Source organism: Thermobia domestica, chromosome 16, assembly GCF_964235325.1.
Source record: "Thermobia domestica chromosome 16, izTheDome1.hap1.1, whole genome shotgun sequence".
Classification (NCBI taxonomy): Eukaryota; Metazoa; Arthropoda; class Insecta; order Zygentoma; family Lepismatidae; genus Thermobia; species Thermobia domestica.
In genome coordinates, this window is record NC_137469.1 from 149,326,427 (window position 1) to 149,398,515 (window position 72,089).

The 72,089-nt window shown below is 37.5% G+C and overlaps 1 protein-coding gene across 1 annotated transcript; it reads right to left on the reverse strand.

Moving 5' to 3' along the window:
- Positions 1–30,495: 30,495 nt before the first annotated feature.
- On the reverse strand, positions 30,496–32,054 carry LOC145672653 (zinc finger MYM-type protein 1-like). Its single transcript, XM_081741815.1, has 2 exons — positions 31,357–32,054; positions 30,496–31,156 (listed from the first exon to the last, which is right to left on the reverse strand). The coding sequence occupies exons 1-2, from the start codon at positions 32,052–32,054 to the stop codon at positions 30,496–30,498; spliced, it is 1,359 nt and encodes a 452-aa protein (XP_081597941.1).
- Positions 32,055–72,089: the final 40,035 nt, after the last annotated feature.

The following is a 72,089-nucleotide window of genomic DNA, read 5'->3' on the forward strand; positions in this document are numbered from 1 at the left end:
AATTTTATACCCACTGCTTTCTATTTATAATTGCTGAAGCTGGTGTTTAATATATGGAGCGTTCCGAGCATAAGGCAATCAAGCCATAAAGTTAGAGAAAATGGCCATAAAATTTGTATTCTAAACGTAATTACATGGGCATTTTCAATTTTTTTTTTTTTTTTTTTTTTTTTTTTTTTTTTTTTTTTTTTACGTTGGTCTACTTTTCCTTGATTCGAAACTTTTAAATTTCACCCTATTTTCTACTGAATGTGTCTGTAAGGCAACAAAGAAATAATTACATATGATAAATTTAAATTCATTTTAATTCAGAAAATGAGAAACACTTTGCCATTATATATCGTAAAGGTCAGACCCACCAGTATTGTAACAAAGAGGTGCTTGAGCCAATGACGGTAGAAATTCAAACTCCGATAAGTGATAATTTCACAGTCTTGTTTTATTACAAGTGTAATCTCTTTAGTCAATGGAGAGGAGGACGTGGGTCATCGGTCAGAGTTGATGTCGATGGGTTTTGGTGGGTCGGAGTTGGTCGCAATGGTTCAGAGTGGTTCATAGTTGGTGGTGGGTCAGAGTGGATCACGATGGTTGATGGGTCAGAGTGGGCCAATGGGTCATTTGGGTGGTGGGTGATAGTGGGTCATGGTGGGTCGTGGATCAAATTTTCATTGACCCACACCATCTCTGGTTAAAATTGTACTAAAGATAAGAGGCACCGAAGATGCATGTCGGCTATTATGCTCAAATTTTGCGCATGGATAGTACTCCACCAGAAAGCAATAAATCTGAAACGGTTCACGGTATCACCTCCTAGAACTCGAGATGTAGGGGTTTGTCTGATTGGCTAAATTAAGACGTCAATGATTTATCCTTCAACAACCAAGCTTTTTATGATCGTTTCCGTGGGGAAGTCAGAAGAACACGTGCCTAGTAATCGTAATATTGATAGTTCGCGTCCACCCCGGCGTATTTGTTTTGTGTTTTTTTGATTCACCTAAATATAAACAAATCACACATACAGGCATTTTAACATATTTTGGGAGAGTAATTTTTGTGGTTCGTTGGCGTTTCATCGCGTCTCTGCCGCTGGTAGTAAAGTTTTCAAAATTGAACTTGGGCCATCACGGATCGTCGCTGCGGGGCCACCAATTTCTGGCGAGAGGTTAATAGTTGACCATCTGTAGTCCACCGACGCTTACAGCTTAGGGTAATGAATGATGTCCTTGCCTTGTAGACTTCATGACTACCGACGTCGGCAGTCAACTAGCTTTTAGTATTCCTTTATTAACCATCTATCGTTCATGTTTGTACACGGTGTTGTCATAATAATAATAATAATAATAATAATAATAATAATAATAATAATAATAATAATAATAATAATAATAATAGTTATTATTATTATTATTATTATTATTATTATTATTATTATTATTATTATTATTATTATTATTTGTAGTAACAGTAGTATAATTGATGATAGAATAATTATTGTCTATGTATTGTCTAGGTAGGACTACACACAGGATTTGGGTCGTTTTGGTTCGACTTGACTCTAATCCGAGTCGAGTTGGAAGATATTTTTCGCGCCGAGTCCAAGAGTAGACCTCAAAGATGTCTGTTTCGAGTCGAGTCGAGTTTCAAAGAAAAGTCGTTCGTGCCCATCCCTACTAATGAGAGCTTAATCGGAGTTAAGCGAAATTGAAAGTCTCACTATTTATCTAAGCGACCCCGAAAACTATGAATCTAATATCGATCATTTTCTAGCAATCTTTTATATGTATCCCCCTCCCATTCACCATAGGTAACCCGACAGCACTCTTTTTGAAACTATAAGAAATGTGGTTAAAATTACTCTACGCCAGTGGTTCTCAATCTAATTCCTATCACGATCCCCTTTTATCACACGCTCTTGCCAGCGACCCTTTTATAATTTGTTTTATAATAAGCTTGTGTGGGATTTTTAACATACCTATTTCTATAATAGTAGAATCCATTTTTTTGTTTATAGTGAACAGTGCCATGGAAAATCATTGCCCGGGGCGAGAGTATAGTACGATGTCACCGTATATATGAGTGACGTCGACAGACTAGCTACGAAGCGCCACCATGGTTGGCACGAAGCTCAATAACATTTTCAAAATAAACCCTACCTTTCCTTAATTTTGAGCACATTTTATTACGTTTTCCTTCTATTTTACACATGTGCACATGCACTTTCCTAACATGAGTAACACACCTCCTCCGAAATATGTGGCCCCTTTTTTAGGCGTCCGGCACTGACAGTGGATACAGTAACTGTAATATCTATATTCCCAACGACGAAGGTGCTGGTTCAAGATGGATGTTAAACTCCTTCATTGAAGAGGCCATTAACGTATCCGATCTAAGCCCACAACTTCTTGACCAAATAATAGAATGATCATGCGACAAGTCTTTGCAACTGGTTTTCTGTAACGAAGACTTGGACAAGTTCTGCCTGATGAGGAGAGAAGAATATCCTGGTCTGGTGATTGCTGCTTTAAAAGTAATAATTCCATTTGCTATATCGTACTTGTGCGAAAGTGTGTTTTTTTTATGGTAAACATTAAAACAAAGATAAGAAATCGCTTATCAGTTGAAAATGGCTTGATAATGTTCGTCATGAAGATTGAACCGGGCATTGCTGCACTAGTGAAATTACACCATGCTTAGGTATCTCATTAGGTTTTAATTTTAATTGTATTTCAATGTGCAGGTTTTGTTTCATGTGTATTTTTCTAGTATTTCTATATACAGTTCTCATTAGTTTTATATCATACCTCTTTGATTTAAATTCATTTTTAAACAACTCTACTAACTAACTAACTCTATGGCCTATGGAACCCGGAGGTTCAATGCCGCGTTCACAAAAGCTCTACACTGACTTCTATCCTTAGCCAATTGGATCCAGTTTCTAATTTGTATTCTTATCTCAGCGAGATCCATCTTAATATTCTACTCCCATCTGCGCCTAGGTCTTCCTAATGGTCGTTTTCCGTTTGGTCTTCCTGTCAAGACTTTGAAAGCGTTTCTACTTTCTTCCATTCTAGCTACATGACCTGCCCACCTAAGCCTCCTAGACTTGACGACCCTAACAATGTTGGGTAACCGTATAAATTATGTAGTTCCTCGTTATGAAGTTTCCGCCATTCCCCATTCCCGTTCCTCTTGGGTCCGAATATTCGTCTAAGGATCTTGTTCTCAAATACTTTCAGTCTATGTTCTTCCCTCAGAGTAAGTGACCATGTTTCGCAACCATACAGAACAACAGGCATGATTATCGTTTTGTATATTTTAAGCTTCAAATTTCTCGACAGAATTCGCGACGACAAGAGACTTTGAACCGAATAGTAACACGAATTCTACACCCTTTGAAAATGTTCAGTAGACTTATTTTTTATTGTTCTTTACAGTGTGTATAAAAAATAAAAGTATGCCTATCAGAACAAAATTAAAAATAATATTTAAAAATAATTTCTGGTATTAGATTCTAACTATATTTATCTCTTCCGCCTATCTTCGCGATCCCCTAGGGGCCGCGACTCCCAGGTTGAGAAACCCTGCTCTAGGCACACATGAGTTATGATGGAACATACATACATACACTTTTATATGTATAAATGCAGATAAGAGAGAGTTGAGAGAGAGCGATTAAGGAATTACCGCTCTCAATCTCTTCACTTTACTTTTGCGATTCGTGAAAATCTTACGTGACAGTTTGGGGCTAGCTAGTTTTTTTGTCTTGAACCACGATCCGATTTTCGATATGCTCGACCTAAATGCTGTAATGCGAATATTGAGAAGTTATCTGCGATGAAAGTAGCTGCAAATAAATACATTACATAACTTATTTATTGCTATTACAGGATTTTTTAAATTTGTATTCAATATTCACACATAACACACCGACGTTCTGTGAATACCTCAGATGTTATATTTTAAAGATAAGAATTACTTATGTCGTGAAATGATATGAATATATATATTCAACTCATATATACAACGGATGGTATGAAAATATAAATACAACTGATGAATTGTAATGTAACTATTTTACATAATTTTCATGCATTGAGGAAAGTAGAATATCATAAAAGAATCTCACCTGAACGGGTATCGAACTCACGATTTAAACACTCGGTGGTGTACCACTGAGCTAACATGACCGCTTTTCGGAATCTGCTTCTGAAATATAACTGAGCTCATACGTAAATGCTCTTTTCCGTATGGAAATCACAATGACGAAACGAGAGTGTGAATACATAGTCTCGAAATATTGTATCATTAAGTATTTCAATCAATGTTACTTTTTTCTACTCTTAATACCATTTCAACATGTCTTATTATATTTAACAGAAGGAAAAACATATCTGTACATCTTTTCCCGATTACTAAGGTTGGCTTTGGAGGTTCGAACCAGCAGCTTTAGTTTACTGTTTTCCGAAGATACCCGAAGTTGGACTTCGAAAGTGTTCGTCTCAAAACAGCTATCATCATATCGCTCAATCTGTTTGGTATATGGTATATGTTTTTATACGTGTAAAGTCAGTATAACAATTCATTCTTTAAACAGCTTTTCGTATGTATTAATATTTCTTTATAAAAACTGTTTTTAATGTTATTATTACGGCGCACCATTTTCAGATTTCTTTCGCGAGTCGTTGATCAAGTCGTTCGCCACCAGCGTTGCCAAACTCACAGCTCGGAATTATTCCAAAACCTGATCGAACTTATGCTAGATTCGGTCAAATTATGCTAGATCCTCATAATTACTAATTCAGGAGTTTTAAAGAAAGGAAGTTGAGATACGATAACGTAACTTAAAATACACAGAGAGCAAGAATGCATGGATAGAACTCAATACTTCACGCACCAAAATTTTAACTCAACTAAATTACTGCAGTCGTTGTCAGACTCAATGGCGTATATATCGTATAAATGAATGCAAAGTTTTTGTTTACATATTTTGAAAGAAAATTACTTCGCAGCATAAGCGGAGTTGGGAATCGTCTGCTGGGGGGGGGGGCAGATTTTTGGTCGGTCTCGGAGCTGTCATTTCAGGAATAAATATGATCATGAAGTCAGAAATAAAGATGGTGAAGTTGCCAAAAAGTTGGGGGGAGAATGGCCCCCATAGCTCCGCCCATGCCTCGGAGTTAAAGGATTAGAAAACCCTGGGTGGAGCCACAAAAAAAAGCCCAAAGCCGTTCCGAACTTACTTCGGAAAATAAGACTGCCTGTATGGTTTACCGAGTGTATGAATCAATGGAAGAGGATACATTTCTGCCGTTCTTTTTCTTCCCACGACCAACTTCTTTCTCATCTCCAGGTTTTACGGCTTTTTGATAACTTGCTGAAATTGTGCTAGATTTGGGCAGGATGCTAAAAGCAAGATGCTAGATGCTAGAGACATGCAAATTATGCTAGATCTAGCATCATTATGCTAGATCTGGCAACGCTGTTCCCCACAATAGGCGTGTCGTGCAAGTAACCAATCACACGCCAGGTACTAGCTTTTACCTATTGCTTCCTTCTCACAGCTCAGAACATTGGTAACTATGGATAGACGTACAGCAGTAATTACTTTATGGGAGTTGGAAGGTTATTCTGCAACTGCAGCTAGCAGGCGAGTAGGTGTCCCGGCCTCTACAGGAAGGCGATGGATTCGGAAATATGGTGCTACAGGTCAGACTGGTAATTTACGATCTCCTGGTCGTCCGCATGTGTCAACCGAAGCCCAAGATGCGAGATTAGTAAACGAAGCCCGGTTAGACCCACTAAGGACGTCTGGACAGCTAAGGGAAGCTTCTCTCTTTCCTGGTAATAAGCATACAGCTCTGCGAAGGCTTCGTCATGCTGGGTTACGTGGCCGTGTTGCTGCCGTGAAGGAAAAACTCTCAGACGACCACAAAATTTACCGTCTCGCGTTTGCACAGGCGAATGTGGGTCTCAATTGGGAAAACGTAGTTTTCTCAGATGAATCCATATTCACAACATCAAAGGAGGGACGCCGTTTTGTGTATCGTCCGAGAGGTACCCGATATGACCATGGATATGTGGCTGCTTGCAATCGCAGTGGCCATGTATCTATTTTATGTTGGGGTTGGATTTCCAGTCGCGGAGCAGGACAGCTTCATAGAATTGAAGGACATCTGGACAATGCTCAGTACTTAGACATTATCAGTAATATCATGGTGCCATCTGTACGAGTATTTCAGCCTGATGGTGTAATTCAGTTCCAGCAATACCAGTCGCCAATACATACTTCCCGTGTGGTTCATGAATGGTTCGCAGGGCACCCTGAGATTGATTTAATCGACTGGCCGCCTCGTGGAGCAGACCTCAATCTCATGGAAAATATGTGGGCAGAAGTGAAGCGTACTCTAAGGGAACGTTGGCCTGAGGCAGATCCACCAAGAACTCAGGATGACCTGTGGCATCTTGTTTCCGAAGCATGGCTGGAGGTAGGGGAAGGAGATAGATTTGTCACCCATGTAATAGATTCCATGCCCAGAAGAATGGAGCGTGTAATAAATTCAGAAGGGTCTTGGACACAATATTAATGTCCTCGCCTTAACTCCCGAAAAAAGCCCTTTTCAGGGCTACCTAAACGCCTCTGAAAATATTTCTAGAAGTAAACCACTTCTTGTATCCGATTTCTGTGCAATCCTACTAACAAAAGAATGATAATTAGCTGTAGGCTTTGAACTCAAGACCTCTTCAGTGGCAAGTCCGTACTCTACCAGTGAACTAACATGAACACGCAAACCCAACCTGAAGAAACACGACTTTCAATTTCTGGTATTCGATGACAACGATGCTCATATACTTTGCAAATGTTGTATTCAACTTGGGATATTCCGCAACACACACACACACATAAACAAAGCGAAAGAGAGAGAGAGAGAGAGAGATGAATACACAAAAGCATATTCAACGTATTCGAATGAGACTCTAAGTAACGACATTCCGTTCTAAAGAGAATTTGTGTTTCTTCCCGTGACGTTAAGGGGATCGGGAAAAGTTATGTGTCTTGAAGCAGGATACGACTTTGGATACTCTGTTTATACACTTTCTATATCCGTAGGAATATACTGTATTTCACGAATATAAATAACATACTGTAATGAGAATATTGAGAAGTTAAATCTGTATGACAAATAGCTGCAAATAAATACACTACATAACTTATTTATTGCTATTAAACGATTTTCCTAACTTGTATTTAACATTCTCATATATAATACCGACCTACTGTGAAAATTATCTCAGATGTTATATTTTAAACATAATACTTACTATGTTCTGCAATTATTATGTTATATATAAACAACTTATGTATTTTAATGTAATTATTTTATATAATTTTTCATGCATTGCGGAAAATATAATTTAAAAAAAAAAGTATTGGCCCAGACGAGAATCGAACTCTCAACCATATGATTTGAAATCCGACAGCTTACCAATGAGCTAACACAATGACTTCTAGAACTAAGCTTCTAGCGATGTATAACGGATCTCATGATAATTATGACATTCATATCCATTACAAACGCAGTTTCTGTTCTACTTTGACTTTTATTTTAGTACTCAGGCGATAATTATGTTCTATTTCTTAATTTTGAGCATTCTTTTACATATGGAAAGATTCTTTAACGTATTTAAATGTTCCATTACGTATAGAGAGCTAAATGACAAACAAGCATGTGCTCACATTAATAAAAACGTTTCGAAATATTGTATCATTTAGTATTTCAATCAATGTTGCTTTTTTAAACACTTGGTAACAAGTCTTATTATATTTAAAAGAAGAAAAACACATCTGCAAACTTTTTCCCTTTTGCAAAGGCTGGCTTGGAGGTTCGAACCTGGCTTACTTTTTCCCGAAGATACCCGAAGCTGGACTTTGAAAATTTTTGCCTCAAAACACCAATAAAGAATGCGCTCAACCTTTTTGAGACAAGGTGTACATTCGCGAAGTGTCCCCTCAGGATTCGTGTAACATTGATTCAAATGCAAAGTTCTCCCTGGCCCAATGTGTATTGTACTAATTTAAGCGGCCCATACCGGTAATTTACATCAATGCAACTGTGTACTGTCAGCAGTTGAGCCGTGTTCAAGAAAAACTTAAAACTGTGGATCCAGCACTTCTGAATTTTAAAGGGGTTCTCCTGTTACAGAACAATGCTAAGCCCCACGTAGCTAGGATGACCCGGGACACCAATCTGCGCCTTGGATGGGAAACACTGTTGAATCTGCCATACTAACCGAACATTGCTCCATCCAATTATCACCTGTTCCATTCCTTGGACAATCATCTTAGAGGACGCCAGTTCAAATCCCTAGTAGAGGTACAAAATATATTTGATACCTTCTTTGCTTCACGGCCCACTAAGTTCTACCGCGATGGAATCCATGACCTTCCAGAAGGCTGGCAGAAAGTCATCGATGCTGATGGAGACTATTTTTCTCTTCCAGATACGTCTTAAGTGACATATCGATGTTCGAAGGTAGTGGACAAAAAAAGCGACAGAACTTTCTTGGTTACCTTTATAAAAAGGAAGAAATGTGCTTTTTTGTGTTACTTGGTATGTGTACTTACTTAACATAACCTTGGCCATGTTTCCGCGCAAACTCGCTAGGTGGCAGGGCTGTTCTTAGCAACACACTGTTTGGGTTGTTGTGGCTTTAGTTAGTGACACAATGGATGCTGATTGTGAACAAAGAGTGAACATTAAATTCTGCGTTAACCTAAGGAATACCCCTACTTTAAACGTGGGCATGCATATGCAGGCGAGACGCTTTCAAGAAGTAGTGTTTTCTAGTGGCACAAAACGTTTCGTGAAGGCAGAGATTCAGTGCAAGACGATCCCAGTGCTAGTCGCCGTCTACGGCACATACCGATGTAAACGTGGTGCGTGTACGGCAGTTATTGCAAAAAGACCGTTGTGTAACTGTGCGTACGATATCGGAAGAACTGAACTTGAATCGTAATGTGTGTCATAAGATTGTATGCGAAAGTTTAGGAAAACGGAAACTTAATGCAAAAATCGTCCCTCACGTATTAACAGACGAACAGAAAGAGGAAAAGTGAAGAATTTCTGCTGAACTATTGGATAGAGCCAGACGTGATCCCATATTTCTGTCAAAGATTATTGCAGGGAATGAAAGTTCTTTCTACTAGTATGACCCTCACACGAAGCGTCAAAGTCCTGAATGGCGTAGTCATGTAAAAGGTCAAAGGACAACCTTCGAGAACAAGGAAAATGTTGATCACTTTCCTTGATAGCAAAGGATGAGTATGTAGCTCCAGGCGAAACAGTGAACCAAACTATTTACACGGAAGTCTTGAAACCTTTGCGACAAGCAATTCGACGTCGCCGCCCTGCTTTGTGGATTCTCAGGTGTGGTCCTTATTGTATAACAATGCAAGGCCCCGTACTGTTTTATCTGTTGACGAGTATCTGCCCAGATATTCTGTTATTGCCATCCCATATCCGCCATGTTCGCCCGACCTCTCACCTTGTGTTTTTTTCTTATTGCCGCGAGTGGAAAGACGAAAGGAGGGAAAGCTTCATCAAGACATCCGCTGACATCCAACAGCCAACAAACGAGCTTAAAGGCATCGCAGTTGAAGATTTTCCTGCTTGCTTCCGAGACCTCCAGAAACGTTGGCAATTGTGTATACATAGCCAAGGGAACCTGTGATAGGAGCTAGGATCATTACTTGGTAAGTGCAATTTTCTGTTTTTTAAAGCCTTTGTTCTGGCACTTTACTGACAAAGGTTGTAAATATAGAAGACATTTGTTTTTTGAAAAAATAATGGAATTCATTTGGATCTAGAATTTCTAACTGAAGTCCGATTTTAATTCCGTTTTGTTGCAAATGATCAAGGAAAGATGGGAGATTTATAGGAGTATGTTTATTGATTTAAATTCATCCCGGGTTATATCGGCCACGCCTCAGGAGAAACAGCAAACATTCGTCAGTGTACTTACAATCGGAATGAGGTTTTGGATTTTTGAAGCGGAATTGCAGAATACAAATTAGGCGGTAGTGAGAATACAGATTAACTGTTACAAACACCCATAAATCAATGTTGAATAGTTATGGTCAGTTTTTTGCGACAAACGACGAAATGATTTTTTGGGTGACCTAAAGAGTCAATAACTGACATCTACCACAACACCCGTCTGCGGAGTTCGGCGTTTCCCTGCCTCACTGAGAAATGATCCTGGATCTTCTAATTTATTCACTAGCGACAATATTGTCGTTGATGTCTGGGATAGAATTTGAGGCAAATTTGTTTCTAAATGCCTTTGCATAGCAACAACAGATTCCGTTCTCCAAAAACTTTAAACGATACACAAACGTTATTCCAAAGAGTACACCATTCTCACTGTATCCTGATCACACTCACACAAGAGCACACAACTGTATCGCACAAGAATTTCCAATCGAAAGTCCCATTTTTTTTGTTTGTCGTTGGCTTTTGGGAGGTTGCCATCTAACTGAGAAAACTCAAACCTCCGCATTGCTCTTCATTCCAATTGTAAAGTACACTGGCGAATATTTGCTGATTTTCTTGAGGCGTGGCCGATATTATTCTGGATGAATTTAAACCAACAAACACAGTTTCATAAATCTCCCGTCCTTCCTTGCTCATTTGCCACAAACCGCATGGATATCGGACTTTAGTTAGAAATTCCAGACCCAAACGAAATTCATGAGTTTAAAAGGAAATCACCCTGTATAAAGGAAATTTTGTAACCAGACTAGTTGAAAAGTAATAAATACACTAAATTAATCACACTTAATAGACGTATAAATAGTAAGACAAATAACGATATATTTAATAATAACAAACAACTTACCTAATATTTTAGCTTATTAATTTACATTGTATTGGTGTAGCAAATCCTTTACACTGAAAGCAATTAATTAGAGTTGAACTGAATTTTACGAGTAATAACATATTTAACTTAGGAGAGACGCCAAACGAAAGGAGTCCTTTGTGGCAACAGGGAAGAAAAATAATGAGAAGCATTATATTCAAGGACACATAAAGGGACTAATTACAGGAATATGATTGATTACATGTCTTTAAGCAGATAATGAGATTCAGGTGTAAATATGTCTTTTACTTCTCGATCATCAGTTCAGTGATCGTAGTAGTATCCCATGAGAAGACAAAATGAACCTTTATCAGCTTCAATAATCAATCAATGTGCTAAATGTCAGAGACTGGAACAATCGGCGAAGATATATAAATTCCTATATGCCTCAATGTGAAAATTACATTGATGGTTATCTGTTTACGAGTCTTACTTAGTGGTTAACCATTGGAAGCGAATTATAATGAGTCTCGCTTTGGACAAATGTACATCAATTGAAGAAATGATACAAACCCAGATTAAAAATACATAAGGATAGAAGGAGAGTTTTTCATATTTTTCATATACAGTATGTCGTCATATATCTTTTCTCGAAGCATATCTACGTTGATGGAACACTACAATGGCTTTCGAAAGTAATTGAAGAAAAGAAACGATTTTCTGAAGTGCATTAATTTATGCAGCGTTGTCAACAACTATATATTATAATAAAATATATATACAAATGTTTTCTCACAGAGAAAAATACTTTTAATTACTAATTTTCCTAAGTTTCTTCTTTGAGGAAAAAGTTGATAAAATGGGTTGATTTCTATTTACATCATTTATCGGTAGCGGGGCTATATACTATGCGACTTACAGCTTGAAGAGACAACTGAACCACTCTAGAATGTTTAATGGCCTGCTACAAGGAATTGACCCAGGGTCTCGGACGTTACAGATGTCTAAAGTAGTCACTAGATAAGATGGTAAAGATTGAGCAAAATAGTTTTGTGTTCTCAGAAAAGTTGCATACAAACAGGTAGGCTAAAAATTGGAACTGGCCTTGACACGTATCTAATTAAAATCGTCTTTGAACGAAGTTTTCGGTGTGTTCCTTTTACTTTTACGACAGTACCATGTAGTTCCATGTAAATGAAGAAAAATCTACCATTTTGTTGAATATAATTACCGTCCTTTACGTTGCTTGATTGCTAAATAATCATCTGTTACAACTCTGAGAGTTTATATGCAATACTTTCTGCCTCGATCATTACAAAATGTGCAAAGTGGAAATATAACTAGCTATGTGGAGCTAGACATCTGCTAGAAACAACAGATTCAATTAAAAGTAAGGAAATATGTGCTGCTTGATTTGAAATTTAGCGTCTCTTTCATCCCTTAAGGTGTAGATCATTGTCTCATATATTCTGACGTTTGATCCGAACCACATTAAGGTTTTGCACGATCAAGACGCGTATGATAACCATATAGTCACGAGGGAGCTCCAGGAAGAAATATATGAATACTACAATACTTTATGTTATATGCAACTTGTATGTTAATTTTTGATATCAACATATGAAACAAATAAACACAGAAATGTACAAAAAGTGTCTAAAGAAAACAATATCCTTATCTCAACGAACTCACTCTGCACAACTAGAAGATTATACAAAATACCGATCACACGATAACACTTTATGAACTATTACAAATATTAGCCAGAAAAGGGGACATTATTACTGTATCAAAACATATGTGAGGAAACATTCTAACTTACCCACACTTAACTAAAAGTTACGTATGTGGCGTACTTAAGGAACGTAGGTTTCATGTGTAAATCCTCTAGCTTTTGGATTTAACCTACAACCGTACGAAACATCCTACAGCAAACGTATAATCGAAAACGTATGTTTTATACGCATTTTTCGCATGTGTTCTGTATATACGTGATTTTCGTACGAAAGAAAGAACTGTATATAGGCGGTCAGGATTTCACATAAAATGGACGTATATAACATGTAGCTGACGTATGTAATATACGTATGCATATGTATTACGGAAAATTGTGAGATGTCAGACATCCCACACGACATAGTGTAACATCTAAACGGGAAAAAAGCAGTACGTATGTAGCATATAGTAACGTAGGTTTCGTACAGATTTCCGTAGAAAACATATGGATTCCGTATATTTGTATAATATGCCACCGTTCAGCTAACGGATTTTTCTCAGTGCAATTAGCAGATTCAGAGGCATTGTAAGCCTAGAATTTGGTCTTGCTCAAGTAATATCATTCTGTTAATCTTAAGTATATTGAATAAGAAAATTATTGAAAAAACAGATATATGTCGTCAATAACAATAGAACATCAAGCAATATTCAGATCAAATTTAGAGAAAGAACACCTTTATATCTCATCCAATAGCACATTTCAAGTGGATTCCAAAAACTATCCTCACTGACTTTTTAACACTTACAGCTAGTGTTCTCAACGGGTCGGGTCGGGTCGGGATGAAGACCAACCCGACCCGACCCGTGACCCGACTTGACTGACTTTACCCGTGATCCGATCCGATTGACCTGACCCTACAACCCGACCCGAGTAGCCTGACCCGACAACCCGACCCGAGCTGACCCGACCCGACCCGGCCGGGTCACAGGTCGGGTCAACCGACCCGTTTGAGAGCACTATCGTCACGACACTGGGTGAACGCCAAAATGTACTCCCATTGATAATTAAACCCGGACCACGTGTACCAAAATCTTACACGTTAACCAGTAGCTAGATCAAGCGGGGGATTTGTATATGCATCTTAATGAATATTTGGCACTTTTGAGGTTTGGTTATTTCTTTTTATAACTGATACCAATTTCCGACGTGGGAGAAATTTATTTTTTTCTTGCTTTAGTTCTATGTGACGAAATTTTTATTCAAGGTCAGTGTTCTCACCTGCTCGGACGGCAAGGGGTCTTCTCGGAAGGCACTAGCAAGAGTCCCTTGGCGGAGACAAAAGGAAATCGTTTAACCACACTGATAACGGTTGAGGAAACGGGAGAACACCTGTGATTTTTTCCAATCCTTCAACTTTCATTCTAAAATAGGTTCTTATGATTCCGGGACCCGCGCCACTTTGATTTTTCTTTCTCGGTAATTAAAATGTATTTTACAGTATATATAGTTGCAAGTAAGAAGATACATAATATGAATTTTGTAATTTAAAATTTAAAAATACAGTATGATAATTAATTATAAAGTACTAATTTTATTTCATCACTTTCAGCCCAACAAATGAAATTCAAACAATTCGCACCCTGGGTCTTGGTCATCAATACTGCGTCTTATTCTTTGTCTTGTACAGTCAAGTCTTGGTCCTGCATTTCGTAGTCTTGGTGGTCTTTCATGCTATACAAGAGCCAAGAATGTTCGCCTCATCGGTACAAATGAAGACCAAGTGTGATTTTGATTATGGTATTTCATACTATACGGAAAGCAAGAAAATATGCTCATCGCTACTTGGTGATCACCAAAACAAGGCCAAGAGCAAGATTACTATGCACTTTGTCTTGCATGTCCAATCTTTATCTTATTCTTGTATCGATGTTCTTGGGCTGGCTTGGTGAAATAAAATGAAATATTCAGTTTAAGGTCCCTCGATTCTGCACCGAGGCTAAGGGATATGGTGATCATGAGAAATGAATGCAATGGTGGAATGAAGAAAGTGGGAGGAAACAGGAGAACCTCGAGAAAACCCACTACACGGCGTTTCTCCACCACAAAGCCCACTTAGCACAAGCTGGGATCGAACCATGGACACCATGCACCAGAGATGAATTATCTACCACTGAGCCACCGCGGCCCTGCTTGCGCTTGGTCGTCCATATACAATCTTTCTTTTGGCCTTGCTTAAACAACTTCTAGTTTTGTTCTAAATCCAGATTCCATATTGGCGTAGATATTAATATTACAGTCGATTGGTAAAATCAATCTTTCACATTTAAAAATTAAAGTACAAACAAGTACAAAAACAAGCATTTACCATAACAACACTAGCTCCAAGTGTTCAAAAATAGATTTATGGCTTCTATAAAATCAATTGAAAATTGCTATTTTTAATTAGGCAGCTAGTGAAAAACAGCAGCTTTCGACTCCAGCCGAGTTTAAGCTCAACCTAAACTCACTTGACCAAAGTGAATTGACCCGATTGACCCGAACCGACTGTCCCAACCCGACCCGAGCTGACCCGAGCTGACCCGATTGACCCGACACGACAACCCGACCCGAGCTGACCCGACTGACCCGACCCGACAATCCGACCCGACAACCCGACCCGAGCTGACCCGACTGACCCGACCCGACAACCCGACCCGAGTTGACCCGACCCGACCCGACCCGTTTGAGAGCACTACTGACAACATTATTTTTTAAAAATAACATTTTTCACAGTGTTTTCTGCGTTGAAATTTCAATATCTGGTTTTGGGTAAATGCTCTTGAGATCAACTTGTTTTAGTTTTGTCACAATACAAATTAGTTCTTTAATCACAATTCACTATCTTTAATTATGTTTTGGGTATACTTTGTTAAACACTGAATTCTCACGTACGCAAACAGTTTCTTCAAACAAAAATTTTCGTATGTGTTCTTTTCATATTTATGGTTTGTCTGTGCTCTGAACTGAATAATGAATGTGAAATATTAATAAGGTTCAAAGTGTACCAGCCTTTCCCAACCTGGGGTCCGCAAGACGATCTCAGAGGGTCCAAAAGCTAATCTGAGAAACCATTTTAAGTGGTGAGAAGTACACCATTTTAAGTTAAATGATCGAATTAATAATGCAAGTAAATTTGCGTGTGAAATGATTTTCGACCTACAAGAAATTGTCTATACTCCAACGGCATTTTCATGTTAACTTGTTGAAGTTAATACATTTGATTTTCTTTATTCAGAAAAAATACTTTTTTCTATACCTGATGGATAGGCTATTGTGGTTTAGTTTTGTTTACGTACTGAATATTTTATATATATTTGCAACATTTTAATCAAGGTGTCCGGCCCCGGGTTTGAAACCCAGGACCACCCGATTACGGAGTAGGCATCATACCATTCTAACATGATTATACCACTGCAAAGAAAAATAAAAACACTTCCATATATATATATATATATATATATTCTCAAGGCATTGTCAAGGCTCTATATTTGTATTTTACATTTAAAGTTGCAACCGGGTGTTTCTAGCTGCCGTATTCGGTAGCCCGACCATCACCCCTGTTCTTCGCGCGCACAGTCATTAGAAGAACTGAAAACGTACTTTGTACACAAACAGTTTATGGTTGTGAACTCGGAAAGCCTGTTACTTCTGCTTGTCAAAGTCAAAAAGTGGGAGAAAAAAGGATGTGTAGAATGTAAAGAGGGTTCAACAGTGACTGATACTTGTAAGAAACATATTCATTTGTAGTTCCTGCACATTTCGCCAGTAGCGCTACTCTGGCACAACGTATATTGTAACTGTATAACTCTTGAACACCGCTTGTAGGTCTATTGGCGTAACTGACGACCGAAACTATGTTGTCAGCTCTGACTGCGATAAGGCACTGCTGTGCTGCTTTTGCTTTTCTTTTTTGTCCTTTGTCATGTGTGAGACGCCAAGCATGTTGTTTTTGCTTGTTGCACGCGCTGAACGAGCTTCTGCGGAGCTAAGTATTTAAGAAGTTAACTACATATGATTGTTTTGGGATAAAAATATGATAAGTACTTTGAATTATAATACGGTTTTAAATTGGTTAACTGTTGAAAAAAATACGAAAATAAAGCTGTACTTGTAAATGTATATTAGTCGAGGACGTAGCTACTGGCAGTGTTGCAGGCACGTAGCCAGGATTTCGTGAAGGGGGGGGTCCGTGACATGAAATACTGTGCTCATCATAAAAGGGGCTCGATCACTCTAAACTATTTTACTGGAACATATATTGGTTCGTTTAGCCAATATTTCGTAACGGTGAGGGGGAGTGACATGAAATTCTGAAGACCCAGTACCTCGATCAATCTAAACTATTTTACTATCAATACATATTGGTATGTTAGGACAATAAAATGAGGATATGTTGGCAAGTATTTTAATAACACACTATGAAGACATTTCGAGCAAAATAATAAAAAAAAGTATTGAAAAAGATTTTGCAATATTTACGTTGTTCTCCTCTTTATTCAAATATAACAATTTTCCTTTCGTTATGACCTCAACTATTATAAAAAGTACATACTGAATACTGTCTTGTAAACTATCTTCTAATACAGCCCTGCCCACGGCGAGCAGATAGTGGAAACTCTCCTCGTGAACGCTCACGAGCATTCTACGAGCAAATACCATTGTTCGTGCTTCGTGGATCTTCGGGTTTTGTCCTTAGAGGAGCGGAAGTGTTGTCAACCTTGGCGGTAATCACTAGCTTACCAAAAAAAAAAAAGTATGTATGGTAACTGATTGCCATTTAGTGTAAAGTGTTTTTTTACAATGTGGTAACCGTTAACTATAGACAATACAAACTTGTAACAGCAATCAAATGATAAACTATGTACGTTCCTTTTCTTCTTTTTTCTTTCCTTTTGTTAAAGAGGGATGTGGGTTTGTTATATCCGAGTGTGGGTTTGTTATATTATGTTGTTTCGCTTTTTAGGAAAAGAGATAATCTGTTGATAAGAAAAAACTGTAGCACTTGTTTGTAATTATCTAAGTATATCTCCAGAAAATTAGCTTATGCATGTATGTGTGTACGAATAGGCTTAGCAAGGGGTTGGTTGTGGAGATTAGAAGCCACTATTACACTATCAATAGGAAGAATAGTATTTCTTACTCCACTTTTAAAGTTACTTTGATCGCAAAGAATCAAACAAAATATTAAGAGAGCCAAAGAGATTTTCCATTTTTAAGTGTGACCGTTAGTGACTGCAATTAGTTTTTTTTTTTTTTTAACAAGGAGTGTCTTTTTAATAAGGAAAAATGTATTGTCCCTGGCTGGTTGCTTGCCGGTGGCTTGTTAAAAGTGAAAAAGAAAGTTAAATCATTTCAACGACTGAAGCTACACGCTTGTCTTTCTTCGATAGTTACTGACTGATTTTGAAAGTCACAATGTTGTAGGCCTACTGTAATAGCGTAGGCCTACTGTAATAGCGTAGGTCTACTGTAATAGCGTAAATTCGAAAGGAAACGTTCCAACTGAATGATACGAACAATTATTCCCAATGTCTTGAACATGAAACGTGGGTTGCACGGATAACGCTTAAAGTAGGCTGGACTGCACTGGAATTTCCTTCCGGCAAATTAGTGTTTGGTCGAAACTTGGTCCTTCTGTGTAATTGTCTCTTAACAACATTTGAACATTTCTTTTAGATAATAATAACTAACTAACTCTATGGTCTATGGAACCCGAAGGTTCAATGCCGCGTTTACAAAATATTTCCACTAACTTATGTCCTTAGCCAACTGGATCCAGTTTCTACTCTGTACTCTTATTTCTGCAAGATCCATCTTAATATTGTCTTCCCATCTACGCCTAGGTCTTCCTAGTGGTCTTCTTCCAATTGGGTTTTCAGTTAAAATTATGAAAGCGTTTCTAATTTCTTCCATTCTGGCTACATGGCCTGCCCACCTGAGCCTTCTACACTTCATAACCCTAATAATGTTAGGTGAGCGGTATAAACTATGCAATTCCTAGTTATGAATTTCCTCCAATCCCCATTTTCATCCCTCTTTGGTCCGAATAATAATAATAATAATAATAATAATAATAATAATAATAATAATAATAATAATAATAATAATAATAATAATAATAATGCGTATTATTATTATTATTATTATTATTATTATTATTATTATTATTATTATTATTATTATTATTATTATTATTATTTTCAACCTCCCGTCGTTCTCCTATCAATCTAGCAACGAAAGGCGTTTACAACTTAGCAAACGTGAAGCGAATGACAAATTACAGACCGAGTGCTAATGTAATACAACGTCACGAATTGTGTAAGCAAGCTAAAAAGGTCTGAAACAATTCGTTTCCGATTTTTGCAGTCGTTTTTACGTCTGTAAGATGACATGTTTAATATTAGTTTCTTTCTTTCTTTCTTTCTTGTTCATTTGTTAGTTACTTCAACGCTAACTGTAACCTCTATCATGCGTCTTCCTCAACCAAAAAACGTACCAATTTTATTTCCTGCAGTGTTTTCGCGTCACTGCTTTCGAAATGGGGAGGGGGAGAGCACACCTGCACATTTCACGCTTGCGTCTGCTCAATGCTTATCATCGTGCGAATTTCTGGCCAGGTTTGGTCATAGGTTTTTTGCCATCATGTGTGGTTGGCAACACTTATCGGATGCAGTGGAAGAAGCGAAGCTAGCAGCACCTGTGCTCACCTGTTCTTATCTTCGCTCGTGCCCGCTCACGCTTTGGCTCCGGGAGCCAATTCATGGACAGGCCTGTTCTAATATAAATAAAATAAAGAGTTTGTTTGTGTGTTTGTCTCTATCTGTCTGTGTGCGGCCTGGGGACCAGACGAGTAGACCGAGAGTTACCAAATTATGGTCAGGGGTACGTTGGCCCAGGCCCCAGATCAAGACGCAGCGATTTTTTCAAATTTCGAAGCAGTGGGGTCTCAGGGGTCTTTTACCGGAACCGGCTTGGGAACCAGACAAATTGACCGAGCGTTACCAAATTTCAGTCACGAATACCTTGGTCAAGGCTCCAGACCAGAGTAAACGTTTTTGTCGAAATTCGAACCAGAGGGTCTCAGGGGGGCGTTTACCGGGACATGTAAAGGTAGTAGAAAATGACCGATATTTTACTATTTATTTATTTAACAATCACCAGATACAGCTCAGAGGCCATTTTGCATTGAATATCCAACAACATTAACAATGGAAAGGATTTGGGAAGGTATCGCCCAGGACCAGTTTAGTAGGTGCCATCTCTGCATTTGCCTGGTAGGACTGAGGGAAACCCTGGAAAACTTCAGTCAGGATGGTAGGCAGCGGGATTCGAAGCCACGACCTCCCGAATGCGAAGCCAACGCTCTACCACTTGAGCTATTAATGTCGAATTTTTATTTTCGCGGCCGCTGAAATCAATGGTGAAACTCCAGTAGCATTAATTTGCAAATTCACGCTATTCGGCTCCGGGCCGGGGGTCACCGGAGGGGGATGAGATACCAAGACATATAAAAGTAATTCAAAATGACCGATATTAGTGTCAAATCCATAGTTTTCGCGGTCGCTGAAATCAATGGTGACACTTCCATTAGCGATGACTTGCAAGTATGCGGTCCGGGAGTCAGCGGGGGGTGAATACCGAGGCATGTAAAAATATCTCAAAATGACCGATATTAGTATCAAATCCATAGTTTTCGCGGTCGCTGAGATCAATGGTGATACTCCCACAGGCGTTGACTTCCAAATACAGCCCCTGTGCGAAGCATGTGTATATTTAACTAGTTTTACAATATATGCGTTCCTTTCTCTGTTGAATCAAATGCTAACAGAACTTTCAACATTTCTTTTGTTTATATTATTCCGTTAACTACTGTCGGTTCCAAATGACAGGTTAAAGGAGCAACAGAAAATTGTCCTTGAAATGACATATTTGATACTGCAAGGATGCGATGACGAAAAGTTATGATTAAAAATGTCCACGCTGTTACACAACGGCACTTACGTTTTCGAAAGCTTGAAATCTCCCTGACTAGTAGCAGGAATTCTGAGAATTCCATAACTTTTGATTTTTCAATTTCTCTGACTCTTCCAGAATACCTCGCTTACCTCGCCACCATATTGCAAGTAATACAAATCTCCTCGTAAGAAAGAGTAAGCAAAAGCTTCCTGTAGTTTCCTTTTTTAACGGTGATCCTTCTTTTTGTCATTTCATTTTGTTTATGCTTCCTTATTTTATTCATTTCTGGTCTCGAAGGGGGGTCCGGACCCCCAGACCCCCCTGGCTACTTGCCTGAGTGTTGATTACAGATTTTCTCTATAGGTGAAAAGCAGTACTGCAAAAATACATGTAATTCATATTGAGCACGATAGGAGTCAATGTTCATTTCAGATTTTCCAGTGCGAGGGGATTGAATAAACGATGGGTGAATATAGTACTGTGAAAATTCTGATAACTCAGATTGAGCACGCTCGGGAAATGCCCTAGAGGGAATTTCGAAGCTCTAGGCCCAAGAGCCACCTCTGTAATCATCACTGACTGCCATTTCAATAATGTGTTTTATGGTCTTATGTCCGTGTTCCTATCCTTTCCCTCCCCCTCCAACTGAATACTTGATACTTTTTCTATTCCAAAGTTTTGTGCTAGTTTTCTGCCGAAACCTTGAGTTTTGAACTCTCATCGGTTTCGAGTTAGTTAATTATTTAAGTTTAGGATTCCATTTCTGCATCGAGATTATATGAGACGTAGACTCAAAGATTATGATGAAACTCAAACACAGTAATCGTCCAAATTTTGTAAGAGACTCCCACTGGGAATCAAACGTGCAACTACGTGCACGAAAGGCGCGCGTGCTAGCTACTAGAACACCGTAAATGGCATCATCATTTTTAGTCTCTTCAAAATTAAGTTGTATTGACATCTTACAAGTTGTATGTACTTGCATTATAAGAAACAAACATAAATTAAAATTATAAGGAAATCTTAATAAAATCTTTATAAACGTTTAAGAATATGTTGAAAAGGCCAGAAATTTCTCAATCTCTTTCCCTCCCATGTCGTGGTGCTATTTAAAAGTATACTTTAAAAATAATAATAATAATAAACTCTACAGTCGCATCTACAACATTGGATGGCAAATAGTCTAGTTTTTCTTAATGCATAAGTTTACATTAATTAAATTCAAAAATTGCATTCTGACTTCTTTTTAAATTGTATCAAAAGTACCACTATTCGTCTTAGCACTAATGAGAACTATGGATTCGCCTTTAATATCCGTCATTTTCGATTACTTTTAAAATGTCACTCTTTCCGATTCTTCAGGGATGAACTTGAACGGCATGGAAACAGTCATTATCCATATCAGCGACTCACCCGAAAACTATGGATTCAACACGAATATCGATCATTACAATTATTTTAAAATGTCATCTCTCCCATCCCCACTCCTTGGGATGCTAGGGGTTACTTACCCTCCTGCGTATTTCTTTCCAGATTGTAAGGCATATCAAGTTTAGTTGGAATTAAACCAAGTGTTACATAATTATGTAGGAAAAATGTTTTAAAATTAATGGAGGTGATTCTTGAACTGGAAGTGGCAGAAATCAACGACTTCTGGTTTAAGATTGATCACTGTAGAGCAAAAGACGTTAGTAGAAAACTAGAAGCTGTTTCTGAAAATCGATTAAGAGTCCTAAGAATGCATATTATCTCTGTTCTTAACCTACAAGTAAAACAGGAAGTGGTAGCGATTAACTATTTCCTGTTTTTAACGTTGATTGCTATGGAAGAAAAACTGTAATAGATAACTAAACGTTGTTTTCCATAATCGATTAACCATCCGTTCTCATCTCCATCCTTAACTCTATACTAAAACCGGAGGTGGTAGACATCAACCTTTTCCGGTTTTAACATTGATCACTGCAGAGCAGAAACCGTAACCCGGTTTTCTACAATCGACTAAGAATACACTTCATCTTCATCCTTTACCCTTTGAGGGAACTCACACACACAAGCATAAATATAAAGCATTCTGTAGAATCACGGTCACCGATCTGGTAGACCAAGAAAGCCAGTACTCCTTGCCCCTCGTAAGGATTGCTTGGGACCTTCAGTCACTGGCACGTATCCCGGGGAGATGAGGAGGACATGTCCCCCTCCAATCTTGGAGCAGGGGGACTGTCCCCCCCCCCAACTATCCGATTTGAAATTGTGATGATTTGTATCCAACTGCTACAAAGGAAAGCAAGATGAAATTGATGTCCCTTGACTTGTTTTATTTTTAAAAAAGAATCGTATTCTTTAATATTTCATTGTCATTAATTATTGTTAGTCTATTTGCAGCTACTTGTTTAATTCCTATAATGCTATTGTGATCATCATAATTTTGGTCAAATAAGAGTATTGTTGCGCCATACATAGATGACTTTCTTTCATAGTTTTGGGGAAGTCATTATATATATATTACAAAACAAGTGTCCTAAAATTTTAATGTGGATCATTGTGGATGCGTAAATAGAAACATATCAATTATAAATATGCATGTATTCAGATTTCAGAATCTGTTCACGGTACTGATACGTATCACAACTTCATCTACATCCCCTGGTATATAAAATACAACAGATTCACCTCAGAAATCAGATTCATCTACCGTAATATGAATCTCATCTCCCCTCCCCCCGGAATAAGCCTCAAAACTGCCCTTCTCCCAATGTTGAAGACAACTCTGGTCCTCTGATCCTCCACAGCATTGTTTTTCAACTTCATAAATATTTTGAACATCGCTTTTAAAAAAATGGGAACGGTCTTACCCGTTCCCCGAATGTTGAAGACAGATTTGCGCCCCTGCCTTCAGTATCTGGATATCTGACAACGAAATACATACACAGAAACAGGCCCCCTGAGTTGGTTTAAGTGCTTTCTATTTGCATCTTCAAATGATATACGTGTACACTCAGGTCCATATTCACGAATGGGCGTCTGAGTTCCGGACTCAAGATGACAAATTTCTAGGGGCGACTTTTTAAAGAACGAGATTGAAGTATGGTATGCGGAGAAAGAAGCTGCCCACGAGAAAGAAATAAAGGGAACTATACTGGAAACAATGTTCATACAACAGCGGGGCCGAGTTTTCTTGTCACATGGTAGTGGTAAGAAGGAGCTGAGACAATTGCTTATTGGCTTCTAACGTAATCGACGCATTTGCTTCTGTATATCCCACTAGGCCACCAATTAGGGGGCCTGCCCCCTAAATTTTTTAATGACAGCTATGTATTGCTGATTTTAGTAGTATTGTATCGCACAAGTGACTAACTTTGGCATCCCCATTGCGGAATACCACGCTACGCTACTGGTACGGGTAGAATAGGTTTATGGGAAATATTTGAAAGTTATATTTGATCACTCTTTCCCCATTACGTAACTTATTTGAACAAAAGTGAAATAAAACCCCTAGCTCGACCATGTTCAAAAATGTGTTTCATACGATGCAGTATTTATTCTTTGCAAGAAATCTAAATTCCCTTCTGCTTTTACGATTCTTTTATTTCGAAGTGAGTTGATAAAATAGAAATGTCCCACATGCTAAATATGTTTAAAAATACATTTCAGACGTTTCAAACACTTTGCCACACTGTAACCTCTTTTGGAAGCAGAATTTTCAAAAACGCTGGGGCATGTCCACATGATGACCTCGTTAAGTAAAAAGTTATATACCTAGTTTCTGTTGGAATGGTGCAGATTGGCACAAAGTGTCTTATAACTGTGACATTAGCTGTTTTAAAGTTTTTCATTCAGTTTACAACAATATACCCGCCACATAAAACGTTGACACTCTGCTTTCTAATCGAACGGAATGTAATTTATTAAACAACTTTCAATTAGATGAAATAAAAGTCAAAGAAATAGAAAATGCTATACGAGCGTTGAAACCAAAAGCATCTTGTGGTCCTGATAACATTCCTCCTTATGTTGTGAAAGGTTGCAGTGATGTATTTAAATACCCACTCCGCATTATATTTAATATTTTTTTCCTTGCTTTAAAAATAAATTTAATATTCTTTTAGTTTTTTTGTCAGCAGAAAATATATTTCGATAGTCGAACCAAAGGAAGGGGTAGAAAACCACCTATCAACGGCATCATATCTAATGTTACTATCTGCTTTTCTACGCCATCCAATGATATTATACCTTATTTGTATAGTATGTCGTCCAGTTGTATAAACGTTCAGTGTTGTCCTTTGTGTTAGAGAAGAAATACCTCATCTAGTTCTTTTCCATGTGGTAAGGTGCCAAGAACTGACGACACGTTTCCACGTTGGATAGCAATAGATATGCGTTGAATTAGGAAAGATGTTGAACGAATATCTCCAGTAACGATAGAAATGCTTCTGCCTACTTCTATAATAAAATCAAGGCTTGCAGATCCCCAAGCACCACTAGTCTCGATGGCAATTGGAGCAGAAATAAATTTATCAAGGAGGTTGTTATATTTCCTTTGCTTTTCTACTTCTCTACGACTAGCAACAGCTCCAGCATTCATAAAAGCTAAAAGGAGGCTTGAATGGGCAAATGTATCTGAACACGTAAAGTCCCATACTAGTGATTTGCCTTTCAACCAAGGAACTAATGTCATGCCATCAGGTCGTTTACCATCTGAAAGACAACATCCTGAAGGTTCACGTATGGAAGGAATTCCAGCTGTAGTAAGGGCTCGTAAAATAATATCATTCACTGAGGAGTGTCTAGCGTGTCTACCCATGCTCTTCATGCATGAATGCCATGCAGGCCACGTTGGTTAACTTGATCCCCGCAAGCTGGACAGCGATGTGGCTCACAAATATCTGCACCTAATCTTAAGGCGACAGAGATTCGAAATGTCTCATTAGTCATATGAAGACCTAATGGTGGGGAGGGTATTGCATTCAACCATGCCCCAGCACATAGGAATGAGGCAGCACGAATCCTGGCTTTATCCTCTGGAGCAATAACTGACTGTAAGAGAAGTTCATGAAAATGCGCTGCAATTGGTGTGTATCATGATGCCTGAGAACCTCTTTTGTTAAGGTCTGGGAGATCTGTATCTGTTAATTTTTTCCATTTGGTAGAGCCTTCTTGAACTGTGCCACCTTGGTCTATGTGGTAACCTTGCGAAAGAAGAGCCTCGACTAAACGAAGAGATCCGTTGTAGGACGCTAAAAAGAAGGAATCGCCATATCCACGGATCGCCGAATACCAAGACCCCCTAATCTCACAGTTAAAGATGCTTGAATCCAAGATTCGTCGCTTACGGAGCAGTTTAAAATTGACTCCAGACCCATTTTGAGGATATGATCACATTTCTCCAGTAGTGGAGTCTCATTCCAAAATGGAAAGCATCGTAAGAAGTAGTTTAAACGAGGGATCGACAGAGGCACGTAGAAGAAAGAAAGTTGCATGGACAGAAATAGAGGCGAGACAAAAAATATTCTAACTTCGATATTTTGCTTAACAGTACATTGGTAAAAGCTTCCTTTGTGAGAGCGGTGCCTAGAAGACAAGCATCCTGGTTAGTTAGGAGACGTGTTCCTGGGGCAATGTCGTCAATTTTTTTAAATAATAGGTCGAACTGGCTTCGTCTGACCCAAGAAAACCAACTTCACACTTTGAAAAATTCAAATATAGGCCAAGTGCAGATGCCTTCTCGCTTATTTGTGCTAGAGTTGAAAGAACTACTTCAGGTTCATCAGCGATAGTTCCATCATCCAAATACCAAATGTTTAATTCAGTATTGATTGATTTCACTAAGGAAAAAGGAAAGCATGAATGAATAAATGGTTATAGCAAAAAGTGCTGGGCCCAGGGGATCGCCTTGTTGTACTCCTCTCTGGGATGTAATAGTTTCTTGACCTCACTGGGTTGAGCGTAACATTGGTAAACATATGGATAGATTGAAAGAAATTCATTCAACACTGTAGTGAACATAGAGTCCCGGCGAAGCTCGTTAAATGCGTTGCGAAAATCCAGCTTTAAGATAGCCTGAGGAGCATTGTGAATGGAGGAAAAATAAACCCGGGTTGCATGTACAGCTGCTTCGGCTCCGTTGGGAGTACAAACACCAAGTTGATGGGGAGACAAAAAGTTCTTAAAATGCTCCCGTGTTCTGAAGCATATAATTTTTACTGTTATTCTGCGCCAGACATTACCAACGGCAATAGGTCTAATTCCACTAGATTTCTTTTTTAGAGCAATAAGTTTGGCTCCGAAAAACAATGGCCGAACTTCCAAGGGAACTTTTCCTGAAATAATTAAATAATCATATTGCATAATGATTATTTAATTATAGAACAGATTGCATAATGATTTTACGAGCATATTGCATAATGATTTTACGAGCTTTACCTTCGATTCAAGTACTTGACAAGATAGGAGATCTTTGAGAATCGAAGGGCGAAGACCATCAAGACCTCCCGCAATACCAGATGGAAAGGCTACCTTAACTTCATTAATCGAAACTCCTTGACAGTTTTTTCGGTCATCTGGAAGATTCGGTAAAGTAAATTCACCAGGGTGGGCTGGATGCTTCTCCAATAGCGTCTCAAACACAGAAATGTCGGGGGGCTGCAATAGCATGTCTGACATTAGTAGACGGACTGCTCCACGGATGTCACCATCTGCAAGTTTGTTTTCTACAATCTTAAGATTGGAAACATTCTGTTTCGGAAGAGATTTCCTGATCTTTGTTGGATGACAGGTTAAGGCGTCAATACCTACATCATACCAAAGACGAACTCTTTGTTTTACCCACGAGGTAAGATTTTCGACATTTTCAGATTTTTTGGGAACAGTCAGTGCAACTAATGGAAATAGAAACATGTTGATCCAATCTCCGTCATTTGAAATAGTTACTTGAAGTAACACATCTGCAAGTGCATCAGCAACTGCAGCTCGAGCACCTCGAGGGACACGTCTTAAAATATGTGTTGAGGATCTTAACGATATTAATATTTTGCCCAAGTTAGACAACGTCAAACCTGTGTGCCTTTATTGCGGTTAGAGATGTCAGTTCTTTTAGTTTTATAATCAGGATAGCTATTATTTTAGATATGACAACATTCTTCGTCCCCATTTATAACCTGATGCTTTTTATCAATGTGAATAGCTAATCCTCTGGAATTCACATAATGTTTTCCACAGTGAGGACATGCTAACACATTCTTAGAGTTAGTAAATAAACGGGCCATTATTAGGGCTGCTAATGTTGGCAACTGAATCAATCTTAGGTATATTAGATTCACCTGATTCGGCTGATTCAACCGATGGAACACTTGAACCGTCACTTGATGATTCCATTAGTTCTTTTAGTTTTTATTTATAAATTTCGCATGAACCATGATGGTGCAGGTATTCAAGATTCTTAAGAGTTACAATGGCGCTTTACGGATCAGAGACGTGGACATTGAGAAAAGCTGAAATATACAAGCTGGAAGCATTTGAAATATGATGTTGACGCAGAGTGCTGCGCATATCATGTGCCGAAAGGAAAAGGAACGAAGACGTACTAATGGAAGCTAATGACGGACGACAGATCATGAAGATAATAGGAAAAAGAAGAAACATCATGGATCGCCGATTGGATAGATCACCTTATTCGGTATTCCGATTGGATCACTGTGTTGATAGAGAGGAAGGCATAGGGAAAACCAGGAAGAGGCAGACCAAGGATAGAATATCTAGATGAAGTTACAAAGAAGAGACCTTATCAAATTAATAAAATAGCTCTTCCAAGGAAGAGAAAAGTTCTAAAATTTTCATCTTGCCCACCAACCTGTGGTTGAGGTGAACAAGAAGACAATTAAATAATACATATTTCGCTCGACTTTTCCATGAATGCACAACTTCATTAGTTGCTAGTATATAAATTTCCTACTTTGCAAGGTCAAGCAGTTTTCTTACTCTATGATCTTTATAATAATAAGCTTGAGTCATGAAAGTTGTTACTAAAGCAACAGAAACAAATAACTGCCTCAAACAAATACCATCCCTTCGTAATAACCATGAGAAGTCGTTTTTTTTTTTTTTTTTTTTTTTTTTTTATCGAAGGTGTTTGAAGTCCTTTGAACAATAAAATGACAGCTCAGACCTCAAGAATGTGCTTTTTCTTTTGTAAAGTTGTTTCAATCCTCCTTTTCAATTCTGTACATGGAATGCGTTTCCTATCTTTTTGATTCTGAAGCAAATGAGTCCACGTTAGTGCGAAGTGAACGCGGGCCCGCACTCAATTGAGCTGGCGCTCGCTCGGGCTTACGCTCACTTCTCTCAACTGAGCTTGCACTCATTCGACCACGCACTCATTTATTTCAACTAGGCAAGCACTCACTTGGACTCGCGCTCACTTCCCTAAACTGGGCTCTCGCTCACTTGAGCTCGCGATCACTTTTCCCAACTGGCCTCGAGCTCACTTGGGCTCGTGGCCACTTCTCTCAACTGGACTCGCGCTCATTCGCACTCGTGGTCACTTCTCTCAACTGCGTTCGCGCTCATTCGCACTCGCGATCACTTTTCTCAACTGGGCACGCGCTCATCCGCACTCGCGATCACTTTTCGCAACTGGGCTCGCACTTACTTGGATTCGAGCTCACTTATTTTATTAGGGTACAGGCTCACTCGGGCTCGCGCTCAATTATTGAGTAAGAGCCCGTTTGAGCGCGAGTGCCGAGCTCATGAGCGTCGGGCTCGCGACTTTGGACATCTATGGTTATTACCTCCTTGCTCCGTATAGTTTAATACAGTTAAGTCAAGCCTACGTAGTTATAATGATTTTAAGAACATTTTATTAGCCAACTTCGAGAATGATGAACTGGCTAATGGGGATGTTCAAATTAGAAGCAAAAGGTATGACTCACGTATGATAAGAGGATTATGGATTTTGTCATTAGCACATATAATCAGGGCCGGCGGAAGGGGAAAATATCACCCGGGCAAAGAATCCATATGGCGCCCCCTACAACCCATTGGTATTACTGAGTTTAAATTTGCTATGCTACCTTACAGATAGCTGCTTTTAAAGGATAACTCCTTGAACTCTATAACTATAAGAATCAATTATCAAACTGAGTAAGATCTTAACTTTTGTCAGTTAAATACACAGAGTAAGTTTTGGTTAACGATATACGAAACAATTATTTACACATGAGCACGCAAAATATTCTACGTCACTGATTAGAAATTTACAGAACGATTCAAGAAACAACGATTTATATTAAATTAAGATTGATGATGCGATACAGCATTTATTTACACATATATACATAAACAACCTTGTTAACTGCGAAAGAGAACACATATATGAACAAAAGAACATACAAATATATTTTGTAACAGCATTGTACAAAGATTTCGTAATACAAATAATACAACCAGTAATATAATTTTATATCTTTATACAGTTTTAATGCAAATTGTCCTTTGAGTTGTTTACAATGCTAAGTAAAGTTAACTTTTCGTGCCTTTTTCTCTGCAAAGTCTTTAATTAAAGTATCAGTGTCAAGCTCACACAGAACATCACATTCAATAGACATCATAGAAAGGCCTACAAGACGCTCTTGCGTCATCGTTGATCGTAGGTAGTTCTTTATAAGTTTCAACTTGGAGAAACTTCTTTCTGCTGAAGCTACACTTACAGGAATAGTTAGTAAGATTCTTAGAGCAATAGTTGCATTTGGAAATAACCCAATAAGGGAGTTCTTGCAAATATATGTAAGTACTTGCAACGGGTTGCCCCCACTTTCAGAACCGAGAAATGAAGGTAAAAGTAAGAGCTCTTAATATAACTGAAATCCGTCAATATCACAGTGATCTTTGTCTGTTAAAGATAGTTGTAAGTCCTTGCAACACTTTAGTAAATACTATTTGTCCGTTATTGGATGGATGTCATACAAAAACCCAAATATTTCGCTGTGCTGCTTCAGTTGTTGAAATCTTTCATTCAGGAAACAGATAATTGTGTCTAATGTGCAAAAATAGAAGTTACATTTAAACGCACTGTATGGATCATTAATCGGTTCGTCTTCAGATTCATACAAAAATTGTCGTTTGACTTTTCTAGGTCGGAGTTTTGGTTCACTCTCAAATTGTAGTTGAATGCCGAGCTCTTCAGCAATTACTTTGGCATCAACCAAAATATTCTGGAAACCTTCATCACTTCGCATGTTCTCAAGGTGACACTTGGTTTTCTTAAGCAGATCAACTGCTTGCTGAATGTCCACTGATTCTTGTTGGAAAACATGGCTAACCACATTAACACAAGAAAGAACTTCATACCAAAACACCACAACACAAACGAACTTAAAATTCAGGAGCTTCCTAGCCAGGGAACAAGCCTTATTTTTGCCCATAACTTTTATCTTTGAGTCCTTTGATGCTTCGAAAAGAGCATCGTAAATTTCTCCTAACTGGTAGCGAAACGATTTGACAGCATCAATACAACTCTCCCATCTAGTATCACTAAGAGGTTTCAAAGTGAAATTGGATATATGTTTTTGCAGAACAGACCAACGATATGTGGAACTAGAAAAATAATTGTATACTTCTTGCAATAAAGCAAAAAAAAAAAAATTACAGCCTCACTACAGCACATTGCAGATTCATTCACAACCAAATTCAGTGAATGGGAGTTACAAGGGACAAAAAATGCTTGACTATTTAGATCTAATATTCTTTTTTGAACGCCTGAGTGCTTTCCTTTCATATTGGTATCGTTATCATACCCTTGGCCAAGCATGTTTGAGAGAGGAATTTTCAGTTTTTCTAATTCTTCCAAAATAGTGGTAGTTAGTCCTTCTCCTGAAGAATCATTTATGCACAAAAATCCCAAAAAATGTTCTTCAATGGATGGTTCCTTACCCAGTTCTACCTTCACGAAACGAACAATTAGTGTCATTTGCTCTGTATGACTTACATATGGTGTAAAATCTAATATTACGGAATAATATGTCGCTTTCATTAGATCAGTCAAAATTTTATCCATTATTTTTGACACAAGGAGTTCAATTATTTCATTTTGAATGTCCTTGCTCAAATAATGTACATGTGTCTCTTTACATGTTATTCGTCGCAAATGCTCAGCCATAGTAACATCAAACTGTGCAATACACTCAACTAGTTTGAGAAAATTGCCGTTGTTTCTTGAGTAAATAGTGTCATTTTGACCACGAAATGCCAAGTTCTGGGAAGCAAGAAACTGAATTATACACACCAGTCGTTTGAGAACCTCTTTCCAACGCTCAGTTTCATTGCGAATAATTGCTTGGTTTTCAGCGTCAACTGTTTTACCTGACTGTAATCGGTTTGCAAGTTCAAACCACGATTGGAAAGCCTTCATGTGAGTCAAAGATCTATCATGGTCTGATAACAGTCTGGACGTATGCTTCCAATCCGAAAAACCTTCACGAGAAGAGAGTGACATTGTAGTACCACCGAAAAGACGGCAACAGAAACAAAATATTGCATCCTTAGTCACTGAATAAATAAGCCAACTACAAGCAACTTCTTCTCCATTGTGCAGACGTCTTTTGTAGTTACTTGTAGTAAATCGCCTACCCTCGCTGTTTACTGGGAAGTCTCGTTTGGAGACGAACTGGACCTCGCCTAACAAGTATCTGACGCATTCTGTCCGTAATATGTTCTGGCCAATTTCCTGGATCAGCAAGATCGATTGATTGTAATTCCAACACCTGCAAAAAAAAAAAAAAAAAAAAAAAAAGAGAGAGAGAAAAGAAAGGCAGTAGAAAATAATGTTAAATGTATTTTAAACATTGTCTTCTAACAAAGAATAAGTGACTAAACTTGAATGGAATTTTTAAAATTGTGTTCATAATTTTTAAAGATGGTAGGCTTGCACCGAAGATGGGGGAGGGGATATTCAAGCAGCTAGATCGTCCGGGGATAAACACACAAAACTTAGAATGGCGCATGACCAATAAGCCTCCGATAGATGTGAAACATAAATAAATAAAGAGGGGGAGAGGAAAAGTTTAATAATAATTGAAGTAAATAAATAAATAAATAAATACAGGTTTCGTGCGAATATAAGACGTCCACGTCATGTTCTTTTGTATACATAGGAGAATGTGCCCAGGATTTCTGAAGCCCTACTCAGGATTCTCGGTTTCATCATTGAAGTGCTGTAATGTGGTTAAATGCCTTGACCCTGATTGGCTCCACAAATGCCTCTTACGAAGTTGAATCAGTAATGAACGACCAGATCAACCGGGATACAAACATCTTCGTGGCTGACTTAACCTAAGAAATTTGCAACTTTGAAAACACTTCTTTGAACATTATTCTTAGCAAGTTTGTATTTCTTACTATCTGTATTTTCTTTAAAATATGCACATTATTATACACTAATTAAAACTAAACTCTGTTTCTTAAGCTCCGAAATACCACTAACTGTGTCTTTTTTTTCTTTCTCTTTAAATGTGGTGGGTTGGTATGTGATAAGTTAGTTGACTTGCATCGTAATGTTTTGAGGCTTTCTGGATTAGAGTTTGGTACTTTATATTATTTGAAAAGCTTTCCGATTTCCTTGCGATGCTCAATATAAAAAGCCTTGGGGGATAGAATCCGCTAACTCTTGCATCAAATGTGAGTCTGCTAGTCATTCAACCACTAAGGCAATAAATATTGCATATTATTATTTTATAAAAATGTTATCCCATATGTCTCCCGTCAAAGCAACTTGAACGGAATACAGTGATATTATGCACCTAGACACAAGAAATGAATTCCAAAAATTGAGTAAGTGTGACCCTAAAGTTGTTTTTGATTGATTGTTTATATATTTGGCATGTTATAATTTAATTGGTGTCTCCGCAGAACGACTGGTTAAGCTCATCGCCTTATCACTAAGGGAGCTCGGGCTCGATTCTCGGTGAGGACACAAGTGGTTCGGATCCCGCCCTTTGAACGTCATAATCATCCAATGGAAAGCAATGCAAAGCCACCATGCTTTCACCTTGCTGAGAGACCTTCGGGGTCAAACACATGCCTCCGGGAAGAACACCAATCATCATCATAAATTAATTACTAATAGCAGGCAAATTATGAGCTTTCTTATATTACAGTACAAAAGCATATACAGTTTGAACCTCAGTATTTTCATTTTTCCAACAGATTAAAAAAAATAATTACAGTAAAATGTATGTGGCCAAACGATAGTCTGTTAAAAGATTTTTAAAAAAATGTCAGTTAATGAAAAGTCTCTAATCAGTTCTACTGCTTGCTTATTTGTTACAAAAATAATAATTCGATTTATATCCCGAGTTCAGGTCGAAATGACCCATTCATCTACAACACTCGTCAAATTAATCCAAAGAAAATCAATAATATTGTATATCCTTCATGGAAAGTAAGTGAAACATAGTTAATTTAATCCCACTAGCTAACTATATATATATATATATATATATATATATATATATATATATATATAGAGAGAGAGAGAGAGAGAGAGAGAGAGAGAGAGAGAGAAGCTAGGCCGTCATGAACATATTGGTACAAGATATTTAGAAACAATTGTCGGTCTGTCGAATTTATAATTTATGCCTGTCGAATTGCAATGTACTCTAATAATAAAAGTAATTATGTTTCACTGCATTTCCTCTTATATTTTACACAATGCTGTAATTTTGCTATTTGAATAAACATACAATTGCATGTTGGTTGAATATCACGCAATGTTTAACTTACGTCTATTACAATTTCCTGTGGAAATGCTGATCCATCTTCGTTTCGTATATCAATTGTTCCCGATTTCAATTGTTCTTCTTCCTCCTGCGAAATGCTCGTAATCGATCGATCCACCTGTGGAAAGGAAAAGAACTAATACGTTACAAATAAAGTTTCTTTTCTTAAAAGAAAAAAATATATTTAATTTGTTTTCTAAAGGTGAAGAAAATGCATAAATGATAAAATAACTGCGTATAAATATTGAATCTACATATTCCGTGTTCATTGTGAAAATGTACAGTTAGGAAAACTAAAAATGGGGCGATTCTTACAGAATCTAGGTAAGAATGGCCTCATTTTTTCTTTTGCTAACTGTACATAAAAATTAAATTCTCTCCGTATTCATTAACAACTTTGTGTTATGAAAATCATCAAGAATCAGCGCATTCATAAAATAGATGCGAATGCATTCAAATTAGCTGCCGAAGCCCGAACACTTTTTTTTAAGTCACGTTAATCGTATTGGATAGAAACATAATCTATATAGTCTTACACTGGTACATGTTACTTATTTACGATATGTTTATGAAATAATGGGTCTATTGCAAAATTTGTGATAGCGAAACTCCACGGGGATCTGTTAACGGTAACAATTATACATTTTAACTCTTCAGAATTTTAGTTAGTAGACGACACTACTACTACTACAATACTACTTCAATACTACTACTACTACTACTACTACTACTACTGCTACTACTACTACTACTACTAATAATAATAATAATAATAATAGTAATAATAATAATCACTGGCACGGCAGACCAATAGATCCTGGGCCTGCTCCAACGCCATCTGATAGCGAGTGGTAAAAATTCATCCACCTGGGTAACAGAACGCGGGTCAGCCGGTCGTGTCACTACCAGGCGTATTAGGAGCTTTGCAGGCCAAGTGACCGTCATATCTTTATTTATGTGACTCCCCAGTTTTCCTGCCGTTGAAAAGCGGAAAGTCCGGGGATTGAACCCAGGAGCACGTAGACATGAATCCAACGCTTTAACCTCTAGACTATGGAGGCCCTCTACTTAATTAATAGATGAATGCTTGAAATACAGCTAAAGTTGATTAATACACATCTAACGAGTAAAAGTCTTATCGCTTTGGTACATGTATCAAGCATCAGTGTTGGTATAGAATGTAATTATTGCTACTTATATCAATGGGGAAAGAACTTTCTTTGAGCCTGAAGTTCGCCGCCTATCTGAGAGGCCGCCACCCTACCCACCCCAGCCTGCTAAAACGCAACGTGTGTAAACACCTCTTCTCTATTAAACGTAATAAAACGAAAATACGTTACGTAATGTAGGCCTACTTACCTGTACTGTGTTGTTATCTTCTGGAATATTTGTTGATTTCTTGCTGGTTTCCTCATTCTCTGGTTCTACGTTTTCATTTCCATTATTGTCTGTTTCAGGAGTACGAAAGAATTTCTGTAATGCTGCTGCCTGTTTCTCATTTTCAGCCGCTAATTGTGCTCTTCTTTTTCTGTATACATTTCCAGAAGGCTTCTTTTTTCCGACATGTTGATAAAGAACACATTAACGCAACGATTCTTCTACTAAGAGTCGAAATTCAGGAGACAAAAGAAGAACACTCACACCATGAAGCCTGCACTACATGTACATGACTTCTGATTTATAATTTTCTTTCACGAGACATTTGACAGTACAAACAGGACTAATTTGTTTTTGGTTGCCGATAACTCAATATTGTTTGTGTGTATTGTTAGAGCGGCCGATATAGCTTTGTCGCAAGGAGTGCAATTGTCGGCACCGCAGCGGTTGTAAGTGTCAGAGCGTGTTATTGTTGCTCAAAACTCCCAACTCTCAACAATAGCCTTTAGCTTTGTCAGCGAAGATTTTTTTATAGACAAATAAGGTGAAGGGATGAAGGGATTTCCTTTATAGGAGATTCAAGAAGAAACCGGGGTTCTTATAGAGTGAGGCCTATGGCATGAGGTAGTAACCAATGTTGCTACATAATTTATGAAAAGTTAATTTTTAGTTCACCGTTTACAATAATATAAATTTAGCAAGGATTTTGGCGCCCCCCAAACTCCCCTAGAATTTGGCGCCCCGGGCGGTCGCCCGGCTCACCCGGCCCTTCCGCCGCTACTGCATATAATGAGTTGAAATTATTGAATCTATATCAACCTGACTTAAGGTTAATCGTATCTCTTAAAGTCTCGTATCTTTAGACTGCAACAAGTTTTGAAGACATCGCAATGCATAGATTTCAATAACTTATTGTTAGTAGTCCAAAACTCTGAAAATCAAAAAGTTACACAATGTCATACAAACAATAATGTATGTAATAACCCTTTGCCTATACATAACATAAGTGTTCAACAAAGTAATTGTGACGGAAATAGAAATTCTAGATTTACCAGTAACATAAATCAAACAAATAGAAATACCAGATTTACAATTAACGTCGAGGACCTAATAAAAGTTCCAGATTTACCAGTATTACGAATAAAGTAAATTACAGAAACAATAGGTGTATTTTACATAATACAACGAATGCAAACAAATTTGGTATTAATAATAGACATGCAAATGGCAGAAATTTTTATGCTTTTAGACAGATAAGAAAATGAACCGAATCTTTGTAACAGTTCCACAAAAGGATGTGAGATTCAGTGTGACTTAGTAGATGTAACGAACAATTACTCTGTATACTTTAAATTAACGCCAGTTGATGGAGGATGGGGTAAAACCATACCAACAACTGAAATACGAAATCGTGAAATTATGAATTCGTCGTTCTATAAAAATGCTTTCAAATCTTATATTAATTTTTCTGCTGATAAATATTATGATACTAGTGATAAAATAATTCCAAAGGGTATAAGGTGTGCAAATAATTACCAATATATTCCTGTACGTAATTGTTTTTGGTATCAGATGGTAATATTAGCGATAATTATGTAACTGATAACGATTGTATTTTCCTAAAAACATAATGTACAACAAAGATACAAATTAAAATTAATGATATTTCACTGCAAGCTTTGATTGATACTGGCGCAACTGCATCTCTTATTTCATATTCATTTTGGCGTTACCTCAGTCAAGATATTTCTAACCCAAGGCTGCAAAAGGTTGATAATTTAATTTTGGTTGATTATACTGGAAAGCATTAAAAAAAAGAGTTATGGGGAAGGTTCAACTAGTAATTTCTTTACAAAAATACGAAATGTACATGCCTGTGCTAGTCATTAATGTATTAAATGAAAATATTTTAAAAAGATTAGATATATATTCTAAAACAGAAAGTCGAAAGCTTTTGCCCCTAGTCAAAATTCATTCATCAATTTTATTTACACTAAACGCACACACACACACACACACACACACACACACATATATATATATATATATATATATATATATATATATATATATATATATATATATATATATATATCCCCGAAATGCTTTCCGAATAACCAGCACGCATTGCATAAAAGTTTCTGTGGCGACGGAGATTAGCAAATTCACATGTTTGTAAGTTCCAGCAACTGCATTATTCGACAACTTCTTTCGTATAACGTTCCTTCTGTTTTCGCATCAAATCAAACTCAGCCATACAGATATGCGTTACCATTCAAATAAAATTTCACCTTTTTTTAGTCACTACAGCATCATCCTTACAAACAAATGTTTCAACCACACCATACCTATTTGTAGCGTATCCTTAATTTGCGAATTAAAGTAGAGTTCTCATTTTGGCTCTTTCACAGTTACTTTCCACCCCACTCACATACAGAGCTCAGGGAGAGATTATTTTTCAGGACTTGGATTTCTCTTTATACATTATGGATATTTTACTCTAACATTTTTATCTCTGTTGTATCATTCTCGGAACGCATCTGTTGTTGGAACGCCTCCGTGGTTTTCCTATTTAATTTTCGTTATTTTCATTTATCTCTAACCGTATTCATACTATGAGCACTAGGCGTTTTCTTAGGCACATTGACCATGTCTTGGCGATCATTTTGAAAACGATGTCTCATGTCGAAAATATTCTTACAGAAGCTGTTTGATATTCATTTGTCTATGTAACGTGATGTTACTCGCTTCAAGTTGCTATTTGAAATTTTCAAGTTGGCCCCGAATACCTTTCAGTGGAATCACCCCGATAACACCTCTCGATGTGCCTTACATCAGTTACCTACTCCAGTTTTTCTTCTGTTGATTTATCTCCAATCGCTATCATACTACGGGTACTAAACCTTTTCTCTGACACATATACTATGTTTTGGCGGCCTTTTGAGAACACTGCCATTTAACCTCAATCGTTTTCTCCTGCAAGATGTTTGATTTTGCAAGATTTATCGAACGAGGCACCACTCGACTCATGATACTATTTGAAATCTTGAAGTTAGCCCCCAAGACCCCTTCAGGGGGGCCACTGAGATCACAGGGACCACACCATTCGATATGCCCTATGATATTTACGTATTTCAATTTTGTTCTATTCATTTACCTTCCATGGTTTTCCATACTACGGGTACTGGAGTTTCCGAACCATATCATGGCGGTCATTTTGAAACTGGTGCTCCATATGAAACATCTTTTGGTACAGCTTTACTTAGTTTTCCAAGACCTTTCGAACGAGGTATTACTCGACCCATGTTCCCATTTGACATTTCAAAGTTACCCCCGTTACCCCCATTTACGGGGGGTGGAGAGGGGTACTTTTGACGGAATTAGTTTTCCTCCTTAGCAATATATAACGTGTACTTCAAACATTTCTTCTATGCTTTATCATTTTTCAGATATTTCTGTGGATTGATTAAAATGGCCCACCCTGTATATATATATATACCGTCAAATGGGGTGAATAGAAACACATTTTTGGCTATATGAGTATATAAGTTTGATGACGTTAAAGATTTCGCGAATCAGATTATTCCAAAAAAAACGGTCTTAGCTGATGAAGTTAAGTAAACGTCATATTAATTTATCAACTCCACTTTTCTTCACCTTGATTTTTCTTAATGTTTCTATTCACCCCATGGGTAGGGGTGAATAGAAACAATGACTTTATTTTCATTGTTGTTTCTTTTATACTATTGGAAAGGTAAAAAGAAACAGCGTATTTGTTGAAACGAACTATTTATTTGATATCTGCAAGATATAAGTTCAATAAGACCAATATTATCTAAGTTACAAACTATAAAACAATACAATGTACAAAGTAGGTACAAACGACCATACAGTTTTGATGATATTTGAAAAAAAAAAAAAAAAAAAAAGACAACCACTGAAATCACTAGGGAAACTTATCATATACTTAAAGCGTGCTGACGAACTCCTAATAGGACCCGACAGTTTCGTCACAATATTCTCATGTAGTAAGAACGATTCTTCAGAAGTTACTGAAAATTTCATTGTTTTTGGTGCTTAGGGTGGTCCTTAATTTTTGATTTCCTAATTTCTTTGGACTCACCCCCTAAAATGGTTCCATATGGGACTAAATTAAGGAAGGATAAAAATTAACTTCATTGAATAATATTAAATGGTGCCCCAAGCGACCTAAAATTTTGAATCCGATTACAGTACATAATATATGGGAAAAATCTGGAATAAAATCTTGTAATTTAGAAACGGCTTAAGGGAATGCAAAAATACCCTGGATAATGGAACTAGAGGGAGAAACACATCTAATATTGTATAGTATTGTCACAGCGGCCATCTTGAAGTCCGCCATCTTGGATTCAGATCAAAATTTTCAAATAGGAAGAGGGTCATGTGACATATCGTTTTGAGGTGGCGTTTCACCAGAAACACAAATCTGGGACCATTTTAAAGATAGCCTTAGTCGTCTAAGAATTATTACCAGTGAAAATATTTCTCTTTTCCACAAGTAATAACTCTTACACAACTAAGTGTAAAGACATGAGTTTGGCTCGAAAAAGAACAAGAGGGATATGCGCGGCTTTATTGGAAAGAGGAACGCAAAAGAAAAATGCACTTCTGAAAATGATTTGTATGATTTTTACACCAAAATACATGGAGGTAAACATTTCAAGAAATGAAGAGGAAAATCCAGTTGAGTATGTAAGATAAAATGTAAATATGTGCCTGTGTGCACCCGGACCCTGCAAGAGATGTAAAAGGGGAAAAACAAATTTTAAAACTCCAAGACAGGTTGCTGCTCTTGATCGATACAAGTCCACTGATAGAACGAGAATATATATTATGACAGCGACGGCAGAAACATTAGGCCATAATGTAAAGGAACTAGTAATAAATATGCATCGATGCTGAGAGAAAATCCGTAGCGAAGTTGCATAAGACCACAAAAACAATTTCAGAGTGCATCAACTGCGTTAGTTGTGCAATGAGACGGAAAACTACTGCCGAATTTGACTGGTAGAGACACTGTCGACGGGTTATCAATATTTATTACAGGAGATGCTCATGAGAGGCTAATTGGTGTCCTCAGTTTGTCATCATGAAGAGGAGAACGAACATATTATTTCTACTACAGTTCATTAGCTTGAAGAATGGAACTTGGTAAAGTTCGTGCAGGCAGTTTGTTGTCACACTATTCCCTGCAATATGTGTCATGTGAACGGTGCTTCCATTCTGCTAGAGCAGATGCTCCAAATGATCTTCTATACCTTCCTTGTAGACACTACATTTATGAATTGGTTTTAAAATGTGTATTTGACAAGTGTTGTGTTTCGTTTGCATCTGGACCGGACGTTCCCCTATTTAAGCATTTTCAGAACGATTGGTCTAAAATAGATTGTACTAACTTTATTCCAGAATTGGTGATGATAATGACGTAAGGAACAACATTTCAGATATAAGAAATGAAGTATTGAATTTTGCTATCAAACTTGTAGAAGCAGGACACCGCAGACAAGATTGCAATAAATTTTTAGAACTGACATTCTTGGATGGCATACCTCCTCGAAGAGTTTTCTTTCGTTTGCCTGGAGCAATCCACCGTGCAAGGTAGATGGGAAAAGCAATATACTGTTTAAAAATATTTCTCTTTCGCCAACATTTTCGTTTAACGAAGCAAATAGAAACGGGTCTTCGGAGAGCATGAATTTTTCTGATACGACTATATGTCCAAGCTTGATTTAATCCTTAACGAGTTTTCGTAACCATTTGGTTACACATTTTTTGATTTTGCCTATTGGGTTAAAGAGTCTTATATTCCCGTATTGTTCGTTGTAGTTATTTGTGTACATACTTTCTGCGATGGGAGAGCAGCTATTGCTCCCTTGTGACAACTCTGGTGAATTTTATGCGGGAAGTAGTGTGTGGATATGTTGTTGTTTTGCAAGCAGTGCTGGAAGCAGACAGAAAATATTAAATACTGAAGGTAAGCAGTTTATGTTTTTATTTTTCTCGATATGTTCTTGTTTGTAAGTCATTGTCCAACAATGTGCAAGTATGAAAACGGCATAATGTCAAAAATTGATTACTATTTACGATAAAAATATACTACTTAACCATTTGGTTACATTGTCCGGTAACGGATCAAACTTATACTTTGTACAGGAAAAAGTACAATATATTAGACTAGCTTATATTGATGTATCATTTGATATTTTTATAGAAAATCTAACGTGAAAAGGAAACATAGTACTCTGTTTATTAGTCAAATTTTAAATTTCATACAGAGGCTCAGTATGGAATATATATATATATATATGTAAATCTATATGTGTGTATAAATAAGTTTTACTGTGAAATTTCATGTCAGATGCAAAGAAAAAATATTGTGATAGGCTATTTACATTTTTGCAGGTGACTGTGTTTCGTCAAAAATGGATGAAGAACATTTCCGTTGATATATCCTATGGAAGGAAACTAAACATAAGGCCAACAGTAGTGATCTCTTTCTCTTCTAATCTATCCGATTTTGGAACCTCGAATTCAGAATCTGATTTTACTTTCAGTGATTCAGATCCAGATTATATACCTGAGATATAGTACAGAGTGAGGCATCAGTCAGTTAAGACTCCTGTAGCACAGGAACATATTGGCATTCACATTTGGTTCATGGTATATGTTTTTCGGGTGGGTAATGGACCATATTGTTTGACATGGTTGCCCTGGCGGCCATCTTGGAAGCCGTAATCTTGGATCCAACTTTGGATTTTTAAAATGGAAGGGGATATTGTGGGGTATCATTTGATACGACCTCAATTTCAGGGATACAGACTATTTCACCTACCGTTATTGGTTCAGAAGTTATTTTGTCACAAAGTGTGAAATTTTGGCACTACAGCATTATTGTATCTATCCTATTTGCTATCCTTCTTGAGCAAGAAAAACTGCAAAGCGCCTCTGCCAATCCGCATGGATTAGCAACAACATGTCAAAGGTTTCACAACATTGCAAACATCTCTGCGTCAGATGGTTGATATCATGGATGGGTTCTTGATAAGTAAGGTTCCTCAGATGATAGCAGAGGAAGAGCTCTAGTGGCGTAAAATCTGGGCCACTCTCTGTCTCCGTCGCCCATTTCAATGTCCCGGAAATGGTCTAGCGAGCCATTGGCGTGAACATAAGGCATAGTGAGGTGGAGCTCCGTCTTGCTGAAAAATTATGGCAAATCACCGTCCTCATTCAAGATAGAGGAGTCTGGGTTTTTTAGCGTGTACATTGATAACTTTTTACAAGTGTGAAATTAATGCAATATTTGAAGGAGGTAATGAAAATCTCAACTCTTTCAACAACGAGACAAAATTGTTTAGGAGGCAGAAGATAAGTTTTTTTCTTATCTTGTGAGGCAAACACATGAGAAGTGTAAACAAGTCAAGCATGTTCATAGAACTCTGCCGTACACCAATGAAATCAAAACGACGGTGTCTTAGAATTTTTGGGTACATGCTAGATTTAGTTGTTGTAAACAGCTGGTTATCTTAGAAAAGAGAGTGTAACGTACTTGGGAAATCATCCAGACATCTTAAAGTGTTTCGGGCTGATACTGCATCTGCAGTAGTATCATGCAGAAAGCCTAAACAGGAGAGAAATCTTTAGAAAGCTTGGGCGAACCTCAAGTGAAAATATGTCGACCTGTTGCTACGTGACCATGTGATAATACAAGGAAAGAGTTTGTTGCTCACTGGCCAACCCACACATCTAAGGAAAGATGTCTTTTTTGTAAGTCGGGAGTAACAAGCTCACTAAAGAATTCCTTTATGCAGTTCCATCTGTAAGTATATGTATCACGATAAGGAATGATTTTGTCACTTGGTAATTGATATCTTTTCTAGACCCCTAAGTCACTGTTACACTACGATGATATATTAAAATTTAAAAATATAAAAAATGAAATAAAAAAGAAGAATATTCTATAAAACTACGCATATATTTGAATATTATATTTTATTGAATCTGTATTTTCTGCGAAATATAAATATTATTATTTTTTCTATGTGGACTCATAGATAGTATCTTACATTTTCTTATAAATTAATATTCCAGATTTAGATATCAAATCCTATAAAGTAAACAACTCTTACCATGTGTCATTTATTTCTCCTTTCTTATGAGACTACTTTTCTTTATTACTATATGGCTACAAGTACTCAAAAATCACTTTACGGAAAACTGTGCAAAGTAACCATTTGGACACAACTCAGTTCTTGAAAACTATTGGCGGGAAAATTTAGAAAACTACTTTCAAATGATATACAAACCAAATAGACGACATACTGCAAATATCATAATTTTTTGATAATTTTCAAAGGTAGTGAACTGTTAAGGGTTAAATGTGATCAAGTATCCCATTCATCATTACAAGACCTGCAATTTTTGAAAGCTTTGTACAGTTATAGGCAAATAGATAATGAATTATCTGAAGTAGCTCTTTCTAAATTTTCTCGGCATCTCTGGTACTTAAAGGAGGAATACGTAGCATTGGAGTTTTTTGATGATGAAGTTAACATAGTGAAAAAACAAAAATTGGTTGAAAGAATTAAAACTGTAAGGAGAAACCGTGAAGCAGCAAAGAGGCTTGACGCAAGGATAATACCATACAAATTCTTGCGAAAAGAGAAATCAGTGATTTTGATACAACAAACATTATATTCTCGTGAGATTTAAAATACCCAAGGGGTTTCTTGAGTGTGATCCGATTTCATGGTCAGATAACAATGACTATCTTCAAAAAGACAATAGTTAAATTCATCTCCGTAATAAACGATGCAGCAGAAAGGGGAATGAAACTAACAGAAGATTACAACATCGTTTTTACGAAAAATGAGTATCAGAAACAGTTTCTTTTGCACATAGTGAATTCTCATAGATAATCTTTTCCTAGATGTGACAAAAGTGAACTGTGTAGTATGTAAGATTGAAAACCTATTGAAAACTTACCCCAAAGCTACAGTACTACATAAATAAGGGATATTTCAATTTCTTCGATGCTATATTTTTTCTTTTTCCTTATAATGGTCTATGAATCATCTTGATGGAAAGCCTTATTGGTAGTTCATGGTAGTTCATGAAGATTTAACTTTCTCTAGCAGTTTGTTTCCAGTTTATGTAAAATACTTCCAAAATTCTTACAAATCTGTGGTCCATAACTACAATAAAATAACATTACATCGAAGCATTTCGTTTTTCACACGTAATAACTCTTACAAGATTATTGGTAGCTTGAAAATAATACGAGATTTGTGCTTCTGGGAAAACGACACCTCAAAATGATATGTAACATGACCCTCTTCCTATTTGAAAATTTTGACCTGAATTCAAGATGGCGGACTTCAAGATGGCCACCATAATAATGCTATACAAAATTAGGTTGTTCATTTCTCTAGTTCCATTATCCAAGATATCTTTCCATTCCCTTAAGCAGTTTGTAAATTACAAGAGTTTATTCCAGCTTTTCCCCATATACTATGTATTGTAAACGCATCCAAATTTTAGGTCGTTTGGAGCACCATTTAAAATTATTCAATGGATCTAATTTTTCTCCTGGCTTAATTTTGTCCCATATGGAACCATTTTAGAGGGTGAGTCCAAGGAAATTCCTAAATTTATTTTTCCCCATATAAATAAGGACCACCCTATTGGTGCTCTTATAAAACACTCCCATATATCCACCATGTTCACATTTTCGCACTTGGGTAGTGAATAGCCTCACCAAGTATTTTAGCTTCCCATAAACCTTTACCACAGCAAAACCACCAACTTTAGAAAACCATCATCTAGTTCGTGATCGTCTGGAATGTTGTCTTTCTCCTTTTCCGATAATACAGGGTTAAACTTAAATCTTTCTTACTGTCGTGAAGAGAATAATACTCGGAGCTCTCTGATGACGAGTGTTCTACATGCATCAACTTTCTTGTTCGTGAGAGATCCGTTCCATTGCTGTCGGAGTAAGAGAGCCCAGGTTGAGTTTCGTTGTGATTTGATGAAAGTGTATCATTTTCAGAAAACAAACCAAAATTCTTACCAGAAACAACATCTATTCGTACTCTCTTCTTGCGTTGTTTAATTTTTTCATTTTCTTGCATGCTCTTGAGAAGACCCATAAGGTAACGGTCTACAGTTTGAGATGTTTCTTGCTGTTCTGTTTCTTCTCGTTCAGTGTCTCTTGTTGGCAGCATCCTCAGTACTTGGTCTCGAGAAAGGGGAAAAATTCCACACTTTTCAAATCCAGCCCTTATATTTACCTCCTTCAGTTTTACACTTTTTTCTTCTTTTTTAAATTGGAAATTTGTTCTTAGAGATGGTTGATTCATTCCTATCAGGTCCTTTTTCCCGCTCCTCAAGAATTTTCCACTCGTCAAGAAGTGTTTCTATTCACACCATTAATTAAGAATCATAATAATCCAGTAAAGTTAAACTTTGATTACAAATAATTTACAAAAGGAAAACTTTTACTATGAACCTCATTAAATGAAACAACAAACTACAAAATAGGCGTATGTTCAAACGCAACAAATATAAAAATGTCATACTTACCAAGAAAGTTTGCGGAGCGCCAAAATACCCTGTAGGGATTTCAGTAACACATTAACGCTGCTGCCGTCTACCTCAGTGTTCCCAACTCACTAAAACATTTTGTCTCTGCTGTGAACACTTTAGCCATATATAGGGTGACCAAATTGTCAACTAGAAAAAACGGGACAACTTTTTACTTTTGGATAGGTTGCTCCCCTAAATATATTTTTTTTTGTCTCTCCGTTCTCTCTTTCTCTCTCTCACACACACACACACACAAAATAGGGGACAAATTTACACTTTTTCGTTTTAAAACCTATTGAAAAGGTTGTGGAATTAATTAAATAACAAGTAACTATCAGCAGTAACTATCAGTAACGAAAAATGAAATTTTGAAAACATTACTATATATGAAACATTAATCAATATCTGTCAATCAATAAAATCGGTCATTGGCAGAATTTATAACAAACTACTCTCAGCATCGGATTTGAACTCCCTTTATTTGCTTTTTCTTACTTTTAAACATTATTTCACTTACAACTAGTTTTCTTTTTACTTTAACTTTTATAGTTCTATACTTTTGTTCCCCTTTCATAAATGACAGTATGTTACATCTAAGTCAAATCACGGAAACACTGTACTGTACTGTAGCGCGTCAGTCTTCCACCGCCCGAAACAGTTTGTTTTTCATAAGACTTTGAGCCCCTTGCACTGTCGTCTGCGGAGTGGGAGTCTTGGATGGGGAGGCCTAGGAGGGAAAACAGTGCAACCACCACATCCAATATCGCAAACGTCGTAATGACGTTGCTCAGTAATTAGACATATTCCAATATAATCACATAGCTTAGAAAATAATAATATAAATTAGGAAATTTTAGATTAGAAAGTTTTTTGTGCCTAATGAACGTAAATACGGGACATTTTGGCGTCCCGGGAAAATTTTTCGGGACACCGGGAATGGTAGTGAAAAAACGGGATATTCCCGTTTTTACGGGACGGTTGGTCACCCTAGTTTTGTTGATTAATTTATCTTCCAGATAAATCCAAAACTAATCTGGGAGTTTTTGTTTCTATTCACCCCATTTGACGGTATATATGTAAATTCTATAATTAAAAATGAAAATAGGCACCTTTTGTTTTCAGCCTAATAGTCCAGTAAAGATAGGATTGAGAAAGGAACAAATTAGTAACAAGCTGAAAATTGGTATGGAAGTAGGGGGATGTGTCAGGAATAACATACTAAAAGTCCCCTAAAATCCCACTGTAGCTTTTCCCGCAATTTTCAAAAATGTCCGCCATCTTTAGACGACGAAAAGGAATTTATGGAAATCGTCACCCTTTATGTTTATTCCTCTAGCCGCCGTTCTAATTATCACAAAGCCATGAATCAAATATGGTTAGAATGCTTGAAAGACATAAAATATAAGTAAATAACAAATATGCCCATCATGCTAAATTCCTAGAAGAAGAGGAAGAAGAAAACTGCTTTTGTATTTAAAAAAGATATATTTTTAGAAGTCATAAGAAGTTTGCAAAACTGACAGTTATTGCTCATCAACGAAACAACACCAACAGATGTCCTTGATATTTATCTCAATCATAGGGGAGACCGGGTATGGTTGTAACACTTTTTACATTTTTATCCATAACTAGACTCCAATTGAAGAAAAATACGAATTTTTGCACGTGATCGGAAGTTTGGACATCCTTCTCTCAAAATACCTAGCAAATATCAGATAATGTAAAGTATTTGCTGAGATATCGTGGAAAAACAAAGCCTATCCAAACGTTACAACCAACCCCGATGTTGAGGTTGGTTGTAACAGTGATTGGGGTTCGTTGTAACGCATTGTATCTTTGGTAAGTGGATACATTGCTATTACATATATTACAATATTAACACAAAAATAGATTACAAGATCGATATTTAATACGTTCCTCTGTTACAGGTTCAGAGAGTGACATAGAGTACGTTAGAGAACTGTATGTGCTTTTTTACATGTATATATATATATAACTCTCTCTCTCTTCACATTGGAAATATATCTTAGCAGGAAATGGATAGCTAGGTCTACAGTTTACAACATACATACAATAATATAGCTAATACTTTGATGAATAAACAGAATTGTATGATATATTTAGGTTTACTTTGTCTTTTACATATCAGGTTTACCTAAAGAAATGTAACCAGAACTAACCTTGACATATTTCTTTTAACATAAAAATGTCAACAGATCATTTGTCATAATAACCATAATATGAAACATAGTACTAGACCCTAGGCACATCTACATTTCGACATCTACATCTGCTCTAGTACCCTATGCACTTCGACACTCAAATTTACACTTTCAGTTACCTAGTCTACTTTTGCTTATACCTACATTGAATCATTTGAATCACAGTTGTGACATTTGTATTTACACCGTCACCGTGGTGCAGACAACATGAGCCCATCTATGACAAAAATTACATTGAATCCATTTTTCTCTTGGCGCACTTTTGGAAAGTAATTCACAACAAACTAGGCAAATAGCGTTATCACTGTCTTCGTCAGATGACAAGATGAACCATATATTTCACTATTACAGATTAAAATTACATCTGCTTCAATAGAAAGGTAAAACCAGTATCCTTTATAGCAGCGGATACCTAGCAAACATTAGGCTGTTGTGTGTCGTTAAGTACCTACATAACTTTTATAAGAGAATTGAAATACTTTTCAAAGAACGAAAGAGAGAGGGGGGGAAACAATGTTCATGTAACAGAATCACTACTTAGGTAAACAATTTTCAAGTAAATAATACAAATTTAATTACATATGCATTGTTTTACTCTGTGGGGGCTGGTTGTAACAGCGTTACAACCAGACCCATTTTTTTTTTTGTTACAACCAACCTCATACTGCGGTAGCCATCTTTGCCAAAGTACTTGCAAAATTGTGTTGATTCTGTGTTTGGTTTCAGTACGTAAACAAATACTCATTAGTATCCTTTTTAATATTTTACTCAAATTATCTAAATGTTTCGCACATATATTGTAATATTACATATTTTCAGGGATATAGAAAATTTACTTAAGTGCCCAAAAAACACCAAGACCGCGATAACTTCAAGACGAACATGCGTTACCTCACACAAAAACAGTGACTGAACGTGCATGAAGGGCTTGTGTTTTGACCGGAACATGAACCACATCTAGTGATTAGCGTAGAAACTACTCGCTTTGTTACAACCAAAACGTGTTACAACCATACCCGGTCTCCCCTACCCAAGAATGACACGAATCGGTGCAATACAAACCGAGAAAAAAATATAACTAATGTTACTTTCTGACCTCTTTGTATATACAAAAGTGCATAAGGTGACATTCACTTTCACGGTTCTAGTCACCTTCTTTTATCACATAAGGCCAAGAGTTATATATCACTGGAAATTTTAAGAAAAGTAAATTCGAACGAGGTAACATTTATACTAATCAAGCCCAATCTGTGGAAGAAGCGCAAAACCCAAAATTTCGGGACAAAACGTGATTTTCGCATAAATTCTCTAAAACTTGCAACACGGATAATTATCGTATGTTAACAAAATTTAGCCACCGTTTTTACTATCATCATTATTAATTTACTTTTAAAATGGATTACGTTTTTCCCAATTTAGTAAGATTTTATGACAAATAGTTTTACATCACTTAAATATAGCACAAAAGTTATTTATTGACAGCTTTAGAAAGTAGCAGAAATTGATAGTCTCCTTTTCATGGGAAAATCGTAATTCACACACTTAAAATCATTCTCAACTACAATAGTCATTTGAGTGTAATTTTCTTAATGTCTTGTTTATAACTAGAATGCAATTTTCCTCCTAGATTCTTCAAATCAACTTAATATTTACATTAGACGTTAGTATGCACTTTAAGAATATTTTTGTAACTAGTCTATTCGGACTTATTTTATTAGAAATCAACTAGGTTATCATTACCTCGTTCATCTCCATGACCTTCATCATTTGGTTATGCATTCATAGAACCGATCCCTCGACACTGACATAAATTAGAGCACACAGTTCCTGCTTTCCGACAACCGTACATACGTTCACAGCCCTTTTTACAGTTACAGGATATTACACGGAGCGGGTTCCTTGGTTATTCTTGCTTTTTCAGGCCAGTCACCCTGAATGAGATCTTCCTGATTTTTCCTCTACCACACCAGGCAAATGCCAGGGTGGTACCTAACATAAATCCCAGGCCGTTTCCTTCCTTTCCTTATTCTATCTTCCTTCCCTTTCCCCGGATTGTGTGTTCGCCGAGGGACGCCATCCCTCAAAACGTGAACGGCTAAATGGCCTTAGATGCCGAAAGCCCAGAAATCTAAACTTTAAACCCTAAATCTGGATTGTGAAAGTTCAGAAAGAAGCTTGAACATAATCGACCAAAGTTAACAAACATTTGGACGTGAAAACTAAACTGAGTCGACCTCAAAGTTAATTTAAAACAATAAATGGCTGATAGATTATGAAATGAAAATATCATTGTTTTACTTTTCCCGTGTCACATATGAAGTGAATTAGCAGTGGAACTGAATTGTGCATTATATTTGCGACATCTGATTGAAAAAGTAAAAAAGTATGAGGACTGTAATAAACAGACTATAATTATGCTGAATTTAACTAGTGTGAGCACTAGGGCCGCACTCACACGGGGAATCTGCCGGATTTTGATGCCCCCTCAAAACTTCTTAACTCAACATACGTTTATACACTTTTATAATAAAACTATAATTGATTAGTGAGAAATGACTAATGTAGCCTAAAGATCTGATGTTACTTCATCTGTACTCTAATCTTTCCGTTAAAGAAAATCTAATTCTATATTTTGCTTAGAACATAGATAGCGGAACTTACCAATTAGATATCGTTTCTCGGCTGTATAATTACATCGAATCAATAGATGTAGTGCCTTACAGTATTGGAGCATTTTTTTTATTTTTTATTTTTTTATGAATGAGTACTTCTTATTTTATCGGTCAATCCATGCCAAGTGATAGAGAAAAAAGAAAAATTGCCGCTCGATCTTTCCAAAAAAAATCTAATTTTTTCATGAATGTTTATACTATATCCGATACTTCAATTACTTCAACTACAATTAATTATTTTTTAAAACATCTCGTAGCGACGCTTCTTCTGCCGCCATTTTGCGTTTTCTCGATTTCAGGCGTTTACGTTGTTTTGACTATCTCAGCTTGTATCCGTCCTAGCAAATTGAAAATTGCTGGGCGTGTCCAACTTGTGCAGAGCTAAAACTTTATCCTCTTAACATTTTTGTCTAAAACCACTCGAAAGGGGTGAAATCAGGACCTACATTAGCAACATTTTTGGACATTGAAGACATGTTTGGGAAAAGGAAGCAACTGAGTTAGAGGTATGAATTTGCATGTAGTACGGTTTATATTCAAAAATTTAGCAGACCTGTAGTTGCTGTGAAAGGCTTGAAAAATATAGTGAAGTTGGCAAATTATCCCAATTTGGCACATTTCGCTGTCCAATATCTCCAATGGGTCTGGGTAAAAAAAATTGAAATTTTGGGAATAGTTACTCCTTTAGTATACCATAGCACACAACAAAGCGCGTTTTGTGTTTTTGAGCAGAAAGGGGTCAAAGTATTAAGAAATGACGTCATACTCTAGATGTTTTGTTCACCAATTCCACTGGAAATTCGTTGTTGTGAAGTAAAATAAAGCAGGATGAATGGCTAGTCCAGTTAAGGCTCTCAAGCTCCTTTCTTTCCTCTACTTGTCACTCACTGTCTTATCACTAGAGCAACCCACATAATGCTTTATTTTTCCTTAATTATGCTTCATTTTTTCCAAATTGTGCTTTATGACGCTTTACTGTTAATTTCAATCATGGTTTTACATTAATCGAGCATAATGTATAATACTTACTATACATTAGATATTCTAAATACCTTGATCTATTTATTAATATTTTATGCAACCAGTTTCTTTCATATTTAATGAACTTTCTACTTAATGCACTGTACAGAGATATGCCTTACTCGAGTCAGTTTTTTGTCACTTGTATGCGCCTTATATACAAAAAGGAAAAGATGCCACCGAAAAGTACAGAAAGTGCTCAAATTCAACAGGTACACATAACAATATAGTGTGGAGTTGTTGTGTACTAATCATTGTTGGCGGAAAGTTTCTTCTTCTTTTCCTTTTTTTTCTTTTCTCCACATCAAAGGATTACACCGAAATAAAAATAAGCTTTTCAGTGTTGCATTGTTATGTTCTCAATGATTTTGCATTGTAAATATTAATTTTAAAAAATATTAATACAGTATGTTAACTTTGCAGTTAAACAGAATTTTCCAAGAATTGTGTTATACAGTATATTTTAAATTATGCTTATGATTTATTTTCTAAAATTATGCTTTTAAAATTAGTTTCTTCTGGACCCTTAGACAACCACAACCATGTTCAAGATACCAACCATTTGTATGAATTGCTATTATGCTTTTGGGTTGCCTTACTTATCACCCACAGTAGCACTGATGAAAAATGCCACTATCACAAGAAGGCAAGACATGTAAAGATGCATGTTTGATAAAAAAAAAAATAGTCCGTAAGTACTCATTTTGTTTGTTATATCAATGATATTCAATCATGATTATGCTTGTTCTAACTGTCAACTAGTGCTCTCAACCCGACCTGACCCGACCCGTGACCCAAAATGACTGACCCGACCCAAGTCACCCGACCCGTGATGCGATCCGATTGACCTGACCCGACAACCCGACCCGAACTGATCCGATTGACCCGACCCGACAACCCGACCCGAGCTGACCCGACCCGACAGCCCGACCCGAGCTGACCCGACAACCCGACCGAGCTGACCCGGCTGACCCGACAACCCGACCGAGCTGACCCGGCTGACCCGACAACCCGACCCAAGCTGAACCGACTGACCCGACCCGACCCGAGCTGACCCGACCCGTTTGAGAGCACTATGGTGAACACACTGGGTGAACGCCAAAATGCACTCCCATTGGGAATTAAACCCGGACCACGTGTACCGAAGTCTTACACGTTAACCACTAGATAGATCAAGCGGGGGATTTGTATATGCATCTTAATGAATATTTGGCACTTTTGAGGTTTGGTTATTTCTTTTTATAACTGATACCAGTGTCCGACGTGGGAGAAATTTATCTTTTTCTTGCTTTAGTTAAGTGTTTCCCAACCGGTATGCCGCGGCACACTGGTGTGCCGCAAATGGGCTGCTGGTGTGCCGCGAGGAAATCGAAACAAATTATTAATTTTATAGAAACCAAATTGCAAGACATAGGGAAAAATGTATATTTGTATTTCACATTACTATGAAACTCTACTATAAATCCACAATTTTAAGTTTCATACTGTGTTACTTTTCTGTACATTTTTAATGTTGAAAAACATATTTATCATTGTCATAACCATTATTGCTTCTTTATTGTTGCAGACTATTTCGTAACTTGAAATTTTAACATATCATTCAATAAATTCAACAAAGTAAACATGCATACAAATTACCTACATTTGTGTTTTAAAAGTATATTTATTTATTTGTTCGTTATATAGTGATCTTCCCTTTTAGTTAAAGGTTAGATACAGTTTTCGAAAGAGAAAGTGGATTTTTAAAAATCCAAGTCCTATATTTCATTGCAATTGTTTTCTATTTTAAAATTAGAATGAAAAATAAGCATAATGATTTACTACTGGGAAAAATCAGTGATCGAGCTTTCTTCTTTGTAAGAAGGATATCAGTAATCACATAAAAATAGCAGGATATTTTATATTATCAATAATAATAGTAATATATATATATATATATATATATATATATATATATATATATATATATATATATATATATATATATGGGTGTGCCGCGAGAATTCAAGTTACACCTGTAGTGTGCCGCAAGTTGAAAAAGGTTGGGAAACGCTGCTTTAGTTCTATGTGACGAAATTTTTATTCAAGGTCAGTGTTCTCACCAGCTCGGACGTCAGAGGGTCTTCTCAGAAGCCAGTAGCAAGAGTCCCTTGGCGGAGACAAAAGGAAATCGTTTAACTACAATGATAAGGGTTGAGGAAACGGGAGAACGAACACCTGTGATTTTTTCCAACCCTTCAACTTTCATTATAAAATAGGTTCTTATGATTCCGGGACCCTCGCCACTTTGATTTTTCTTTCTCGGTAATTAAAACGTATTTTACAATATATATAGTTGCAAGTAAGAAAATACATAATATGAATTTTGTAATTTAAAATTTAAAAATACAGTATGATAATTAATTATAAAGTACTAATTTTATTTCATCACTTTCAGCCCAACAAATGAAATTCAAACAATTCGCACCCTGGGTCTTGGTCATCAATACTGCGTCTTATTCTTTGTCTTGCACAGTCAAGTCTTGGTCCTGCATTTTGTAGTCTTGGTGGTCTTTCATGCTATACAAGAGCCAAGAATGTTCGTCTCATCGGTACAAATGAAGACCCAGTGTGATTTTGATTATGGTCTTTCATACTATACGGAAAGCAAGAAAATATGCTCATCGCTACTTGGTGATCACCAAAACAAGGCCAAGAGCAAGATTACTATGCACTTCGTCTTGCATGTCCAATCTTTATCTTATTCTTGTATCGATGTTCTTGGGCTTGGTGAAATAAAATGAAATATTCAGTTTAAGGTCCCTCGATTCTGCACCGAAGCTAAGGGATATGGTGACCATGAGAAATGAATGCAATGGTGGAATGAAGAAAGTGAGAGGAAACAGGAACCTCGAGAAAACCCACTACACGGCGTTTCTCCACCACAAAGCCCACTTAGCACAAGCTGGGATTGAACCATGGACTCCATGCACCAGAGATGAATTTTCTACCACTGAGCTACCGCAGCCTTGCTTGGGCTTGGTGTCCATATCCAATCTTTCTTTTGGCCTTGCTTAAACAACTTCTAGTTTTGTTCTAAATCCAGACTCCATATTGGCATAGATATTAATATTACAGTCGATTGCTAAAATCAATCTTCCACATTTAAAAATTAAAGTACACACAAGTACAAAAATAAGCATTTACCATAAAAACACTAGTTGCAAGTGATCAAAATAGATTTATGGCTTCTATAAAATCAACTGGAAATTGCTATTTTTAATTAGGCAGCTAGTGAAAAACAACAGCTTTCGACTCCAGCCGAGTTTAAGCTCAACCTAAACTCAGTTTAATAAAGTGAAATGACCCTACTGAGCCGACCCGATAACCCGACCCGAGCTGACCCGATTGACCTGACCCGATTACCCGACCCGACAACCCGATCCGAATAACCCGACCGGAATAACCCGACACGAACTGACTCGACTGACCCGACAACCCGACCTGAGTTGACCCGACCCGACCCGTTTGAGAGCACTACTGTCAACTCATGCAGGAGACAGTTGTCCTTTCGTTAAATTTACATTCCCCAGTCAGTGAAAACTCACTCACTGTAAACACTGACTGTACGATTTGTGCCATATTTTTTATCTTCCAGGTACGTTTTAGGTGACATATGAATGTTCGGAGGTAGTGGGTGAAAAAGCGTCAGAACTTTCGTGGTTACCTTTATAGTTATCACAATAACTGGTAATGAGATTTAAGTAGATACTTCCCGTTAATGAGGCGAGCTTAACTGTTCCTTTCCTGGCATTTTGTTAATTTGACTCCAGCAGGACATTTTGTAGTTTTTTGCGTTGAAAAATTTATGATAAAATTATTTTCTAGGAATTCTCTTATGAAGGTCTCTTTCATAATTTCGTTTACTCAGTGGGTTTGATAGAGTTTAATTTGGTTGTTTATTTATACTAAATAGGAATGGGATGACACTGATTCCATACTGGGCAATCATGGAATAAATAAAAGTTTTCAGTCATTTATCACGTTCCGAGAGAAAGGCAGAAAATTTTTCGCAGGCAGCCAAAGGTAGTTCACAAGATGGCGCTGTGGATACGGTATTTCCATGTAGGCGACTGTAATAACCTCCCTCATTTCGTTAGTTTCAGCTATGTCTTCGGTTGTGTGTAAATTTGACTGTTCAAAGAAATGACCCGTGACGGTTCGACTATGGGTCTGACTTCATCGAGGGAGTCGACGGAGTAAAACTAATGACTGGACGAAGTAAAAATAATCATTCCAGGGAGTCCAAGGAGTAAAAATATTCACTCGAGAGAGCCGAGAGAGTAAAATTATTCACTCAAGAGAGTCGAAAGAGTAAAAATATTCACACCAGGGAGTAAAAATAATCAATACAGGAGGTCGAAGGAGTAAAAATATTAACTCGAGGGACTCGAGGGAGCAAAAATATTCACTCCAGGGAGTAGAGAGAGTAAAAATATTCACCCCAGACAGTAAAAATTATCACTCGAGGGAGTCGAGAAATTCGAGGGAACCAAGGGACTCGGGGAAGTCGAGGGACTCGAGGGAGTAAAAATAATCATTTGAGAGAGTAGAGTGAGTAAAAATATTCATTCGCGGGAGTCCAGGCAGTAAAAATATTCACTCGAGGGAGTAAAAATAATCACTCGAGGGAATCGGAGTAAAAATATTAAATCGAGGGAGTCGAAAGAGTAAAATAATGACTCGAGGGAGTCGAGGAAGTAAAAATATTCAATCGAGGGATTTGAGGGTGTAAAAATATTCATACCAGGGAGTGGAGGGAGTAAAAATATTCACTCGAGGGAGTCGAGGCAGTAAAAATATTCACTCGAGGGAGTAAAAATAATAAACCGAGGGAATCGAGGGAGTGAAAATATTCATTCAGGGGAGTAAAAATAATCACGCGAAGGACTCGAGGCACTAAAAATATTCACTCGAGGGAGTAAAAATATTCACTTCAGGGAGTAAAAATAATCACTCGAGGGACTCGAGGGAATAAAAATATTCACCCGAGGGGGTCCAGGCAGCAAAAATATTCACTCGAAAGAGTAAAAATAATTACTCGATGGAGTCGAAGGAGTAAAAATATTCATTCTAAAGTATAAAAATATTCACTCAAGAGATTAAAAATTATAATTCGAGGGAGCCTAGGGAGTAAAAATATCGACTCGAGAGAGTTCAGGGGTAAAAATATTCACTCGAGGGAGTAAAAATATTCACTTTAGGGAGTCGATGGAGTAAAACTATTCACTCGAGGGAGTAAAACTAATCACTCGAGGGAGTCCAGGGACAAAAAGTAATCACTCGAGGGAGTCGAGGAAATAAAAATATTCACTCGTTGGAGTCGCGGAAGTAAAAATATTCACTCGAGGGAGACGAGGGAGTAAAAATATTTACTCGAGGGATTCGATGGAGTAAAAATATTTACTCGAGGGATTCGATGGAGTAAAAATATTCACTAGAGGAGTAAAAATTTTCGCTCGAGGGAGTCGAACGAGTAAAAATATTCACTGAACGGAGTAGAAGGATTAAAAATATTCACTCGAGGGAGTCGAGGGAGTAAAATAATTCACGCGAGGGATTCGAGGGACTTAAAAATATTCACTCGGGAGAGTAAAAATAATAATTCGAGGTAGTCTAGGGAGTAAAAATATTCCCTCGAGGTAGTCAAGGGAGTAAAAATATTCACTCGAGGGAGTATAAAGAATCACTCGAGAGAGACAATGGAGTAAAAATATTCACTCCAGAAAGTAAAAGTAATCAGTCAAGAGGGTTGAGGATGTAAAAATATTCACAACAGAGAATAAAAATAACCATTTGAAGGATTCGAGGGACTAAAAATATACACTCGATGGAGTCGCGGGGCTAAAATAAATACTCGATGGAGTCGAGGGAGTAAAAATATTCACTCGAGGATGTAGAGGGATAAAAAATATTCACTCCAGGGATTCGAGGGAATAAAAATATTCACCCAAGGGAGTCGAGGAAGTAAAAATATTAACTCGAGGGAATCGAGGGAGTAAAATTGTTCACACAAAGTAGTCGTGTGAGCAAAAATATTCAACCGAGGGAGTAAAAATAATTACTCGAGGGAGTAGAGGAAGTAAAAATAATGACTCGAGGGAATAAAGATAATCACTTCAAGGAGTGTTGCAAATAAAAATATTTACTCGATAGAGTCGAGGAAGTAAAAATATTCACAACAAAGAGTAAAAATAACCAGTCGAGGGAGCGGATTGGTGGTAGTAGTCACTACTGGAAGGAGTAAAAAAAATCACTCGATGGTGTCGATGGAGTAAAAATATTCACTCTAGGGAGCAAAAATATTCACTCGATTGAGTAAAGATAATCACTTGAGGCTATCGAGGGAGAAAAATGATCGGTCGAGAGAGTCGAGAGATTGAAAATATTCACTGGAGGGAGTCCAAGGAACAAAAATAGTCTCTCCCGGGAATAAAGGGAGTAAAAATTTTCACTGGAGGGAGTCAAGGGATTGAAGATATTCACTGGAGTGAGTCGAACGATTAGAAATAATAAATCCTGGGAATCGAGGGAGTAAACATATTTACTCGAGGAGGTCGAGGGAGTAAAAATATTCACTTGCGGGAGACGTTGGATTAAAAATAATCCCTCGACGGAGTAAAATTGTTCACCCGAGGGAGTAAAAATAATCACTTGAGGGAGTAAAAATAATCACTAGAAGGTGTCGAGGGAGTAAAAATATTCACTCCAGGGTGTCGATGGAGTAAAAATATTCACTCGAGGCAGTCGAAGGAGTAAAATTATTCACTGAAGCGAGTTCAGGGAATAAAAATAATCAGTCCCAGGAATCGAGGGAGTAAAAATATTCACTCGGGGGAGTCGAGGGACTAAAATATTCACTCGAGGGAGTCGTTGGATTAAAAATAATCACTCGAGCAATTAAAAATGTTCACTGGGGAAAGTAAAAATAATCACTCGAGAGAGTAAAAATAATCACCAAAGGGAGTGAAAATATTAACTCGAGAGATCGAAAGATTAAAAATATTCACTCGAGGGAGTCGAGGGAGAAAAATGTTCACTCGAGGGAGTCCAGGCAGGAAAAATATTCACTCGAGAGAGCAAAAATAATTACTCGAGGGAGTCGAAGGAGTAAAAATATTAATTCGAGGGAGTCGAGGGAGTAAAAATATTCAATCGAGTGAGTCGAGGGAGTAAAAATATTTCCTCGGTGGAGACGAAAGAGTAAAAGTATTCACTCCAGGCAGTGGAGGGAGTAAAAGTATGCAATCGATGGGGTCGAAGGAGTAAAAATATTAATTCCAGGGAGTAAAATATTCACTCGAGAGAGTAAAAATTATAATTCGGAGGAATCTAGGGAGTAAAAATATCAACTCCAGGGAGTTCAGGGATAAAAAATTATCATTCGAGGGAATCGAGGAAGTAAAAATATTCACTCGAGGGAGTAAAAAGAATCACTCAAGGAAGACAATGGAGTAAAAATATTCACTCTAGAAAGTAAAAATAACACAGGTCGACAAATTTTCACTTTTTTTCCTAGGCATTGCATAAAACTGTGATTTTCTGAATAAATCGAGTACGCTTATCACGAAAATAAAGCCTATTTTCTTACATCACGTCAGCTTTTTTCACAATGATCATCATCATTATAATCTGTAACCAGCGGAATCGGAAAGCTATTGCATGACGATGGAGGCAGTATGAAAAAGTTACATAGTTATAAATACAACATGAGATGCATATAATAATACAAGAAAGATATTTATATAGTGAATAGCGACTATACTATGCAATGGCGGATTTATGGGGGCATGGGGGGCATTGCTTCCCAGCCATTTCGGAATGACATAATATAGAATTAATGCTAAACAAGTACTTGCTAGAAGCAGGGAAAGTAGTAGGGAAAGCTACTTTCCCTGCCACCCTTCAAGGAATTGCTCCCATGCTCTTTCATGCCCCCAGGGTGTTTCTCCAAAATCCGCCCATGATACTATGCAATATACACAGTAAGAAGTTTCAAACTTACCAGACGGAGGTGTTACTTGTGTTGACGTTTGCTTTTTAATGAACGCCTGATACTTTTCCTCTTGTGTGTACTTCTCCTTCACGTGTGATGCACCAGCAGTAGTCAAACATCATGTTCATTCCCCATTGACCTTGATAACGACGTTCCAGAGTTTTAAGTTCCTGATGGAACCGTTCACCATATTCCTCAGATGTGTCAGCCAAATTTTCCGGAAAATGGTCTAGATGTGACATTAGAAAATGTAGTTTCAGGCTCACTTTGCATCCTAATTGTTTAAATTTCTGTAACATATCTTCCACTATCTCCTTATATTCAGGGTGCTTATTCTGACCAAGGAAATGTCGCACAATATTTTTGAAACTTCCCCAAACTTGCTTTTCTATTTCCGACATTGTACTTTCGAAGCGTTCGTCAGACATCAACTTACGTATATCGGGTCCAATAAAGATACCTTCCTTCAATTTTGCAGCTGATAGATTTGGGAGTTGACTACACAGATATTGGAAGCACTCTCCTGTTTTATTCAATGATTTCACAAACTGTTTCATAAGTCCTAGTTTTATGTGTAGTGTAGGCAATAAAATGCGTTTTCGGTCCACCAAATGCTCATTCACGATTTTCTTTGATCCCACTAGCACATTTTCCCTCTTAGGCCACTCTTTTCTACTCCAATGCTCATCATACGCTCTACTGTTCCACTCACACAGATAGCACGGCATCCTTGTGTATCCTGTTTGCTGGCCGAGAAGTATTCCGATCACCTTGAAGTCACCACATACAAGCCAAAGGTGTTCTTCATACTTCACATTTTCAAGAAGTAGTTTTATGGTACTGTATGACTCTTTTAAAGATACGGAATACGCAATTGGAATTGATGCTAGTTCGTTCCCAATATGTAGCAATACCGCCTTCAAACTCCTCTTCGAGGAATCGATAAATAATCTCCATTGCTTACTATCATACGTTTGAACACCCATTTTGTTCAACAGTCCGACGATGTCTTTGCAGAACACCATTGAACCTCTTCAAGAAAAAAGTCTCTGAAGTCTTTGTCACGATTTCGGTACAACGAATAAGATGTGCCGGGTGCAAGTAAGTTGTTTTCACTGAGACAAGAGCCTAGAAGTTGTGCTGCGTCTTTCGAGAGCCCCAAGTCTTTCACCAAATTATTTAGTTCTGCTGATTAAGAGGTTTCGAGTTGCTATCACTACCACCTACGGAAACGTCAGAATCACGACTTTCAAAACTTACATCCGGTTCAGAAACTTCACATGTATCCATTGACGTTGGTAGAGAGGGGATTGGAAGCCCTGGAAAATATGCTTTTCGAACAAATACCGTGTAGGCGTCTTGAACTTATCACGTAAACTCCACATACGTAACAAAATTAACGCAAGCACCTTCTTCCCGCCCTCATACACACTACATTGTTTATTTCCGAGTCGATAACGCAGCAATGACAGTGTACAGTGGTAGTTTCCCCCTTTCCTTCCCCTCCCTACACATAAGCGATGTTGCCACATTTAAAAAATGAAACTCTATAAAGTCGATTTCACAGTCTGTTTATAAGGTAATAACCTTGAATAGGTTTGGAGAGGGGGTAGGTGTGCAGAGAAAACTTATGGAAAAAACTGATGTCATTCATGTGTTCAGGGGTGCCAAATTAGTAAAAAAAAAAAAAAAAAAAACCTTACTTTCCAAACCCTATAACCCATGTCGACCTGTGTAATCAGCCAAGAGAGTTGAAGTAAAAATATTCACAACAGAGAGTAAAATAACCAGTCGAAGGAGTCCAGGGACTAAAAATATACACTCGATGGAGTCGCGGGGGTAAAATAAACACTCGAATGAGTCGAGGGATTAAAAATATTCAAGCGAGTGAGTCGAGGGAGTAAAAATATTAGCTCGATGGAATCGAGGGAGTAAAATTTTCACTCGAGTGTATAGAGGGAGTAAAAATATTCATTCCATGGATTCGAGGAAATAAAAATATTCACTCAAGGGAGTCGAGGGAGTAAACATTTTCACTTGAAGTAGTCGTGGGAGCAAAAATATTCAATCGAGGGAGTAAAAACAATCACTCGAGGGAGTCGAGGCAGTAAAATTATTGACATCAGGGAGTAAAAATTATCACTCCATGGAGTAAAAATATTCACTCGAGGGAGTCGAGGGATCGAAGATATTCACTCGAGGGAGTAAAAATAATTACTCGAGGGAGTAGAGGAAGTAAAAACAATGACTCGAGGAAGTAAAGATAATCACTTGAAGGAGTGTTCCGAATAAAAATATTTACTCGATAGAGTCGAGGAAGTAAAAATATTTACAACAAAGAGTAAAAATAACCACTCGAGGGAGCGGAGTGGTGGTAGTAGTGACTACTGGAAGGAGTAAAAAAAATCACTCGATGGAGTCGAGGGAGCAAAAATATTCACTCGAGGGAGTAAAAGTATTCACTCGATTGAGTAAACATAATCACTTGAGGATATCGAGGGAGAAAAATGATCAGTCGAGAGAGTCGAGAGATTAAAAATATTCACTCGAGGGAGTGGAGGGTTGGTAGTAGTGATAACTCGAAGGAGTAAAAATAATCACTCGATGGAGTCGAGGGAGTAAAAATATACACTCGAAAGAGTAAAAATATTCAATCGATTGAGTAAAAATAATCACTTGAGGCTGTCAAGGGAGAAAAATATTCAGTCTAGAGAAACGAGAGAGTAAAAATATTCACTGGAGGGAGTCCAGGGAATAAAAATAATCTCTCCCGGGAATCGAGGGAGTAAAAATATTCACTCGAAGGGGTCGAGGGAGTAAAAATATTCACTCGAGGGAGACGTCCGATTAAAAATAATCACTCGAGGGAGTAAAAATTATCACTTGAGTGAGTAACAATAATCACTAGAGGGTGTCGAGGGAGTAAAAATATTCAATCCAGGGTGTCGATGGAGTAAAAATATTCACTAGAGGCAGTCGAGGGAGTAAAAATATTCACTGAAGGGAGGTCAGGGAATAAAAATAATCACTCCCAGGAATCGAGGGAGTAAAAATATTCAATCGATTGAGTAAAAATATTCACTCGAGGGAGAAAAAATAATCACTCTAGGGAGAAAAATATTCAATCGAGGGAGTCTAGATAGTCTACTTTCTCACAAGTGATCTCCTGTCAGTTTACTCATTCATTACAATGATATGATATTAACTTAATTATTTCCCTCTGTCCGTTGAAACAATCAAATCTTTTTTTTAAGTAACTAGCGTTAAACGCAAGTATGTATTGCGAACAGCTCAAAATTGTGTACCCAGTTAGAAATATTCAATTGTCGCATTTTTTGCTTTCTAAACATCTTTCATTTAATTCAGTCACGGTGCGAGTACCTGTATTTAAACTTACTGAACTGAAACTGAAAGACCCGCCTAATGTCCACACCCTGAAATTTTAGTTGAAATATTTGGTAAAGATGTGTGGGCATCACGTGGGCGTATACGGTAATCAGAATACATATCCATTATTATTGTTTATGTAGGCCTATAGTTCACATTCATGATTTGTTTATGTTTATTATTGTTTATGTGTACTGATTACTTCCTTTTAGTGTATAATAGTTGTTAAAAATTATAAAATATGTATGTGTACAGTAAAAACTTGTAGTCAGGGAAACCGAACTTTTACCAAGTCAGCGTATTTCATTAATATTTGCAAAATTTGTGTATTACAGTTTTTCTACATGAATTAATTCTATTACCTGTATAGTTTATATGCAAACTACTTAAATGTGTTAAATATGTAAGCCATAATAGGAACAATGTATAAATGTCGTTATATTATCACAAAAGAAGAAATTTTGATAAATCAAGATGATTATGTTGAATGAAGATGAATACTAACTCTGCATTACAGTTAATTTTATAATGATGAAAATTTAACTTTCATGTATAATTTTTAGTAAGAAGTAACACATTCATTTGTACGAGTATAATCATAAAATATATCACCTCGACTAACTCGCTCAAGACGATAGATTTATATAATATTAAAAAATAAGAAAAAGGTAAAATTAAAATATAATTATTCAGACGTATAAAAAGACAAGTAAATCAAAAGTTATCCATGTGACTCTTCTGATGATGAATTTTATATTGTACGAGAAAATAGCAAATTTTCTAGAATATTAGAGACTCGGTAGAAATCACTTGATTACTGTTAGTAATTATGTGCTAGTACAACTTGAAGAATAGAGAAGTAAAAAGTAGAAAAATAAACAAAGCTTAGAAGATGAATTCAAAACTTAGTATTATTAACAATAAGAATTTACCATGATTATAAATGAAGAGGGTAGTAAGTTATCTATATTGCATCAAAAAGTATATTTTGAACCCTCAAACACAAATTAACAATGGTGGAACAAGACAGTCCTCAAATCACATGAAACTTAATAAAGATATCTGTCGTACAAATATTTTCACTTCCTCGACTCCCTCGGCTAAATACTTTACTATCTCAACTCCTCAGAATGATTATTTTTACTTCCTCGAGGGAAAATATTTACTCCTCAATTCCCTTGGGTGAATATTTTTACTCCCTCGACTTCGAGTGAATATTTTAACTCCCTCGACTCCCACGAATTATTATTTTTACTCTCTCGAGTGAATATTTTTACTCTTTCGACTCCCTCGAGTGATTATTTTTACTCCCCCGAGTGATTATTTTTTATACCTCGAGTGAATATTTTTATACCTGGACTCCCTCGAGTGAATATTTGTACTTCCTCGACTCCTCCGAGTGAATATTTTTACTCCATCTCCCTCGATTTTTACTCTCTCGGCTTTCTGGACTGAATTTTTTACTCCCTCGACTCCCTCAAGTGAATATTTTTACTCTTTCAACTCCTTCGATTTAATATTTTTACTCCATGGATTCATCGAATTAATATTTATATTCCAGCGACTTCCTCGGGTGACTATTTCTACTCCTTCGAGTGAATATTTTTACTCCCTCGACTCCCTCGAGTCATTATTTTTACTCCCTCGATTCCCTCAAGTGATTGTTTTTAGTCCCTTGACTCCCTCGAGTGATTATTTTTACTCCTTCGAGTGAATATTTTTTCTCGCTGGAGTGAATAATTTCAGTCCATCGACTCCCTTAAGTGAATATTTTACTCCCTCGACTCCCTCGAGTGATAATTTTTGCTTCCTCGACTCCCTCGAGTGAACATTTTTACTCTCTCGACTCCATCCAGTGCATACTTTTACTCCCTCGAGTCAATATTTTTACTCCTTCGACACCCTCGAGTGATTATTTTTACTCCCTCGAGTGAATATTTTTACCCCCTTGACTCCCTCGAGTGATTATTTTTACTCCCAGGAGTGGATATTTTTACTCTCTCGATTCCCTGGAATGAATATTTAACTCCCTCGACTCCTTCGAGTGAATATTACTACGCTCTCGACTCCCTCGAGTCCCTATTTTTACTCCCTGGTGTGAATACTTTTACTCTATCGAGTCATTATTTTTACTCCCTCGACTCCCTCGAGTCATTATGTTTACTCCCTCGATTCCCTCGAGTGATTATGTTTAGTCCCTCGACTCCCTCGAGTGATTATTTTTACTCTCAGTAGTGAATATTTTTTACTCGCTCGAGTGAATAGTTTTAGTACATCGACTCCCTTGAGTGAATATTTTTACTCCCTCGACTCCCTCGAGTGAATATTTTTACTCTCTTGACTCCCTCGAGTGAATATTTTTAATCTCTCGACTCCCTCGAGTGAATGTTTTTACTCTCTCGACTCCCTCCAGTGCATACTTTTACTCCCTCGACGCCCTCGAGGGAATATTTTTACTCCTTCACTCCCTCGAGTGATTATTTTTACTCCTTCGAGTTAATATTTTTTACTCGCTCGAGTGAATAGTTTTAGTCCATCGACTGCCTTGAGTGAATATTTTACACACTCGACTCCATCGAGTGAATATTTTTGCTTCCTCGACTCCCTCGAGTGAATATTTTTACTCTCTCGACTCCCTCCAGTGCATACTTTTACTCCCTCGACTCCCTCGAGTGAATATTTTTACTCCTTCGATTCCCTCGAGTGATTACTTTTACTCCCTCCAGTGAATATTTTTACTGCCTGCACTCCGTCGAGTGAATATTTTTACCCCATTGACTCCCTTGAGTGATTATTTTTATTCCCAGTAGTGATTTTTTTTACTCGCTCGAGTAAATAGTTTTAGTCCATCGACTCCCTTGAGTGAATATTTTTTACTCCCTCGACTCCCTCGAGTGAATATTTTTACTCTTTCGACTCCCTCGAGTGAATGTTTTTACTCTCTCGAATCCCTCCAGTGCATACTTTTACTCCCTCGACTCCCTCGAGGGAATATTTTTACTCCTTCGACTCCTTCGAGTGATTATTTTTACTCCTTTGAGTTAATATTTTTTACTCGCTCGAGTGAATAGTTTTAGTCAATCGACTCCCTTGACTGAATATTTTACTCCCTCGACTCCCTCGAGTGAATATTTTTGCTTCCTCGACTCCCTCGAGTGAACATTTTTACCCTCTCGACTCCCTCGAGTGAACATTTTTACTCCTTCGATTCCCTCGAGTGATTACTTTTACTCCCTCCAGTGAATATTTTTCCTGCCTGCACTCCGTCGAGTGAATATTTTTACCCCATTGACTCCCTTGAGTGATTATTTTTACTCCCAGTAGTGATTTTTTTTTACTCGCTCGAGTAAATAGTTTTAGTCCATCGACTCCCTTGAGTGAATATTTTTTACTCCCTCGACTCCCTCGAGTGAATATTTTTACTCTTTCGACTCCCTCGAGTGAATGTTTTTACTCTCTCGAATCCCTCCAGTGCATACTTTTACTCCCTCGACTCCCTCGAGGGAATATTTTTACTCCTTCGACTCCTTCGAGTGATTATTTTTACTCCTTTGAGTTAATATTTTTTACTCGCTCGAGTGAATAGTTTTAGTCAATCGACTCCCTTGACTGAATATTTTACTCCCTCGACTCCCTCGAGTGAATATTTTTGCTTCCTCGACTCCCTCGAGTGAACATTTTTACCCTCTCGACTCCCTCGAGTGAACATTTTTACTCCTTCGATTCCCTCGAGTGATTACTTTTACTCCCTCCAGTGAATATTTTTCCTGCCTGCACTCCGTCGAGTGAATATTTTTACCCCATTGACTCCCTTGAGTGATTATTTTTACTCCCAGTAGTGATTTTTTTTTACTCGCTCGAGTAAATAGTTTTAGTCCATCGACTCCCTTGAGTGAATATTTTTTACTCCCTCGACTCCCTCGAGTGAATATTTTTACTCTTTCGACTCCCTCGAGTGAATGTTTTTACTCTCTCGAATCCCTCCAGTGCATACTTTTACTCCCTCGACTCCCTCGAGGGAATATTTTTACTCCTTCGACTCCTTCGAGTGATTATTTTTACTCCTTTGAGTTAATATTTTTTACTCGCTCGAGTGAATAGTTTTAGTCAATCGACTCCCTTGACTGAATATTTTACTCCCTCGACTCCCTCGAGTGAATATTTTTGCTTCCTCGACTCCCTCGAGTGAACATTTTTACCCTCTCGACTCCCTCGAGTGAACATTTTTACTCCTTCGATTCCCTCGAGTGATTACTTTTACTCCCTCCAGTGAATATTTTTCCTGCCTGCACTCCGTCGAGTGAATATTTTTACCCCATTGACTCCCTTGAGTGATTATTTTTACTCCCAGTAGTGATTTTTTTTTACTCGCTCGAGTAAATAGTTTTAGTCCATCGACTCCCTTGAGTGAATATTTTTGCTCCCTCGACTCCCTCGAGTGAATATTTTTACTCTTTCGACTCCCTCGAGTGAATGTTTTTACTCTCTCGAATCCCTCCAGTGCATACTTTTACTCCCTCGACTCCCTCGAGTGAACATTTTTACCCTCTCGACTCCCTCGAGTGAACAATATTACTCCTTCGACTCCCTCGAGTGATTATTTTTACTCCCTCGAGTGAATATTTTTACTGCGTGGACTCCGTCGAGTGAATATTTTTACCCCCTTGACTCCCTCGAGTGATTATTTTTACTCCCAGGAGTGGATATTTTTACTCTCTCGATTCCCTGGAATGAATATTTAACTCCCTCGACTCCTTCGAATGAATATTTCTACTCTCTCGACTCCCTCGAGTCCCTTTTTTTACTCCCTGGTGTGAATACTTTTACTCTATCGAGTCATTATTTTTACTTCCTCGACTCCCTCGAGTCATTATGTTTACTCCCTCGATTCCCTCGAGTGATTATTTTTAGTCCCTCGACTCCCTCGAGTGATTATTTTTACTCTCAGTAGTGAATATTTTTTACTCGCTCGAGTGAATAGCTTTAGTCCATCGACTCCCTTGAGTGAATATTTTTACTCCCCCGACTCCCTCGAGTAAATATTTTTACTCTCTCGACTCCCTCGAGTGAATATTTTTACTCTCTCGACTCCCTCGAGTGAATGTTTTTACTCTCTCGACTCCCTCCAGTGCATACTTTTACTCCCTCGACTCCCTCGAGGGAATATTTTTACTCCTTCACTCCCTCGAGTGATTATTTTTACTCCTTCGAGTTAATATTTTTTACTCGCTCGAGTGAATAGTTTTAGTCCATCGACTGCCTTGAGTGAATATTTTACACACTCGACTCCATCGAGTGAATATTTTTGCTTCCTCGACTCCCTCGAGTGAATATTTTTACTCTCTCGACTCCCTCCAGTGCATACTTTTACTCCCTCGACTCCCTCGAGTGAATATTTTTACTCCTTCGATTCCCTCGAGTGATTACTTTTACTCCCTCCAGTGAATATTTTTACTGCCTGCACTCCGTCGAGTGAATATTTTTACCCCCTTGACTCCCTCGAGTGATTATTTTTACTCCCAGGAGTGGATATTTTTACTCTCTCGATTCCCTGGAATGAATATTTAACTCCCTCGACTCCTTCGAGTGAATTTTTCTACTCTCTCGACTCCCTCGAGTCCCTTTTTTTACTCCCTGGTGTGAATACTTTTACTCTATCGAGTCATTATTTTTACTCCCTCGACTCCCTCGAGTGATTATTTTTACTCTCAGTAGTGAATATTTTTTACTCGCTCGAGTGAATAGTTTTAGTCCATCGACTCCCTTGAGTGAATATTTTTACTTCCTCGACTCCCTCGAGTGAATATTTTTACTCTCTCGACTCCCTCGAGTGAATATTTTTACTCTCTCGACTCCCTCGAGTGAATGTTTTTACTCTATCGACTCCCTCCAGTGCATACTTTCACTCCCTCGACTCCCTCGAGGGAATGTTTTTACTCCTTCACTCCCTCGAGTGATTATTTTTACTCCTTCGAGTTAATATTTTTTACTCGCTCGAGTGAATAGTTTTAGTCCATCGACTGCCTTGAGTGAATATTTTACACACTCGACTCCATCGAGTGAATATTTTTGCTTCCTCGACTCTTTCGAGTGAATATTTTTACTCTCTCGACTCCCTCCAGTGCATACTTTTACTCCCTCGACTCCCTCGAGTCAAAATTTTTACTCCTTCGTCTCCCTCGAGTGATTATTTTTATTCCCTCGAGTGAATATTTTTACCCCCTTGACTCCCTCGAGTGATTATTTTTACTCCCAGGAATGGATATTTTTACTCTCTCGATTCCCTGGAATGAATATTTAACTCCCTCGACTCCTTCGAGTGAATATTTCTACTCTCTCGACTCCCTCGAGTCCCTATTTTTACTCCCTGGTGTGAATACTTTTACTCCATCGAGTCATTATTTTTACTCCCTCGACTCCCTCGAGTCATTATGTTTACTCCCTCGATTCCCTCGAGTGATTATTTTTAGTCCCTCGACTCCCTCGAGTGATTATTTTTATTCTCAGTAGTGAATATTTTTTACTCGCTCGAGTGAATAGTTTTAGTCCATCGACTCCCTTGAGTGAATATTTTTACTCCCTCGACTCCCTCGAGTGAATATTTTTACTCTCTCGACTCCCTCGAGTGAATATTTTTACTCTCTCGACTACCTCGAGTGAATGTTTTTACACTTTCAACTCCCTCCAGTGCATACTTTTACTCCCTCGACTCCCTCGAGTGAATATTTTTACTCTTTCGACTCCCTCGAGTGAATGTTTTTACTCTCTCGAATCCCTCCAGTGCATACTTTTACTCCCTCGACTCCCTCGAGGGAATATTTTTACTCCTTCGACTCCTTCGAGTGATTATTTTTACTCCTTCGAGTTAATATTTTTTACTCGCTCGAGTGAATAGTTTTAGTCCATCGACTCCCTTGACTGAATATTTTACTCCCTCGACTCCCTCGAGTGAATATTTTTGCTTCCTCGACTCCCTCGAGTGAACATTTTTACTCTCTCGACTCCCTCTAGTGAACATTTTTACTCCTTCGACTCCCTCGAGTGATTATTTTTACTCCCTCGAGTGAATATTTTTACTGCGTGGACTCCGTCGAGTGAATATTTTTACCCCCTTGACTCCCTCGAGTGATTATTTTTACTCCCAGGAGTGGATATTTTTACTCTCTCGATTCCCTGGAATGAATATTTAACTCCTTCGACTCCTTCGAGTGAATATTTCTACTCTCTCGACTCCCTCGAGTCCCTATTTTTACTCCCTGGTGTGAATACTTTTACTCTATCGAGTCATTATTTTTACTCCCTCGACTCCCTCGAGTCATTATGTTTACTCCCTCGATTCCCTCGAGTGATTATTTTTAGTCCCTCGACTCCCTCGAGTGATTATTTTTATTCTCAGTAGTGAATATTTTTTACTCGCTCGAGTAAATAGTTTTAGTCCATCGACTCCCTTGACTGAATATTTTTACTCCCTCGACTCCCTCGAGTGAATGTTTTTACTCTCTCGACTCCCTCCAGTGCAGACTTTTACTCCCTCGACTCCCTCGAGTGAATATTTTTACTCCTTCGATTCCTTCGAGTGATTATTTTTACTCCCTCCACTGAATATTTTTACTATCTACACTACGTTGAGTGAATATTTTTACTCCTTCGACTCCCTCGAGTGATCATTTTCACTCCTTCGAGTTAATATTTTTTACTCGCTCGAGTGAATAGATTTAGTCCATCGACTCCCTTGAGTAAATATTTTACTCACTCGACTCCATCGAGTGAATATTTTTGCTTCCTCGACTCCCTCGAGTGAATATTTTTTACTCTCTCGGCTCCCTCCAGTCATACTTTTACTCCCTTGACTCCCTCGAGTGAATATTTTTATTCCTTCGATTTCCTCGAGTGATTATTTTTACTCCCTCCAGTGAATATTTTTACTGCCTGCACTCCGTCGAGTGAATATTTTTGAAAATTTTCCAGAAGATTTTCCGATTCGTAAAAACATACTCCACTTATTCCTACATCCGTGTATAGCCGTGATGTGAGGTGGAAAATTTTTTTCTATATTTTTCCGGAAAATTTTCCGTTCTTAACAAATATCAGTGATCAAGTAACAATTCCTAAGTATTCATAAATTGATTAAATTCACGTATAAAAATGTTAAAAATTGAAAGATTGTTTAAAGAAACTGAAAATTTTCATGGCTCAGACAATTTTCAGTACTATGTAGGAACAAGTGAAACAATTTTTCATGAATCGAAGAATTGTCTGTCCTGTACAGTGATGAAAATTTTCCGGATAATTTTGAAACGGAAAATTTTCCGATTCATAAAAACATACTTCACTAATTCGTACATCGTTGTTTAGCCGTGACGTGAGGTGGAAAATTTTCTTCTATATTTTTCCGGAAAATTTTCCGTTCTTAACAAA

What these genes read in the sequence shown, in the direction of transcription:
- LOC145672653 (XM_081741815.1), bottom strand. Translation starts at nt 32,054, where the DNA reads ATGTCACTCTCTTCTCGTGAAGGTTTTTCGGATTGGAAGCATACGTCC. An exon ending in TCAAACATGCTTGGCCAAGG is followed by an intron (nt 31,157 to 31,356) that starts GTATGATAACGA and finishes TTATTTTTCTAG; the next exon opens with TTCCACATATCGTTGGTCTG.